Here is a 72,089-nt window from a genome sequence, read left to right on the forward strand (position 1 = left end):
GATGATGTCTGATGGCATGAGGGGAGGTCTCATGTGCACATAGGGGCATGTATGGAGATTTAGGGGGCAGGTGGGGGAGTTTTGGAATATGTGATCCCATAGAATGTGAGCTTGCAAGCTGGACCTTCTCACCTCTTTGTCTGTTTTACCCAGTTTGTTTATTACTGTGTTTGTCCCCAATTGTAAAGCACTACGGAATTTGCTGGTGCTATATAAATAAATGTTGATGATGTTGATGTGACGGATCTGAGAGCTTGTAGGAGTCTGAGTGCATGTGGGTGCATTTTGTGGCAAGTTGCAGTCAGGGGGCATGTAGGGATATTTTGGAATGAGTGCTGTGGGTGTGCCGAGGTAGTTTTTGGGATATTTTTTCATTCTCAAAATTAAGGGTAATGTGCAGCCCTTTTGAAGGTTGGTCATAAGTAGTATATGCTGTATGATATGTGTTATGTGCTGTGTCCACTTATTGATCGGCTTTCCATAATAAATGTACTATACATTTTTTAAACAGGTCTAAACATTCCAGGATCCAGACAAGAAACCAGCAGGATGTGAATACTGCAATAACAAGTAGGAGAGAACAACACTGTCCACCACCAGGGGTGTAGCATGTGCCTTCTCTGGATACCCCACCTCTATGTCCACTGGGGGCAGGGAGATGGGTTCGAGCATGGAGGGGCCCTTTCTGTTTCATTTGTACTTGGAGATGTTATCCTGGAAAATGACATTATATTATACATTACCTATATGTAATACTTATTTAGACCAAATGAAGTCTATTCTAGAAGCTGAAGGGAACTATGGGGCCAATTAATTAAAGAGTAAATATCTCTATCCCCTGCAAATACAAACGTTTCCACTGGTGATAGGGTTTTTTTCTCTTTGCTCTATATTTGAAGATTCCTACCACATACACCAGTGTTACGGCTTCCCCATGCTTTTTAGCGGTGACAGAGACTTCCTCAGCTGTAGAGGATTTTGGTTCAGGGAATAGGGGAGAGAATGGTGCAACATGCTGCATGGTAATGATTAGTCTTATTACCTTGTGTGTGCACCTTAGACCTCCTCTTCCAGACCTGTCCCCTGGGGGATGTCTCTCTTCCTTCCACATTTACCTAATACATGGACCTCTCTGTCTCCAGGGTATCTAAGAAATATCAGAGCCAAATATATGAATATGCTGTAGTTCCCAAAGTTTGTTTTGTTCCATCATTAATGTGTGATTCTGAATGCTGCACAATAGCTAAAGCATGCAAACAAGTATAATCATATTTGTAACATGTGGAAATCGGGTGAGCATTTATAGAAACACACCTACCCTACAAATAAATAGTGTGTATTCCCTCCTTATTATGTTTAATAACTACCGTACAGTACACTCTTTTGTTCGATAATGGTGTAAAATTAGTAAAAGCTCAGCTAAAATATCTTACTGTGCATTTAAGTCTGATTTATATGTACATTTTATTGAAAGCATGTAATACCTATTTTTCATCAAGAATGTACTATACTTATATCTGTAGATAAGTCAACAAGTGGGTATCCTGAAAACATAAGGGCTATATCAGGATCACAGACACTTTGCAACCAGGATGTGACAAGACCACCGGCAGACTGAACTGTAAGCTGCACAGACCACCAACCACGACCCCATGTAACACACAAAATAGGTTAAACTCTAGTACTAGAAATTTTTATACATTGTGCTGGGGTTTTATCACTAATTTACCAATCATTTTGTAGCCATTCCATTCAAAAAATACTGAATAAAAATCTGAATTCATTGTTATAGAGTAATATGAATGTTTTGTTTATTAAATTACAGCCATTTTATGCAATACTTTATAATATTTAAAAAAATCAATACAAGGGTCATTGCTTATAATCTGAGACACGAATTCAGAATCGAGTACTCCGTGCTAATTCTTGCTTTAGTCATGTGACATCATGAATGCCATCAGTCCTGTAACATCACAAATGAACAGTGTTCTCCTTTTGTTCCTTTTTTTTAAAATCAGTGATCAATGTTTTCCAAAAGAACTGCGTTTAGTTTGCAGTTCCAGAGAGTCCACAGAAGCTGTGGCAGATCGTATGCTGTAAGGTAACCGCTTATAGACCTTTCTCCAGTTCACTCTTCACTTATCTATCTTTTTATAACACACGTCAAACAAAAACCAATAAAAAAAAAGGACAGGTTTCTCCAAAATATGACTATTTTCTTTTCATTGTCCAACATGTAAATATTAACCCTTCCACCGCCAATGGGGCCTGCAATTCTTTGCGTAATGAAGAAATATTAAGCCATTGCAGGCCTCTATAACAATGGGAGGCTCTGAAGCAGCAGCAACAGGCACAGTGGTGCCTACATCGGTTTCATCCTTGCGCTGCGGATGCCAAGCAGTAACGCAGGAGAAGGTCCCATATAACGGATATTGTGAAAGCTTCTTCCATCGCAGGTGAGTGAATGTGTTAAGTCTGATAGTTGCCGTCATAAAATTTATGTTTCTCCTGTTTGGCCTACAGTCCCATGAAAATGCCCATAAAATCAGATCCATTTTGGACAGTGATTGGTGCCCCTGCGCCATTGTCCACGAATATAGATGTGTACTGCCCACTCTGTAAAAGAAAAAAGTGGACAAATATAAAATATAGATGCAAACTGTGTACAGGTAAATAAATATATATATATATATATATATATATATATATAGATTAAGCTATCTGGGGTCAATTGCGATAAGCTGGTGAAGTGCGAAATATCTTCTTAGCTTTAAATACATGTCTTACTCTTAAATCAAGATTCCTTTAGTACTGACTTTCAAATAATTTTTTTGCACCTTGACCCCTTAATTAATAATAACTCAGGCATTTAAGAGGAAGTATCACATCCATGCGCCGTGTACTTCAGTTTAATTTTTTTACATACATTTCAGCTTTTCATAAGTTTAAAGCCCAATGCATGTGCTTACATTTCAGTGAGGATAAGTGTGAGTGAGACCTAATGGGCTTGATGCTTAGTTGGCTGCAATTGCGTCCCAAATCGCAGGTGCAATTTGCGTTTATTATCGAAGCCGCAAATGCAACCATGTGCAAAGCGGCAACTATCTTAAGAGGTGTCGGTCGGCAACCATAGCATATGCGCCCGGTTTGCATCAGACATTCGTCACATACACTTACGTCCCACTTGTCCCAGTTTTATAACCATTTATTTTATTTGCAAGAAATGCACTCGCTATTAGGCATGAATAAAACTGCTAACACTTCTTTAACACAGTACAGACAACTCCCTGGGGCAGACTAAATTAAGAAAAACACGGCCACGGGATTAGACAGAAAATCTCAGACGATTTTCTCTCTTGGCTCAAATCAGCAGAGAAATTATCGTAGTAACGGTAATAATGCACCTAATTTCATCTGTGCCTCTTTGTAAAAAAAAAAAAAGTTTGCTCAAACACACACCCAAAAGCATAATACGGTTATATGCCAGAGCACTGAAAAAATCACCAATCAGCGTAAGTGGGGCATTTGCAAACAGCCAATCACAAGAGTTCACTACTGCTAGGGACCGTCATTATCAACGTCCACTGTTTGCACCTGACCATAAAAATAAATCAGGTTCATATGCGTCTTTGTTTTAGGAGTAGCTACAGTTTATTTTGCCTCCAAGTTTACCCACTCACTCACCTCTCCTTTACCTTCAACCAACCATTTTATGGTCTTCTGCACTGTACCTGATGCACAGCCTAGTTGGTTACACCTATTACATTAGGCAGCTTTGTTACCAGAGTGATTAATTGCCGGCAAAAAAGGTGTATGCAGCTTCTGCCAGTGATAGTAGCTACTAGTGTCACTAGTGTGTCTTGGAACTACTTTTTACATGATTATAATGAGTAATTTGAAGCAGTAAAAAATTGCTGCTAGAAATGACCCCTGCGCCTTAGTCCTAACAGTCACAAATGTGCACAAGCACCTCACTATGATAGCAGAAAAGCACAATCCCTGCTTCTGTACTGTGTGCATCAATGTAAGGGACCATCTATGGGCCTGATGTAGAGGTGGACGCAAGTACAACTGATCAGCGCAAACATGCTATGCTGAGTTGAAAGCAGCCGCAGATGGGTCTCTAGGAGACATATCATTTGCAGGTGCTTTCTCCTGGTACAACAGACCTTGTCGTATCAAAAAATGCATCCAACTCTACATCAGGCCATATGTGTACATTACAATGTATTTAGTTTAATATACTTGGGTGGCAAAATCAGTCAATGTAGAAAAGGCGATCTTGCGGATAATATGCTCACTTTCTTCCTTCTGTCCTTGTTTATTTAATGATCCTGGAGGTTTGTGTGGGGACCAAATTATCAACTATTTAAATAAACATTTTCCTTGCGAGTGCATTTTAGGCGCATTCGCCTATACATATAAACCTGGTAAAAGCGCTCAATGTGTACACATCTCCCAACTATTGAATGGACACGTTTAAGATGGTATTTGCATACGGCAGATGCCCACAGTTCATTGCTTTTATAAACTGGCCCTAAAGAAAACAGTTTCTAGTTCAAAGCTCTTGGAACGAAGGCAAAGTAGCAAATCAAATAATTTTAAAGATGCTCATCCACAAGAAAAACAAATGCCGCAGAGAATATCTAATGCCTCACTGGATGGTGTCTGGGCAGTCCAAAAACAATAACTGTAATTTCTAGCAGTCTCATGGAGACAACTGCTAATGTTCCAGAAAAGTAACCGAAGAAAGAATGGCTTGGCAGAATTTTATGATTCCAAGATTTTCAATGAAACGAAAAGATTCAAATAAACATGAGCTGAAGGAATCCTCTTTTTAGATCAGCCTTGCGGGGCACTTGCAATAACAAAATACCATACTGAACGGCATCCTGGGAAAAATAATATAACTTCAGAAAATGCATTAAAGCTAAACTGTGAACAGAGAGAGGGAGAGATTTTGCTGCCTCAAAGCAGTTATAAATGAAAGGACAGTTACAGATCATAAATGGGGTCATTCATCACATTTCATGACCTGTTTCAGAGTCTGTTGTTGCTAGACTTCAAACTCAAAGTCAACGGGAGCTACGGCTGATTTAATAATATTTCATTTTAATGTATAGTAGTCTAACGCTCAAAAGGAAGAAGAGGAGGACGTGAAGACCAGGTGGAATTTTGTTTCAAAAATATTTGGACCTAGGAGAAATATCTGGTTCTAGTAGTTGAATATAGACTTCAGGTACAGACAATGATATATCGTTATTTCTTAAGCCAATTTAATGTTTTTCAAGGAATTGGGGAAAACTGGTGTAAAATTTGGGATGCAGGAGAATGAGGGAAAACTCTAAAAACACCCCAAATTTAAGTAAAATATGGGAAGATAATTTGCAATTGACCACATTGGTTTATTGTGTTAAACAATTTGCTCCAGCATGAAAGAAATTATCCCATGGATTAAGGATAATTAATTAATGGATTACGGTTTGAGTGGTTATAAAATTGGATATTCTGGGAAAATAAATACATTAGAGTATGTCAAATGGGCTGAAGTTGACTGTACTCATTTTAATAAATGATGGCATTTTTTAAAACAATTACACTATATTAATATGTGTTTGTCCTAGTTTCATTGTATTAATTACAAATAAGTACATTTAAAAAATATTTTACACCTTTTTATTTTTTCTTCTATGCCGATCTGCATTTTCCATGAATTATGTTAGTTTTTTTTTGTTTTTTTTAATTTGTATGTCTTCTAAGCATGAAGAGACAATTTTTCTTAGGCAGAAACTTGGAAGGTTGTAAAACTTATTAATCACATTTTTGTCCTACACCCTAATTTCAATAATGATTCAGCTTTGTATTACTCCACATTCAGGGAACTTATTATAAGGCTGTGTAATGAGTATTTCGTGTTCTCTGGGTCGTGCTGAAATGTCTTAGGGTATATGTCACAAAAAGTTACACCAATAGTCATGTGACTAACACTGTGGGCAATTCAAATATGTCACAGCGAAAATAGCTAAAGACTGTGTTATACACAAATAGGATATATAATTGATGAGGATAATTGGCAAACATATTAGCTCCTAAACCTGTTATTGCAGAATTGTACTAGCCTCTAAGAACAAAGGTGAACATATGTGCTCTAAGGCTAGGTACATACTACAGGGTTTTTAGACAATTATCTGGCCAAACACCTGTTAAACGACCGTTTGGCCCGATATCGCATTAGTGTGTATACTTGCACAGTGAACGACAATTGTTCCAAAGTACCGATCATTGTTTCATTTTCATTGGTCGGTAGGTCTAAAAATCTCGTTCCAACCACCTTCCGATCCTGCAGTGTGCATGCACTCACACATCTGTCTGCCCAGAGAGACAGAAGGAACCTGTCGCTGTGTCTGTGTTGTTAAATGTAAGCATGCTGTAGGTGGATTAATTCGTCTGTTCGTTGTGAAACTGAATATTTCATTTCACAGCAGCTAACGAAATTTATAATGACATTGTGGAAAAGGCAAAGTTTATTTTGTGTTTTATAATCAGTGTAACAAGGAATAACCGACTACACTGCTCTTGGACCAGATGAAGAGCACAGATCAGAAGGTAAATTGTGTATCGTGTATACAGCAGACTGATTGGAATTTCAGTCATAGGTAAAATTGTTGCAGATAACACATTGGTTTGAAAATTCTGTAGTGTGTACCTAAGCTCTTTTGCCTTATTAAATAAACCTGATTGGATTATGAGTTCTCAATGGAGAACCAATAACAACTTGATCTCTGAACCTGATGATGTGGCAACAGGGGTTAATTAAAGGGCAGGAAGAGCAAATGAACCTGCTCTTTAGATACGCCCCAACTGTACCGATTTTGGCAAGACAGTTAGAATTTTTAGTGGTCCCGCCACCCTGCAAATCAGCACATTTGTTCCGGCTGACAGGAAGTTGAGAAGTAAGCTCCCGCTCATCTCATGCGTGCAGCAACTCAAAAGTGTTTTCAGGAGAGTAAATTTGGAGGTTACAGTCCCTATAAGGAAAGTGTGCTCATGTGCTGTATTCATATGTACCTGCAGTTGTAGCAATCCCTGGACATGTACAGTAAATATTTTACTGTTACTTTCCAATCCAGCAATGACTTCTAGTGACCTAAAAAACACAAATAGAAGAATACAATGAATATATAATACTGTTTGAGCGATGTACAGTACAGTGCTACATATAAGGTAACTCATTCATCTTTACTTTCCAGTATTAACGTCTGCTTACACAAGAAAATCCACAAGAAAATATACGAGGCAAAATGATTATAGGCAAAATGCAAAAATAAGAAGAGATTGCCCTGTGCACCAGAGCTTACAGTCTAATATGATTAGACTGTTTCACAGTTATAGCAGTAAGGGATGATAAGTAACAGGGGGCATGTGCAGCCATCCATAAATAGGTTTTATTTACCATAGCCTAACACAGTTGTGGCAATATGCTATCCATATTATATTTAATACACTAATATCCAATAGTGATATATTGATAAAAAGAAGGAATTTAATAAGTTCCCAGAATGCTAAACAATGCAAAATTACCCACGCAAATATAAATATAAAACGCTAGCCTGCCTATGCATACCCACAATTCCTTGCTATAGATGCAAATAACCGGTGTCAATCAATATGGCCATGTGGGAGATTAATGCCTGAGAATTTATTAATGCCATATTCGGAAATGACCTTAAGCGATTCACATCAGCTTAAATGCACAGCTATCGTATATCGGTAAGTTGTTTTTACTCAGGAATGAGAGAGTTAAGTCTAATCATTTTCAATCACTGCCTCTTGGTTCCCTGAGGGTTTGTAAGAACTGAGTGACTGGATACAGAAATAAGACTGATATAGCCAGCATGCTCGCAGTGTGCAGTACTTAGTGCCAGGCAGAAGCCAGCCCCAACATGCATCTTTCTGCCTGAGATTCTTCCAGGATGATAACACTCTGTCCACTCACCCCCACTAATTATCAACTGCGAAACGCGCAGGAGCTCAGGATAAGCAGTTTGCTGGCAGTGAATAAGCTCATTAAAAAAGTGATGGGAAACTGCTACCACAAATACAAAACTTACTCCAAAATAATTGTGGTCGAGAAAATTATGCAGTTTCAAGGGATAACATTTGCTTATATAAAACTACTTTTTACCTGGAGTCCTTGATAAAGTTATGAAGAAATGTAGATTATTTTGTTATATTATTTCTAAATAGTTGCAGTTGTACCACAACATTTATGTCTGAACAGTGAATCATTTCCACTACAGAAAATATACAATAATGACATGTCTTACAATAAAAGGAAAGATGTTAATAGTAAAACGCAAAGTTCTTGGAGCTAAGGAGTGAGACGGTAGATCACATAACATTTTGTTGTGCGAGGTTTATTTACGCAAATGTAAAGATTATTGAAGCAAATTAAGAATGCTCCTTGCTATTTAGAAATGCGTGAACGACCCTTTGGCAAACCAAGCCCCAGTTCTTGGTTAAATTTAGTGCAAGTAGCATAAGTTTTGCTTTCACAGCAAAACGACAAAGTGGCGTTTCTATGGAAACAGCAGTTGTATCTTTATTTCTATTGTCAAACACAAATATACATATGCAGCTGCGTAGACAAACTGGAGCCTCTTAATTTGTTATATTTAGCAACATCCCAGATCTAGCTGGGACGTAGACTCTGAGGAACACTTTTCGGCACTGTTTGGCGCTCTCCATTGCAGGAGCGATCCAATGCGGTTCTGTTAATAAAGCCAGCTGTTGAGGGCCCCCCACCAAATTATTAGTATAATTCTATCATATTATGCACTTTCCAGGGAATATTGAATCATTCACATCAGTCCCCGTCTCATTGGGACTAGGGTCCATTTTCCAATTAACCTACCAGCATTTTTTTTGGAGTATAAGAAAATAACAGTGCACCTGGAGGAAACCCATGCAAGCATGGGAAGAACATACAAACTCCGGCCTGAGTCATTAAGGATTACGTTTGCTCCTGGACAAACCATGTTACAATGCAAGGGATGCAAATTAGTATGTTATTTTGCCCATAAGGAAAATACTGGCTGCTTTTTCATGTAGCACACAAATACTTGATAGCTTATTTGTACATTGAGAGTTAAAGTTGATCTTGGATATGCCCTATCCCAACTATAAATCTGTCCCCACATTTTAAATTTACTTCCCCTCCAATGCAACTTGGTTTTCCCAAGGTGTAAACTTACTCTTTTTTTATGCTTTGCTCTCCTTAATGACTCAGGTCCATAGTGCGCTGGTTAGAAGTGAACCCAAGGTCCCAGTCCTTTTAGACAGCTATGTGAACCATGTACCACCATGATGCTATGAATATTTAATAAAGAGCGGTATACGTAATGGGAATAGGATAGGGCACAACAGTCAGTTATAGCCTATAAACCATGATAGGCTTTCTCCATTTTCTATAATTTTACACTAATACGTTATTGCTTCTAACTGCCATGATCCAGTTGTTTTACCATCGTGTGCTCACTCTAAGCTCCATTTGTTCAGCACCTTTAATTATTTTCCAGCATCCACCATAGGTCGCAAAATGTCCAGCATATCCTATAGGCAGGCAATACTGCAGTCAGTAACTGTACAGCCATCCAGCAAATATCTCAGACCCTTATTTCTCCAGCATGCATTAGAGCCCTCCTAATGTTCAGCATTACTCACCCCTAGTGCATCATCTTCGCTTGCTGTTGCTATTTCTGAATATAAGGATTAGGCCTGTATGCTGTTATACAAGCTCCCTGCCCACTCTGGTTACAGGTGCAATGGTTGTTGCTGCAGTAGGGGAAGATACCTCAAGATAGCCATTAGGCTGGGGCCTACGGTCATACTTGTAGTGTTATAACCAGTGAGCTGACTCAGTGTCCTTTAATAATCTTAAAGGACAAGCCCACTTTATTTATATTTAATTAGGTACTCACTATCCATAGCTGAACCATAGTGCTCTGGCTTCGGGGTCTCCCTTCATCCATAATATTGGAGAATAATGTCAGGCCCACCTACCACCACATCATTCCTTCACTTCAGTCTTCTGATGTAATAATTTTACAAAGGCCAAGTGTGATAACTATTGCTTCTGAGACAGAAACACAAGCCGGATATCACACTCTGCTAAGTGATGCTCTGCACATGGGGTCCTCATTTCTGGAAACCCCTCAGGGCGGAAAATGAAGGTCCATCTTGGTATTTGTTAATAATAGAAACACAGACTACGTCCATCTGTCATTTCAAAGATTCAGTTACCGTGAGTGAGTGGGGAGCTGGCACTGCTGACCAAATCATACCCTTCACAAGAGCCCCGCCACTGCCGCCAGCCATTTAAAGACTTTGAGTGTATCATTGTGTCGTAATTTTTTATTGATATATTAACAAAACTATCTTATAGGCAGCACTTGATGTACCTCAAACTTTGACATACCTCAAAAAATATATTTGTCATTTGAAGCTTTGGTATAACTACCTCTGTTAGATGTGAACTACAATCATGCAGTGTAAGTGTTGATAATATCTCCTCGTGCAATTATATATCACCCGACATCAGTGTCAGAGGAAACACACAAAACAATTTTGTAAAGACACTACACTCCCATATCTGCACTGGGAGCATATCGGATGTCTCTGAGTTTCACTTGTTACATTATGTGGTAGATGTTATAGTCACACTTTCACATTCCAACTGCATTACAAAATGTTATTCTTCCAGCACACGGGACAGGAGTCAAAAATAAAGTGTCTGGTAACCCCTTTGTTTTGTGTATTGACATTCAGAACCAGCCTTTACCCAGCATGCCAATTATATGTCATCAGACCCTCCAACATGACCCCAACCATCGGGATCAAAATACTTTGCTCTGCTAAACTTCCCACTTCGTATGCTATTGCAGTTACCTCATTAATTCATTCAGCCAGGTAACTGCATTAGTCTGAAGTTTGTTGGCAGAGTATTTTGTACGAGGTGGAAGGAGTGGTTAAAGGGGCTGTGTTTTGTAAAGGAAAATACTCCCATTGTCCATTTTATTAGATCCAACTCCATTACCTATTTATCTCATATATTTATATTCAAGCAATGACTGTCATCAGAAATTGTGGGGCCCAGTACAAATAAAACAGGCAGGGCCTCTCCCCCTGAAGTGCGACAGGGGAGGAGATGGGGCCAGAATATAGGAGCAAGTTGAAGTGGAAAACAAATTAACTAGTGACTACTTTTCTGTCTCAGGGTCCGCCAGCACCAATGATCCTGGACGCAAACTGGCTCTGATTTACAGGCAAACTGATGTCGGCTTTCTCGCACTCTAATCTTGGAACTTGGTTAGTCTTAGACTGGAGTCTTGTCAGACGTCGTTCCCGCTGATCCCCTGTCAGTCGGGGAACGGACGTCTGATCTCCCCGCTGGCTGCCCCGGAGTTCTTCCGGGTTCTCCTTACTGTCGGGCGTATGCGCCCTTTACTCTGTCCCGTTGCTAGGCAACGGGACGCCGCTGCCTCCGCTATTGCCGCTTCCTGTTCCTGCCAATCAGGTCCTCCTGACCATTATTTAAACCTGACTCTGGCGCCATTAGGGTGCCAGAGTAACAGGTCTACTAGCCTGTGTTACTGGTTCCTTTGCTCCTGGTTTCCTGTGAGTTCTACTGTTCCTGCTTTCCTGTTGTGACCCCGGCTTGGCGACTATCCCACTATCTGAGTGACCCACATTGTACTTCGACCCCGGCTTGGCGACTACTCCTTTGGATTTCCCTTGGTACCGCATATTCCCGATTGGTGTGACCCGGACCGTCTGACCCTTCTACACTACGCCGGCAACTGGCTAATAGGACCGCGACCTGCGTACCCTGTGCCGCGAAGTCCAAACCTCCTTGCGGGGGTCCCTGGTGAACACCAGGGGTACGTTAGACTCCGCACCTACTAGTTCAGTAGTGCTAATACCGGTTAGTGTTTTGCTCTGTTACATCCCTCTACGGCCTACGGCCTGACAAGTCTTTTTTGTATTATGGCATATTTCAGTCTAAAGGATCGTCCACCTTCTAATAGGTACAAAGCGTGCTGGACATCAAATTTAAAGCAACATATTAAGCAAGTATTTCATTTTGGAAAAATCACAATAGATTAGGATGTGTTCATCATTATTAGAGAGAACTGGATAAAATGTAATCTGTATTAGGGACGTTAGTAAAAGTATCTCTGTCTACATCTAAATTTTTAGAAGCAACTTGCTACAATCTAACCATAAAGAACTAAGCATAATTATTTTAACTTTTTTGATTATTATTATATATTTATTTATTCTAATTGTTTTATAATTATCATATACTGTATATATATATAACTGCAGATGTTAGGAATCTCTGCACAGGAAAGTTGACAATAGGTTATCTCTGCATTGTCCACACAGTTTCTTTTTAGTGTCTATATTATTTGATTTCAGAAACTGCTGGCACCAGCACGGGATGTTTAGTGAAGATGGCAGGCACAATTCCAGCTCCTAGACAATTCCCTCTCTCCTGAGACACAATATCAGCTAGGCCCTTCATAACAATAAAAAGACAGTTTACTGGAAAATGCAGGGGAACAAACTGCTGGGAAATAACAAGTGCCAGGCTGGTGGGCAGAAGAAGACTCGAATGGAACATTGTTAGGGCATGAGATCACACTGACGACAGCAGGGCTTAAGCGGTACAAGTGCAAAACCTGATTTTTGACTTGGCATACCTGCCATGGAACAGGAGGAGGGGCAGGACCTGAAGGGGTGATTTTGGGAAGGTGAATATGGTGATATGTTGAAAAGACATTTGGCACGTACTCGTATTTTTTTTTTACTTTTTTTTTTTCATTTTTTAGACTTTCCTGTAAATTCACTTTTCTATAATTATTCTGAACTTTTATTATATGTTACAGTTAGATGAATTCACAGAGAAACATTTGCTTGCTGTAATGAGTATTAACACATTCTGTGCCAGAGGGGGAAACAGAGGGCTTAAGCAGATGTCAATTCTAGATGATCTAGAACGAGACCTTTAATTGAGTCTATTTTCATAAGAATGCCTGAAAGTATGCCAAAAAGTCTCTGAAAAAAACTCTTCTGCAACAAAAAGCAATGGAAGTGATGTTCCAACGTCAGAGAAATTCCACAATTTCCAAATCACACTCCCTGGATCATTGTGGGAGGACATTTCTTGTGCAGACTAAACCGCTCCGCACTTTATAAATAATAACCAAGTACAATCAAGTGGTTTCTACATACTCCATAGGAAGCATGAAAATTTCGGACACAAATCGTAGAATAACATCACTTAGGAACAGTTAGAGACGAGTCATTTAATATTCCAAAAACTCATATGTCAAAATATTACAGTCAATATGAAAGGTTCAGTGCCAGGAAAATAAACACTAGCTCTTGAGTTATCATCATCATAAATCTGCCTCTAAATCCATTAAAGGGGTTTACACTGAAAACCTCATTTTATTGGGTTATACATGCCCTCATGCGACATTTACTAAGTACATTGTATTATCTTTCTTGCTACTTTTGACATTTTTTCACCAAGGATTTTATATCTACCAGACATAATAACTTACTGCATTGTCCTCTGCTTTGTTCATTTGCGTTATCTCAAATGACAATGAAAATAACATAATCTGCTAAAATAATTTTGGTTTCATAGTAAGCTGTTTAACATTATCTGAAGTTACTTACTAGCACTATAACAGAATCACATTGTTTATTGTATACCAAGGACTTGCATTGCATATAATGCTTGTGTTTTTAGTTTTAGTTTGTGTAAGATAATATACCAACTATTTAAATGTTTATTACGCATCATTGATGCCTGTCTTTTATATTGTTTGAAAGCAACATTGTACAACAAAATATATGAAGACTATCAACTACTAAGTGGATTTAGGGAATATACATTTGTATCAATCAAATATATATACCTGCCATTGAACAGGCAGGTGTATACTTTGAATAACTAATGGGCACATCTATGGGCAGAATATGGCATCCCCAGCAACATTTGGAGGTGGGCCCAACAATGCCCATTCACCCTCCCGAAGGCCCCAGCTCTGCTTTCCTGAGCATTTGTATGGCTGGTACAGACACAGTTCTGAGCATCAATACTGTTACTTTACAGGACGCACAATATATAGGTCAGTCCTTTACCATAGAGGCTAGATGCACCTGACAGGCATCCACTTTGTGATATAACTATTATAAGATAAACACGTGACATTGTATGTAAAAAAAATAATTTAAATAACTGGTACTATATTTAACACTAACAGCATAATCCCTATATCAGCATTATAGAAGTAATCAATTATACATCAAAATATTTAGGTCCTACCAAAGCATTGGACAACAGTCCATGTGCGCCATACAGAATGTGACTTCCATAAAATTGTCTCCCTGCACATTTGCACAAATTGAGCCCGTATTTCGAGTTGAGTGTATCTCATACCTGCTTGCACTTGGAGAGGCAGGTCAGGGCCATTCACGTGTAAGTTCAGTACAGAAGGGGAGCAGAGGCACAATTCAACCACGGTCCCTTAGAGAGGCGTCCAATTTTGATTTAAACGTATCTTTACGATACACCTTTTAAGAGGCGTATCTTTGCATGCCCTATAGTTGGAAGTTTCTGAGTTGATGATGACGATATGTCAGATGCATTTTTGCACCTGACATATCTTTATGCTTTTAGAGTTGCAGAAATCTTAATATACGTGCAACTCAATATAGAGCCTCTCAAAGACATGTCAGTTCAGACCTTCACCTTAGATTGAATCATTTTAGGCAAACCTTAGATGCAGGGCACCGGGTCAGTCTCTAGAATCCATTACTGGCGTGTACTCTTCTTTAAGACGTTATACATTTTAATGATGGTGCCAAATGAGTTTTAAATAATATTAAAAAAAAATCAAATAAAATCTCAATGTCCGACCTATAGTTAGTGTGCAAGTTATATACATATTTTTAATATTCATTCATACTTACGTGTATCCGTGACACAGAGACTCAATGCATATCAGGACCCGCACATTGTCACGTGGACGCAATTGACCCTTGCTCTTCATCTCGGTGTGATCTACAAACCACATTAAACAACACAACTGGTTAAAGCAAAGTGTTTATGTTTACAATATAGTACAAATCAAGTAGTAATTGGGAAACAATAGATATTTGGTATCCTAATCTGTAAAATGTGTCTTTGAGATAAAGGACCAAAAACTGAGCATGACAATGTACGTTGCTACACATTCCCTTAAGAACAGGCCACACTGACACCTGCTTTGCAAGTGTAGGTTACATGGAACACAGGTAACTGAGGGTAGATTGTCTGGACTTGTTTACTTTAATCCATACTTGCAGTACTCTACCATAACTTCAGAAGAGTGGGCCATTCTCCCTGATCCCGCCCGATCTCCTTGCAATGTGGGCGGGAGGGAGCATGCTGATGCGATTCACTGCAAATTGCACCATCCTGGCCCAGCCTCCCCACTGTGAGATGAAGACAATTGCGGCATTGTGCTGCAGGGGGTGTGCTGTCATTATGTGAATCGCGTTGCAATACACTAACATTGCCCCTGGGATCTCCCTGAGGGGAAGTAGAAATTGTAGGCAAGTATAGTCTACTCTTGCACTTATATAGAGGTTTTTGACTTTTAACAACTTGTTTAAATTAACGTTTTGGGTTTTCCCCTAAAGCATTCCAAACAGAACACATATATGAGGGGGTGATTGATCATTATTTTATTAGTTGGTAATAAACAATAGCATTGTAAAAAAGGTCACGGGAGTCTAGAGTAAAATGCGTTGGGGTGCTATCATCTGGTTATGAAACACTGCTTAATAGGAGCATCAGAGACTGATAATAAGAACAACATTATACAGTAGCTAAAAATCTGTCATTTTATAACTAACATTTACATTTAAAGTGCAAACTATTGAGCTTACCCACCTATATGAATATGGGCAGAAAACTGGTAAATCCCAGGAATAGTAGCCGTAAACCGACCTGTTGGCAGATTCATCCCTGAGCCCCGAATAAAGGACCCTTTAGCTGTTGGCTGTAATTGAAGCAGAACAGCACACTGATTAATCACCAGAAAGTGCATTTTGCTTGGGAAAAAAGTACAATATCCTTAACAAGCATCTCTTACAGGCAGGTAGAAACCTCATTACTGTTATAACTGCAATATAGTCATTGGGTTTACAACTTTAGGAACCCTGTAGCTATGGGTAGAGAAAGTGTCAGGACATCTAACAGTAGAAAGGGCTGTTAAGGTGTGTACACCCTACTGGTAGGAATGGTTTATATATAATGGCAGACATTAGCATAACTTTTTTTCCATGTATAAAAGTCTTGGTGAAAACCCCACGTTGGTCTATCAGAGGCAACATGTAATTTTCATAGACAGGAAAAGCATTAGAGTTCATGTGTAAACCTTAAAAAATATATTTTCCAGAAGTTCCTACTCCTTTAGGCTTATTTGAATATTTTTCCCAGGGAACATTGGCTGAAATTCTATTACTACATATTCTTCTAGTGAGCCTACTTCTATGGATCTTCATACTCTGGGACAGAGCAACCTGCCCTGCACTGATGAGATCCAACAGGCTGAAATGGTCTTGTACTTTATTAGCCTTACAATAACCACAATTACACAATACAAGAAATGTAGGAAATTAGCCTTCAAATATATATATATATATATATATATATATATATATATATATATATATATATATATATATACCATTGGAAGGTGTGTCATTGAAGCATTGAACTCTTTTCTTTCCTTCTGTCCCATTCCTTACCAGCTGAAAGTTCTGAAGCTCTGCCAATGTTCTTTTGTCCACAAGTACTGGCCCTTTAAGTCGGCAATGAAAGGCTTCATCTATCCGTCTGTATGGATAGAGGTCCTTGATAGGGAGCACTAGGGCTGGAGGCTCACTGGTGTAATCAGATGTATCCCCAGAGACCGTACGACGCTCTGTGGCCTCTATGGAAACAAGGAGATACAACTGTAATAAAATAACATTATTCTGAAAATTAAATAAAATTGCTTGTGATGACTTGTCTGCTGCCTACAACATGAGTACTCCCATTGCTCAGAAACGAATATGCATTGCTTGATTTCCATGGTAATGTGGCACATTCAGTCATATTAGTCATTAGCTGTAAATCATAAGTCCTCCAAAGTCAGAGAAGGGTGATGGATGAAATTGAACCCTTCTTTCAGGACACTCACGGTTAACAGTTTTTAGGTGATCAGTTGATGCTTAAGTGAAAAATCTGAATTATTGGCAATACATATAATATTAATAAAAAGTGTAAATTTGGGAAGAAGTACAGTGATATGATTGGAGCCATCATACTTATCACTGTCAACACGACATTTAACGTATTACTCCCCCTCCCCCAATAACTGAAGCATAACATCACGAAGATGGGAGCTGTGGTAGAATTAGCTATGGGCAGCACGGTGGCTCAGTGGTTAGCACTTCTACCTCACAGCACTGGGGTCATGCATTCAATTCCTGACCATGGCCTTATCTGTGTGGAGTTTGTATGTTCTCCCCGTGTTTGCGTGGGTTTCCTCCCACAATCCAAAAACATACTAGTAGGTTAATTGGCTGCTATCAAATTGACCCTAATCTGTCTGTGTATGTTAGGAAATTTAGACTGTAAGCTCCAGTGGGGCAAGGGCTGATGTTAGTGAGTTGTCTGTACAGCGCTGCGGAATTAGTGACGCTATATATATTTAAATGATGATGATGATAGCTAACCTGTAGCCCCCATCTCTGTTATGTTCTTCAAAACTTGTAGTTCAACAATAGGGATGTGGTGATGGGAATAATTCCAGATCCCTTCATTTACCTTTTAACATTTGCCTGAATTCCTGCAACAATACTTCATGTGTGACCTCAGCTCCCGGCATTCCTGGAGGTCCAGGGAGGCCCTGTGGTCCTGCAGGACCTGGTGGCCCAGGAAGTTTCTGAAGAAGGAACACAAGAAAACATCATGATGAATTACACAGACACTTGTTCACATTCAGTGTCTGAGGATGACGGGCATCAATTCGAAAGTAATACACAACAAAAGAAAGGTAAGATTATTTAAAGGGTAACTACTCAAAACATTATTCTGTCTGATGGAAATCATTAGGCTGGCTTCTGTAAGTTACTGGAATAACTCCCGATAACTGAAATATTACTTCTGCTTGAAACAGTGCAGACCACTTACTGTTTACATGGTTCTAACTGTTAAAAGGAAGGGCAATAGTTCACAACATATCTGTCAAATGGCAGCTATTGTGTATTTCTGAGGTTTTTACAGATGATTTCAGGAGTCAAGTGTAGTTAGTACTCAACATATTAATTTTCATTAGGCAAAAGTTACCCTTTATTAACTGTGTGAGTGTGTGTTAGGGAATTTAGACTGTAAGCTCTATTGGGGCAGGGACTGAAGTTCTCTGTACACCGCTGCAGAATTAGTGGTGCTATATATATATATATATATATATATATATATATATATATATATATAAATAAATGATGATGATGATGATGTTGATAAAAAGTAAATCTGTGTTGCAACCGAACCTGGACATCACAGCATTCATTTTTTGCAAAACCCGACACGTGAAAGCCAGACACACACACAAATGGGTTTATTTTATATACCTGGACTTGAGGAGCCATTAAATGTGAATTTAAATTAGGGATGTGCACCGGCGACTTTTGAGGTCTCGTGTTTTGTGTTTTGGATCCGGATTTTCGTTATTTTTGAGGTTCGGATTTGTCTCGCAAAACACTTGACGAAAGGTCTCGGTTCGGATTTAAGGTATTGGATTCGGATTTTTTTTGAAAAAAACATAAAAAGTTTAAAAATCAAGTTTTTGGGCTTATTTTCACTCCTAGGCTATTATTAACCTCAATAACATTCAATAACAAGCATTTCCACTAATTTACAGTGTATTCTGAACACCTCACAATATAGTTATTAGTCCAAAACGTTGCAACAAGGTATCTTTCTGGACTGCGTAGAGGAGTGGGTCACCACAATATATATTAAAAACCCTGAACTTTTATGATTCGCACCAATAATTGTACCTGGACTGCGTAGAGGAGTGGGTCACCACAATATCTTAAAAACCCTGAACTTTTATGATTCGCACCAATAATTGTACCTGGACTGCGTAGAGGAGTGGGTCACCACAATATCTTAAAAACCCTGAACTTTTATGATTCGCACCAATAATTGTACCTGGACTGCGTAGAGGAGTGGGTCACCACAATATCTTAAAAACCCTGAACTTTTATGATTCGCACCAATAATTGTACCTGGACTGCGTAGAGGAGTGGGTCACCACAATATCTTAAAAACCCTGAACTTTTATGATTCGCACCAATAATTGTACCTGGACTGCGTAGAGGAGTGGGTCACCACAATATCTTAAAAACCCTGAACTTTTATGATTCGCACCAATAATTGTACCTGGACTGCGTAGAGGAGTGGGTCACCACAATATCTATTAAAAACCCTGAACTTTTATGATTCGCACCAATAAATGTACCTGGACTGCGTAGAGGAGTGGGTCACCACAATATATATTAAAAACCCTGAACTTTTATGAATCGCACCAATAAATGTACCTGGACTGCGTAGAGGAGTGGGTCACCACAATATATATTAAAAACCCTGAACTTTTATGAATCGCACCAATAAATGTACCTGGACTGCGTAGAGGAGTGGGTCACCACAATATATATTAAAAACCCTGAACTTTTATGATTCGCACCAATAAATGTATCTGGACTGCGTAGAGGAGTGGGTCACCACAATATCTATTAAAAACCCTGAACTTTTATGATTCGCACCAATAAATGTACCTGGACTGCGTAGAGGAGTGGGTCACCACAATATATCTTAAAAACCCTGAACTTTTATGATTCGCACCAATAAATGTATCTGGACTGCGTAGAGGAGTGGGTCACCACAATATCTATTAAAAACCCTGAACTTTTATGATTCGCACCAATAAATGTACCTGGACTGCGTAGAGGAGTGGGTCACCACAATATATATTAAAAACCCTGAACTTTTATGATTCGCACCAATAAATGTACCTGGACTGCGTAGAGGAGTGGGTCACCACAATATATATTAAAAACCCTGAACTTTTATGATTCGCACCAATAAATGTATCTGGACTGCGTAGAGGAGTGGGCACTGGGCACCACAATAAAATATATAAAAAACCTTCAACAGATCTGCATTACACTACACATACGGCTGCTCCTCCATCCTCTCCATCATATACATGTTGGAGTTTTAGCGTGTGACAACCTCTTGTTTTTGATAATGTCAGTGCATTTGGAATATTTTTCAATTTGCCCCACACCACTGAATGTACTTTATCTATGATACGCAATACGCATCTATCTATCTTGACTGCGTAGTGTGGTGGCCCCGGTACACAATTTGGTACCGAGGCCACAATATAATTTAAAAACCCTCCACGTGTCGGAATTCCACCAAACAAGTATCTGGACTGCATAGTGGGGTGGCCCCGGTACCCAATTTGATACCGGGGCCACAATACCTCCTCCAAACATGCTCCAGACAATTCGTCATTGACAGACCCCAGACAGACAGTGTCGTAGTGTTATTGTTTGACTTTGTAAACCCAAAAAAATGTCCCTGTTGCACATAGTCGTGCAATGAAGACTGACTTTTTCATTTAAAGGCACGATCTTTAAAGTGTAGTGTTTGTAAGTCTAAGTCATATTATACTTTTGGTAAAATTGTTTTTTTTTGTTCCTCTTTATGGTAATTAATTAGTAATAGAATTAAAGTAGGAAATAGAATTAAATAGAATTAAAGTAGGAAATAGAGTGGTATAGAGTTGTAGTGTGGTATAGATAGAGTGGTCCACACAATATAATAATAAAACCCTCAACTGGTCTGAATTCCACCAAACAAGTATCTTGACTGCGTAGTGTGGTGGCCCCGGTACACAATTTGGTACCGAGGCCACAATATAATTTAAAAACCCTCCACGTGTCGGAATTCCACCAAACAAGTATCTGGACTGCATAGTGGGGTGGCCCCGGTACCCAATTTGATACCGGGGCCACATTACCTCCTCCAATTTCCAAGTGTAGTGTTTATAACATCTTAACACTACACTAATTCTAGCACGTCAAAACCTCTTGTTTTAAATAATGACAGGGCATTTAACTTTTGATTTAATTTATTGAATTTGTTGGCATTTTCTTTTACTTTTTGAACATGGCAAACGACTGTTGAATGGTCACATAATGCCAAAAAAAAAGTTGCAAGATGGAATTGTCCTTGGGCCCTCCCACCCACCCTTATGTTGTTGAAATAGGACATGCACACTTTAACAAACCAATCATTTCAGCGACAGGGCCTACCAAACAACTGTGGCTGAAATGATTGGTTTGTTTGGGCCCCCACACCAATAAAACAATTCATCTCTCCCTGTACAAACTAAACAGGCTCTACTGAGGAAAGATGTCGTCCTTATCCTCAACCTCTGATTCCTCTCCCCCTACAGTGTGTACTTCCTCCTCCTCACACATTATCAATTCGTCCCCGCTGGACTCCACAACCACAGTCCCTCTGTACTGTCTGGAGGGCAGTGCTGTACTTCATTGAGGAATTGATTATTCATTTTTATAAACATCATTTTTTCAACGTTGTGAGGAAGCAACCTCCTTCGCCGCTCACTGACCAGGTTCCCCGCTGCACTAAAAACTCTTTCCGAGTACACACTGGAGGGGGGACAACTCAGTTAAAAAATAGAGCCAGTTTGTACAGGGGCTTCCAAACTGCCTTTTGGAGTTCTACCACGTCACTACCTCTAGTTAATTTAGATTGCAAGGCTTGTAAATATAAATACTTTGAAGATAAAAAAAAGCAGGCTGCACAAACTGTGGAGCTAGAAAGTGAAATTAAATGGACCACGTTACTTTGGTGGCTATCTATGCCCCCCCCCCCCCCCCGCCCTACACTTGTAGTTGAATATAAATAAAGCAGCCTGCATAGACTGTAGAACTAGCAATTCAAATATACAAAGAAATGGACAAAGGCAGTTTGGTATCTGTCTGCATCAGATCCCCTCTCCACTAGGAGTAAAACAAAAAACTTTTCAGCCGTTATATAATCTAGAATATAAATAGAAATTGAGAAATGCAATTTGGTATCTGTCTGCATCATAATCATCAACATCCTCCTCAGCGCCAGCTACATCAATATCCTCCTCCCAGTGCACAACATTCACACCTTCATTAGCCAAATCTGTAACTGGACTGTGGGTGATCCTTCCAGCATATGCAGAGGGCGTGCTGCAAATGCTGGATGGAGTCACCTCTTCCCGTACAGTGATGGGAAGGTCAGGGTTCACAACCAACAACACCCTTGGACTCGCCTTGGGGATTTGTGATGTCATCTGTTTAGAAGGCAGAGTTCTTTGCTGTTTTGTTGTTGTTGCTGACAGCATAACTCTCTTAAATTTTTTGTAGGGGGGGGGAGGAGGGCTTTGATCCTTGGGTGAAGTTGGACCACTAGTCATGAACACGGGACAGGGCCTAAGCCGTTCCTTGCCACTACTTGTCGTAATTGGCATATTGCCAACTTTACGTTTCTCCTCAGATGATTTTAAGTTTCTTTTTTTGCTGTTTTTTGAGAACTTGGGCTTTTTGGATTTTACATGCCCTGTACTAGGAGATTGGGCATCGTGCTTGCCAGACGACGTTGATGGCATTTCATCGTCTATGTCATGACTAGTGGCAGCAGCTTCAGCATTAGGAGGAAGTGGGTCTTGATCTTTCCCTACTTTATCCTCCAAATTTTTGGTCTCCATTATATGTAGCACAAGATACTGCAGAATGTGTGAACTTGGTAATATTGCAGTACCAATGGACTTATACTGCTGGATTGGTTTTGCAAATTTGGTTATAATTATTATATATTTTTTTTTTTTTTAATTTTTTTTTTTTTTTTACTTTTTTTTTATTTTTTAAAAACTTGGGAATAGTGGGGAAATAACTATGCCCTTAGAAGCACAGAGCACAGGACACAGCACCACTGGACTGAACAGGACACGGCACAGGACCCAGCAGCACTACGGAACTCAGCAGGACAGAGCACAGGACACAGCACCACTGGACTGATACTGCAGAATGTGTGAACTTGGTAATATTGCAGTACCAATGGACTTATAATGCTGGATTGGTTTTGCAAATTTGGTTATAATTATTATATATTTTTTTTTTTTAAATTTTTTATTATTTTTTACTTTTTTTTTATTTTTTAAAAACTTGGGAATAATGGGGAAATAACTATGCCCTTAGAAGCACAGAGCACAGGACACAGCACCACTGGACTGAACAGGACACGGCACAGGACCCAGCAGCACTACGGAACTCAGCAGGACAGAGCACAGGACACAGCACCACTGGACTGATACTGCAGAATGTGTGAACTTGGTAATATTGCAGTACCAATGGACTTATAATGCTGGATTGGTTTTGCAAATTTGGTTATAATTATTATATATTTTTTTTTTTTTAAATTTTTTATTATTTTTTACTTTTTTTTTATTTTTTAAAAACTTGGGAATAATGGGGAAATAACTATGCCCTTAGAAGCACAGAGCACAGGAAACAGCACCACTGGACTGAACAGGACACGGCACAGGACCCAGCAGCACTACGGAACTCAGCAGGACAGAGCACAGGACACAGCACCACTGGACTGATACTGCAGAATGTGTAAACTTTGTAATATTGCAGTACCACTGGACTTTTACTGCTGAATGTGTGAACTTGGTAATATTGCAGTACCAATGGGCTTATACTGCAGGATTGGTTGTGAAAATTTTGTGGTAATTAAAAAATATTAAAGTAGTTTTTGGTATTTTTTAAAAAAACTTTTTTTTATTTTTTTAAACACAGGGGAATATTGGGGAAATAACTATGCCCTTAGAAGCACAGAGCACAGGACACAGCACCACTGGACTGAACAGGACACAGCACAGGACCCAGCAGCACCACTGACCTCAGAAGGACAGAGCACAGCACACAGCACCACTGGACTGATACTGCAGAACACAGCACAGCACAGCACAGCACAGCACAGCACAGCACAGCACAGAACTAAACAGCACAGAACTAAACAGCACAGAACTAAACAGCACAGAACTAAACAGCACAGAGGACCACCTAACACACCCTCCCTCTACCCTGATCAATGCCCGAGTGAAGATGGCGGCGACTAGCGGGGAATTTATAGGATCCGAGTATCGCGAGATCCGACAACGGGATTATGAGTCAGAGCCTCAGTTTCACTTTTGAATTTGGCGCCAATACCCGGATCTGTCTCGGATCCGACTCGGATCCGCAACGTTCGGGTGGGCTCGGATTTCAGAAATCCGAGTGCGCTCATCCCTAATTTAAATGGGAGGCTGCTTGTGCGACCATGTGAAAGTATTGTGCACTCTGAATCGTAAAGCCAGAGTCGTTTAATATGAATATGAGAGACAATTAGTAAAATGTCCATTCTGACACCATGGTGAGTTAGTGAGCGGATGGGAAAAGAATACAAGCAAGAAATGCATAGACATGACTTTGTATCTGCAGGCCAAAGATTACCCAATTAAATGCTTTTATCACACTTACAGAACATGGAGGTGACTTCAAATATCCATAACAATCTATAGTATAGTAATTTCCTTTTGCCATCCCTTATAATGTACACATTGTACAAGTGTTACTAACACAGAATATTGAGATGAATAGTCTGCTATACTATATAATACAGCACGGTGGCTTAGTTGCTAGCTCTTCTGCCTCACAGTACTGGGGTCATGAGTTCGATTCCCAACCATGGCCTTATCTTTGTGAAGTTAGTATGTTCTCCCCGTGTTTGCGTGGGTTTCCTCCGGGTGCTCCGGTTTCCTCCCACACTCCAAAAACATACTGGTAGGTTAATTGGCTGCTATCAAAAATTGATCCTAGTCTGTGTGTGTGTGTGTGTGTATGTTAGGGCATTTAGACTATAGGCTGCAATGGGGCAGGGACTGATGTGAGTGAGTTCTCTTTACAGCGCTGCGGATTTAGTGGCGCTATATAAATACCTGATGATTATGATAATACTGTGTGAATACTCACATAAGTGACTGTGAAGATATCCTTATCTTTGTCACTTTCTGACAGCACTAGTCATCAAAGGTAACAATATATTTCACAACAGTGCCCATTTTCCGACATATATAACCCCTGCCAGAAAGCGACAAACCTCACAACCGATTTCACACATGTTCATACATTGGAGGAAATTTATAGCAACAGATTAAGTATTAGCATATGGACTTATTATAAGTACTTACAGGAATTCTGCTCTTACATTTCTTTTTGGTAAAAGGATCTTCAATTCGGTCTCTGAACTTAACCCACGTTAATGCAGGATCTGGCTTTTCAGGTGCGATAGACTCGGAGGTCTGCATCGGAAAAGTAAGAAAAACACAACGATTAAAACGGAGCATTTTCCATCACGTACCTCAGTGCATATAACACATAATGTAAATTACAGTGGACTTGTCACCGTAAACTAACGTTTTTTTCACTTAATAATACATAGCAATAAACCAATACACTGATGGAGCAGAGTTTATTGTACTATGGCAACACATATTTATTTGAACATAACTTGAATAGCCCACAGCTCATCATGTATCATGTATTCTTCACTAAGTTACAGTATGTATGTAATAGTAAACCAATTACAGTCTGGGGTAAACATCTGGGGCGTGGGGTAGCATAAGAGTGATAGTAAGGTGTGAAATAAAATTAGGGTCCAAGGTTAGCATTTGGGCTAAGGTTATGGTTGATTTGGGGTTACGGGAAGGATTATGAGTGGGTTCTGTGATTCCTGGAAGGATTAGGGTGTGGAGTTAGGGTAAGGGGTAGTAGTGCAACTGTGCCTTACCGGTAGAGATAGTGCTTTGCATTAGATTATGGCTAAGGTTAAGAATTGGTGCAGTATATGGGCCGAAGGTTAGGTTTAAAATTAGGGTTTGGTTACAATTAGGGTTAAATTTGGAAGTGGGATCAGCTTTGGAATTCGTATTAGTGGTAAAATTATGGTCAATGGTTAGCATATAATTGGGGATGACTTTAGTTGTAGTATTCTGATATTCCATAAACAATGTTCACTAAAATCCCCAATGTGAACCATTGTTTGTGGGCCATGTGACGTGTGAGAAATTTTCTGTAGTGTACCCAGCTTAGTTCTATGCGTGTGAACGATTAACATTAAGTGATCTCTTGCTCTGTTTGTGCCCACAAAAGGATCAATTTAAACGCTGCTTGCGAAGATAGCTTTCATTTAAAATGTTACGTTATTAGAGTCAACTCAAAATACTATTTATTATAGTTATGGTTTTTTTCTCCTTCACAGTTTAATTAATGGGCTCCGATTCCACCTGACCTCAGCACAGAAAACAACAGGTACCTGTCTGCAATGCTTTTTCTGTATCCTGTAACACTTCAAGCCAGCCAAGAAGAAAAGCTTATGCCTAAGAAGGAATGAAGTGTCCGTGGCAGCTATTAATATAATAAGTATTGGACTCATAAAATGGGGTAATGAAAACATCCAGAGAGGAAATATTTGACAAGAGGTATGTCAGGGTGTCACTCACCGGACTGTGAGTGCTTCTTCCCGGACATTTAGGAACCGTGGCCGTCCTCCATCCTGAGGGACTGCGCATGCGCAGCCCTTTCTATACCTCCAGTGTATGTTCCTTTAACTTAATTGGCAGATCAGGCAACCTCCCTATATTAAGCACCTGTGGTCATCACCACATTGCCTGATCTTGGAGTCTCATTCCCCATGAGTCTCTGAAGGTGTTCCTGTGTTTCCTTGTTTATTCAGCCCTGCTGATTTCTGTGGTTTCCAAACCACTTCTACCTCTGTGGTTTCCAAACCACTTCTGCTACTGTGGTTCCCATACCACTTCTACCATCTACTGAATCATCGTGACTGTGAGCTGATTCCTATCCGCTGCCTCCGTGCACTACAGTCTTCTTATCACTTCAACTCTACCATGTATCATTGGGACTGTTAGCTGATGCCTATCCGCTGCCTCCGTGCATTACAGGCTTCAACCACATCCACTCACCTGTTCATGATTGTGACTGCCAGCTGATTCCTATCCGCTGCCTCCGTGCACTACAGGCTTCAACCTGCAACTCGTCTGTGTTTCATCATCGTGACTGCTAGCTGATTCCTATCCGCTGCCTCCGTGCACTACAGTCTTCAACCTGCAACTCGTCTGTGTTTCATCATCGTGACTGCTAGCTGATTCCTATCCGCTGCCTCCGTGCACTACAGTCTTCAACCTGCAACCCGTCTGTGTTTCATCGTGACTGTTTGGCTGATTCCTATCCGCTGCCTCTGTGCGCTTCAGTCTTCAGTCCTTGTCAACGCTCCCGTGTTTCCTTGAGTCTGCCTCCACTATTGCTACCCGCTATTCTCCGTGATCAACAGTGCCTGTTCAACTCTGCTCTCCCGTGTCCCATCGTTACTGCACCTGCTGGTTGCTATTGGCTACCTCCGTGTTCCCGCAGAGACCCGCTGCTGCTACTCCTCAGCACTACTCATCCATCTACTGCTGATCCGCTCTCCACGCTTTCCTGTGTTCCCTGCTGGTCTACCTTCCCGTGCGCTGCACCTACTAGACCACCGCTTCACCCATCCAGGGACTTCGCATCCTGCCGGCCTCCTGCCGTTCAGGTATCTCTGCACTCCTGTCTGACTGCCTCCTGAACCACGGTATGCATACTTCTCATTGACTGTGCTGTGTATTGCATACCTTGCTGGACTGTGTTGGTTCTCCTCTGGAGTGTGCTATCCGCTGAGTCTATTGCCATCATTGACTGTGTTATCTTATGCTGGACTACTTCAAGAGACTTTCTATATTGGCAGTATTGTTCAGTCATTTATACATTTATATTGTGCATATTACTGTGGATCAAAGTCAAGGTGCCCGTGTATATATTGTGTTGCAGTCTCTCCCCGTGCACCTCCTCACATATATATTCAGTAGTACAACTTGCTAGTGGCAGACCACTGACTCCTGTTCACAGTTTCACCTGTTCCAGTATCCTCTCACATAGCAGTGGTACAACTTGCTAACGCAGACCACTGACTCCCCGGATATCTCCACTTGGATTCCATTCCTTCACTCAGACAGCGGTACAACTTGCTATCCGCAGACCGCTGACTCTCATCACCTCCTCGTTTCTGTTGGACATTCCTCCTCACTATAGCAGTGGTACAACTTGCTACCGCAGACCACTGACTACCTTCACGTGTCCTTTGTCCATACAGTTCCTCGTGTATTACTACCTCCATATTGCCAGTGCTGCTAGTCATAGACTTTCCTGAGCATCTCATCATCTGCTATTTCCTGTTCCGTGATCACCCTGCTACCAGAGTACCATATTACCACCTATACTGCTCTGGTAAGCCTATCACCTGGTGATCCCTGGGTAAAGACTCCTAGTGCCCGTGACAGTAAGATCAGGCCATGACAGACCCAGATACGGAACCTACTGCTAAAGAGATGCTGCAGCATCTGGTCAGCCGTGTGGAGCAACAGGATGCTCGCCAACAGCTGTTACTTCAATGTTACCAATCGTTAACCTCCCAAGGAACATCTGGACAGACTGTTACAGCTAGTATTGAAGCTCCTGTGCTTTCCTCCGTTTCCCCAGTGCCATCCCAGGTGTCTACAGCTCCTACGCTTCACCTGCCTACTCCGTCAAAATATGACGGGGACCCTAAAACTTGTAGAGGTTTCCTTAACCAATGTTCAGTCCATTTTGAACTCCAACCTCAAAATTTTTCTACCCATCGTTCCAGAGTGGCCTATCTTATCTCATTGTTTTCTGGACAAGCCCTGGCTTGGGCCTCCCCTCTGTGGGAAAGAAACGATCCAATTCTACAAGATAGTGCCAAATTCATTTCCACGTTCCGAAGTGTGTTCGATGAACCAGGTCGTGTGACCTCCGCCGCTTCCAGCATTCTTCGTTTGCGACAAGGCTCCCATACAGTAGGACAGTATGTCATTCAATTTAGGATCTTAGCCTCTGAACTTCAGTGGAACACTGAAGCATTAGTTGCCGCCTTCTGGCAGGGGCTCTCCGATAAAATTAAAGATGCACTGACTACCCAAGAGCTTCCTTCGTCACTAGAAGATTTGATCTCTCTTTGCCATCGTGTAGACATGAGATTTCGTGAAAGAGAATCTGAGAAAACAACTTCTGCTAAAGCACCTCTTCGTTTAAACCCTCAATTTCGTCCAGTTTCACCTTCTGTGATTCCCATGGAGATAGGACGTTCCAAATTATCTTTAGAAGAGAGGAAACGAAGAGTAAAGAATAGACTCTGTATCTATTGTGCTGATTCCACACATATGCTCAGTTCTTGCCCTAAGAAATCGGGAAATGCCAGGCCCTAACTAGTTCTGGAGAGGTGAAGTTAGGGTCCCTGGAGTCCTCTCCATTGTCTATGAAATCTAAAGTCTGCGCTTTCGATGTTACGATTTCCTTTGCTACTAAATCCTTTGAGTCACAGGCATTGATTGATTCCGGAGCAGCAGGAAATTTCATTTCTAAATCACTAGTGAATCAATGGTCCCTACCAGTGATCACTTTAAAAACACCCATTACTGTGACGGCTATAGATGGATCACGTCTCATCAATGGTCTCATCACCCAGAGTACGTCTCCAGTAACCCTTCAGATTGGTGTACTACACCATGAAGAAATTTCGTTTTTAATTCTTCCTGTTACGACAAGTCCGATTGTCTTAGGCCTTCCATGGCTTCAATGTCACTCTCCCCAGATTGACTGGCGCACCCCTCAAGTTACGTCTTGGGGGCCTGAATGTCACCATCGTTGTCTCTCTCAAGTTATTCCTCTTAAAGTACAGCAATCTTCCATCTCATCTTCCTCCCCGGGACTCCCTCCTCAGTATGCTTCATTTGCCGATGTGTTTGATAAAGCTCAGTCTGAACGTCTTCCTCCTCATCGTTCTTGGGATTGTCCGATCGACCTTCTACCTGGCAAGACTCCTCCCAGGGGTCGGGTCTATCCTCTCTCGTTACCTGAAACTCAAGCCACATCTGAGTACATACAGGAGAATCTCCAGCGTGGGTTCATTCGACCTTCCACCTCTCCCGCTGGAGCTGGGTTCTTCTTCGTCAAAAAGAAGGATGGATCATTACGCCCTTGTATAGATTTTCGTGGACTCAACGCCATTACTATCAAGAATCGGTATCCCATTCCGCTGATCACTGAGCTATTTGATCGCATCAAGGGAGCTCGGATATTTACTAAGTTGGATCTTCGTGGTGCCTACAATTTAATTAGAATCCGTTCCGGTGACGAATGGAAGACCGCGTTTAACACCAGAGATGGGCATTACGAATATTTAGTAATGCCCTTCGGGCTGTGTAATGCCCCCGCGGTTTTCCAGGGTTTCATCAATGAGATCTTTCGGGACTTATTATATGTATGTGTCGTTGTCTACCTGGACGACATATTGATCTTCTCACAGGACCTGCCTTCTCATCACCAACATGTGGCAGAGGTCCTCTCCAGACTACGGAAAAACTCATTGTTCTGTAAATTGGAAAAATGTTCATTCGAGTTACCCCAGATTCCATTCTTGGGGTATATAGTTTCCGGAGTTGGCCTGAAGATGGATCCAGACAAAGTAAATGCTGTACTACATTGGCCTCAGCCAACTACTCTTCGTGCCATCCAGCGTTTTTTAGGTTTTGCCAATTACTATAGACGCTTCATTCAAGACTTCTCATCCATTGCATCTCCCATTGTGGCCTTAACTCGGAAAGGGGCTAATACTAAGCAATGGTCATCTGAGGCTCTCCAAGCCTTTCAAATCCTCAAAGAGTCCTTCTCGTCTGCTCCCATTCTGCGACAACCTGATGTGACACTCCCCTTCTTCCTAGAAGTAGATGCCTCTAATGTGGGCTTAGGAGCTATTCTCTCCCAACGCTCGGAGCAACAAAAATTACATCCTTGTGCCTTCTACTCTCGGGGTCTTCTGCCCGCAGAGAAAAACTATACTATCGGGGACAAGGAGTTGCTGGCCATCAAAGCTGCATTAGAGGAATGGAGATACTTGTTGGAAGGAGCTCGCCATCCGGTGACGATCTTCACGGATCATAAGAACTTGTCATATTTGCAATCTGCTCAATGCTTGAACCCTCGTCAAGCAAGATGGTCTCTTTTCTTTTCCCGTTTTGAATTAATTATAACCTTCAAACCAGCTGCTAAGAACAAGAAAGCTGACGCTCTATCTCGAGCTTTTGTGACGTCCTCTGATGTAGAAGAGGTTCCCAACCATGCTATTCTAGACCCCAAATGTATTTCTCTGGCTGCTTCATCCACCAAAATGCTACCATTTGGGAAGACCCTCGTGCCTCCTACTCTGAGGAGGAAAATCCTTTCGTGGTTCCATGCCTCTCGTTTTTCTGGACACGCCGGTGAACATAAGACCTTTGAGATTCTCTCTCGTAGTTACTGGTGGCCTTCAATGAGGAGAGACGTCAAAGAGTTTATTGCTTCCTGTGATTTATGTTCTCAGTTCAAATCCTCCCGCAGGACTCCAGCAGGGTTGCTGCGACCACTACCCATTCCGTCCAAGCCTTGGACCCATATTAGTATGGATTTCGTTACTGATTTGCCACCAAGTAAGAATCACAATACTATTTGGGTAGTGGTAGACAGATTTTCGAAGATGGCTCATTTCGTCCCTCTGTCCGGTTTACCTTCCTCGTCTACTCTGGCTGAACATTTCATTAAAGAAATCTTCCGCATCCATGGATGTCCGTCTGAGATTGTGTCAGATAGAGGAGTACAATTCGTTTCCAGATTCTGGCGGGCCCTTTGTAAAACCTTGGGCATACGATTAGCACTCTCATCGTCTTACCATCCGCAATCTAACGGACAAACGGAACGAGTCAATCAAGATCTTGAGACTTTTATTAGGATGTTCTCTTCAGCCAACCAAGACAACTGGGTAGAATTGCTCCCTTGGGCTGAATTCGCCCATAACAACATGTACCATGAGTCATCATCCAAAACTCCATTCTTTGTGGTCTACGGTCACCATCCGTCTTTTCCGGAATTTCCTGCCCTCCCGCCCACCCAAGTTCCTGCTGTGGAGACTGCTTGTCAGACCTTCAAAAATATCTGGTCTCAGGTCAAAACCTGTTTAAAGAAGACATCTAACAAATATAAGTCTTTCGCAGATAAGAAGAGGCGGGCTATTCCACCACTAAAAATTGGAGATCGTGTCTGGTTATCTACCAAAAATATTCGTTTGAAGGTTCCATCTATGAAATTCGCCCCTCGTTTTATTGGTCCATATAGGATCATTCAAGTTATCAATCCAGTATGTGTTAAACTTCTTCTTCCTAAGAATCTTCGGATCTCCAATGCCTTCCATGTGTCCTTGCTCAAACCTCTCATCATCAACCGTTTCTCGACTCCTTCCTCAGCACCGCAGCCAGTTCAAGTTCATCAGGAGGAGGATTTCGAGATTACTGAGGTATTGGATGCAAAAAGTTCGCGAGGAGTCCTCCGTTTCCTCGTTCATTGGAAGGGCTTTGGTCCTGAGGAGCGTTCATGGATCAAAGCTGAAGATCTTAATGCTCCTGCTCTTCTGAAGAAGTTTTATTCCAAAAATCCGGACAAGCCCGGTTCCAGGCGTTCTGTGCCCACCTTTAAAAGGGGGGGTACTGTCACTCACCGGACTGTGAGTGCTTCTTCCCGGACATTTAGGAACCGTGGCCGTCCTCCATCCTGAGGGACTGCGCATGCGCAGCCCTTTCTATACCTCCAGTGTATGTTCCTTTAACTTAATTGGCAGATCAGGCAACCTCCCTATATTAAGCACCTGTGGTCATCACCACATTGCCTGATCTTGGAGTCTCATTCCCCATGAGTCTCTGAAGGTGTTCCTGTGTTTCCTTGTTTATTCAGCCCTGCTGATTTCTGTGGTTTCCAAACCACTTCTACCTCTGTGGTTTCCAAACCACTTCTGCTACTGTGGTTCCCATACCACTTCTACCATCTACTGAATCATCGTGACTGTGAGCTGATTCCTATCCGCTGCCTCCGTGCACTACAGTCTTCTTATCACTTCAACTCTACCATGTATCATTGGGACTGTTAGCTGATGCCTATCCGCTGCCTCCGTGCATTACAGGCTTCAACCACATCCACTCACCTGTTCATGATTGTGACTGCCAGCTGATTCCTATCCGCTGCCTCCGTGCACTACAGGCTTCAACCTGCAACTCGTCTGTGTTTCATCATCGTGACTGCTAGCTGATTCCTATCCGCTGCCTCCGTGCACTACAGTCTTCAACCTGCAACTCGTCTGTGTTTCATCATCGTGACTGCTAGCTGATTCCTATCCGCTGCCTCCGTGCACTACAGTCTTCAACCTGCAACCCGTCTGTGTTTCATCGTGACTGTTTGGCTGATTCCTATCCGCTGCCTCTGTGCGCTTCAGTCTTCAGTCCTTGTCAACGCTCCCGTGTTTCCTTGAGTCTGCCTCCACTATTGCTACCCGCTATTCTCCGTGATCAACAGTGCCTGTTCAACTCTGCTCTCCCGTGTCCCATCGTTACTGCACCTGCTGGTTGCTATTGGCTACCTCCGTGTTCCCGCAGAGACCCGCTGCTGCTACTCCTCAGCACTACTCATCCATCTACTGCTGATCCGCTCTCCACGCTTTCCTGTGTTCCCTGCTGGTCTACCTTCCCGTGCGCTGCACCTACTAGACCACCGCTTCACCCATCCAGGGACTTCGCATCCTGCCGGCCTCCTGCCGTTCAGGTATCTCTGCACTCCTGTCTGACTGCCTCCTGAACCACGGTATGCATACTTCTCATTGACTGTGCTGTGTATTGCATACCTTGCTGGACTGTGTTGGTTCTCCTCTGGAGTGTGCTATCCGCTGAGTCTATTGCCATCATTGACTGTGTTATCTTATGCTGGACTACTTCAAGAGACTTTCTATATTGGCAGTATTGTTCAGTCATTTATACATTTATATTGTGCATATTACTGTGGATCAAAGTCAAGGTGCCCGTGTATATATTGTGTTGCAGTCTCTCCCCGTGCACCTCCTCACATATATATTCAGTAGTACAACTTGCTAGTGGCAGACCACTGACTCCTGTTCACAGTTTCACCTGTTCCAGTATCCTCTCACATAGCAGTGGTACAACTTGCTAACGCAGACCACTGACTCCCCGGATATCTCCACTTGGATTCCATTCCTTCACTCAGACAGCGGTACAACTTGCTATCCGCAGACCGCTGACTCTCATCACCTCCTCGTTTCTGTTGGACATTCCTCCTCACTATAGCAGTGGTACAACTTGCTACCGCAGACCACTGACTACCTTCACGTGTCCTTTGTCCATACAGTTCCTCGTGTATTACTACCTCCATATTGCCAGTGCTGCTAGTCATAGACTTTCCTGAGCATCTCATCATCTGCTATTTCCTGTTCCGTGATCACCCTGCTACCAGAGTACCATATTACCACCTATACTGCTCTGGTAAGCCTATCACCTGGTGATCCCTGGGTAAAGACTCCTAGTGCCCGTGACACAGGGAAGTAATACATACCCAATTGTATGTCACCGGAAAAGTGAATTTCTATTTAAACACTAGCCATTACCCCAATTCACTAAAACATCCCAACACAGTAACTTAAAAAAAATAAAATATCATCTTGGGTATTGCAAGATATTTACTTAATAAAGATTATTAGGATTAAAAATGATGAAACACTAAGCCACTATTCCAATGTGTTCCATATGTTAGTAGATTTATTTCACCCTTTTCCCCATGCACATATTCAGATCGATCAGCAGACGCACAAAGCTACAGTAGGTGCAGAAATAATGTCCAGGGTGAGTTCCAAGGCAGGGGGAAGTGGGGGTGCACCTTGAAATATGCTAGGTGGACAAGTAGGCACAATTATACAAAAAAAAGAAGTATGTGTCTGCAATCTTGGCGATTACTTCCATTTTTACAATTTAAGGACTTAAAATCAGGGTTGTGTTAAGACTCAGTATAGTTTTACAGCTTGAACTAGGCTTGTGATTATAGTTTAAAATAGAACTTGGGTAATGTTTGGTCTAGATTTAAAAGACTGGCATAGGTTCATCTTTAGGACTTGGCCAATCTTAAAGTTATATAAGGATTAGTATTAAGATTTGAGGCTAATATTTTTTACATCATTTTTAATTTCACTCAGGAGATCTTAGGGTCACCTTGATCCATTAAATATAGTCTGCAATACTAGAACATAGAGCAAGTGGGTGCTTCCATGTTCCAATAAAAGAAGATTCTTTTTTTCGACCCCTACATTAACATGGCCCTAGTACAGCATCGGAGTGGACCCCAATTAGGTTTGGGATCTTGCAAATGAAAAAACAGATAATCTATAAGCCCAAATTGTGCTCACATTTCCAATGTCACCAATGACTTAGTATTTTGCAGTCTGTTACTATTTCTTCAGGGTTGGGTAAAATAAATCTCAACTACAACCTGTACTCTGATATATAGGTCAACACCAAGGCCCCTATTTAAATATCAGACATAGATTGTCTACCTCCACTTATTGCAGTGATAGCAAATCAGTTATCACCACAATTTATTTTTAAAATATTGCCGGAGCAGAGAAGCATGTAAGAGTTGCCGTACTGCTCTTCCGGACAGATGCTAGTTATCATTTATTTAGTGAATCCTATAAAATGACAGCTAGAATCTGATTGGTTGCTATAGGCAACATCTCTACTTTTTCAAACCCGCAGTTTAGTAAATGTACCCCTTGGTGTAACTGCACGTGACTGATCCGGCTTGCCTATTATTGCATGCCACAGTGACTTGGACTTCCAGTTCCACTTGTCAAAATAAATGAAAAACAATAAAATGGTAAAAAAATAACAAAAAAAATATATGTATACATTTGTAGGTTTTTTGATTTGAAAAAAAAATCCCATGTTTTATTGAAATAAATATAGCATTTTTTCAATGAATATTTCCTGTGAAAGGAGGATTGGTTACACTTGGTTAAATAGGCTTCACCATGATTAGCTGTCACTGTAGAACCCTTTGATGGACAAGGAGAATAGCGACTGTTTTTTCGCTGGAGATAGGGCATTTCTCACCTTAATAAATAGTGCCCTACATCAGAAAAAGGCAAAATCTAGTTGTAGGAAAAAGCATTTTCACAACTCGTCCCAAGATATCAAATGCTGAAACAGTGATTAACGTTGATTAATAAAACAATACTATGCAATACTATCTGAACTGACTAAGGTTAAAATCCGACTCAGCCCCCGCCGAATCAAAATAACCCAAGTCTGTCACCCCATTTTTACAGAACTTGTATTTCCAGCATTTGTGGATGCCAATCAAGCCAGCAACAGAAAATAGGAGTTTGCACACTGCCTACGCATCCTTGGGGCTAGATTTACTAAGCTGCGGGTTTGAAAAAGTGGGGATGTTGCCTATAGTAACCAATCAGATTCTAGTTGTCATTTTGTAGAAGGTACTAAATAAATGACAGCTAGAACCTGATTGGTTGCTACAGCAACCAACATACAACATACCGACTTTTTCAAACCCGCAGCTTAGTAAATCTAGCCGTAGGTCTTAAATCCCCAGCAAAGAAATTGTAAGTCGTCAGGTGCACCTGATAATCTTTGCTGCTTGTTTTTTAAATAAGCCCCAGAATGAGGGCAGGGTACCAACCTACTCTATGTATCGCCATCAATAAATCAGCATTGCTCCTGCTTCTATAAACCCAGGTCCCAACATTTACTGAAAATCCCACCCTATAAGGGCATAGCTTCTTACACCCACGGTTGTTTTTCCCAAAGGTGCCTAGAATGTCATTCACACCCAACGATTTGGCATAGAGATTTACAGTTTGGCATCACACAGTGCCATGATAAGTAAAGTTGAATACAGAAGATTTTGCATCTCATTTGGTTGATAAACATTTATGTATTAAATCTTAAAATATGTTTGTCCTTGTTCCAACCCAATCCCCCCATATCCCCCCCTCTCTGCTCCTAAATGTGGTGTGCCACAGGATTAGAGCTCTGGACTGGGAGAGGTTAAAGCGTTGAGCAGCAGCTAGTTACTGCAGAAGTGTGCTTTCCCCATTAGTGAAATGAGGGTGTGGTATGTGCCAGCCACACTTCAAACAGGATGTAATAAAACACAGCAATGGGAATAATAGACATTGGGCAAGACCATTGTGCTTGTAAAAACGTCAATTTTATTTCTAATAATAAAAAAAAAAAACCTGAACAATGATTTCTTCTGGTGAGGCAAGAAAGCACAGCAAGGCCAAGATTCAGCTTGTGCAATACGTGTAATAAACACTCTTTGAGCTTGAGTCATTAAGGCACGCAAATTGAGCGCATCGCGCGCTTGTTTAAAACCGCACGTAACTTGGTTCTGCATGCTCCCGAAGTCACCAAGGAACGGATCTCAAGATACGTGTGGTGAGGACTACAGGTGTAGGTTTTACTCTGCTGTACTAGACCAGACACTGCAAGATAAGTACGTGAAATCTAAAATCTCAAAAGAATGTACAGAAAAAAAAGATATTAAACAATAAATGTTACCTGTCAATAATATTGTCATTTATGATTATACATGGAAATTCTTTTAAAAAATGTTATTTGTATATATATTTTTTCCCTTAGAAAAACATTTATTAGGCTGTCCTTAGGGGCATATTCAATTGATGGCGGGATCGCCGAAAATCCCGCGCTCCAAAAATATTACCATTAATACGGTAATCCTGCGCGTAAAAACCATTAATACGGTAATTTACTTGCTGGATTTCACTGCGAGCTGAAATCCAGCGAGATATTACCGTATTAACGGTAATATTTTTGCAGCGTGGGATTTTCGGCAATCCCGCCGTCAATTGAATATGCCCCTTAATGTCTACTGTATATAAAATACATTTTTACAGTTGCTCCTGATTTCAAACACACGTTTTCACATACATACTCAGCTGTCAGCACCAGCATTCAGAACTTTAACTGGCCCCTCAGTTAGAGTAAGAGATAGGGCAGAAAACCAGCGTACTGCTGTGTGCACCTGAGTTTGACTTGAACGTGGCCAAGTCAAACTTATGTATATTGTCTATGTGAATCCGCTCATTCCCCACCTTGTTCACTCCACTAAATCATAGGCTGTAGTAAGTGTCGTTTGCACTGGAAGCTGACGTGACTGCGTATCGTACAGTTCTGAGCATGAGCAGAGAGATTTTTGTGAATGATATGCACAAAACCGGCAGATATGTTCCTTAGTGACTCAGGCCCTTTGTCTTTGTAGCACCTCTTAGTCTTAGGGCATTGTCTCCCAATCCCAGTCCTAAGGAGCCCTAACAGTGCAGGTTTTCCAGGTCACAAGTAATTAGGACCACCTGTGGATCTGTTACAATGTGTCAGTCAGTAATGAGTACACCTGGGCTTCAGCAAAGAGATATGGAAAACCTGCACTGTTAGAGGTACCTGAGGACTGTGTTTTGGAAACACTGTCTTAGAGTGTTTTGTTTATTTAAGTCCATTTTACTACTTATTTCATTCAACTTTATCGAATATAAATACATTTGTACAAATAATTACAAATTTTATTCAAGACACTGTAAAAATATTCATGCTTATATAATCTCTTGTATTGACTATTGCAATTCCCTTTTTTCTGGCTCCTTTTCAGACTTTCACACCTACAATCTATTTTTAATGCAGCTAATGGATTAATTTTCCTTGCAAAACGTTCATCCACTACTGCTCCCTTCTGTCACTCCCTACATTTTACTGAATCAAATATAAAATAATTCTATTAACAAAGAAAATCATTTGCCAATATACAACTCTTCCCTTGTAACAAAATATCTCTCGATTCGAGCCCTCCACTCTGCCCAAGATCTGTGCCTCCCATCCACACTCATTACATGCTCCCATTCCCAGTTACAGGACTTTTATGCACTGCACCTCCCTCGTGCAACAAGACTTTCTCCTAGCCTGCAAAACTTCAAGTGTTCCCTGAAAAACCACCTCTTCAGGCAAGTTTATCAAATTCCCAAATCACCTTCTTAACTTCTCTATGATGTTCTACCCAATGACCACCCCTCCAAACTGTTCACCCAGAACTTGTATTCTGCTTTCATGCTCAAAAAACCATCTGATCGTAAAACCAACGCTGCTGTGTGACTGGATCATATAGCCCCACTAAGCATTTTTTCTCAATACTATCTAGCTGGACTAATATATGCAGTAAGTGGCACTTAAACCCATGTATGAAACCTCTATTATCCCAAAGATTGTAAACGTCTATATTCCTATAGATTGGGAGCAGGGTGCTCTTACCCATACTTGCCAACTTTGTGCTGTTGGCAGCCGGGAGAGGGGGTGTGGTGGGAGGGCGGGGTGGGGCAGGGCAAATCGCATCATTTTGGCCCCGCAACCACAACAAAATTGTCATTTCGTTACTGGCGGTGGGGCCAAAATGACGCAATTCATCGCAAATCACTTAATTCTGGCTCCTGATGGGCAGGTTTTGGGAGACTTGCCTGCTCTGGCGGGAGTCTGGGAGACCTACCCGGAATTCAGGAGTCTCCCGGGCATTCCGGGAGAGTTGGCAAGTATGCTTCTCTTTGTCTGTTTGTTCATAGCCAGTCTTGTTTGATTACTGTATTTGTTTCCAGTTGTAAAGCGCTGTGAAATATACTGAGACTATATAAATAAATGTAGATAAATAAATGTAATAAAGGCTGTTCGGTACAGACAGATAATCCTCAGTATGTGAGTATTAATAAAACACTATATAAGGATAGATAATTAATGTGTTTTACAAGTTCAACTTTTTAAAATAAACTATATAACATTCTGTATTAGGTTACAATCTCTCAGCACTGATGTGTTTCTTTATTTCAAGCCCTGGAGCGCTGATTAAGTTGTAAGATATATGGAATGGCACTCTGATAATAAATACAGCCTCTCAGCCCATTTTTATGGGAGACAAACAGTAATTCACTCTCCACCCAAATACTGTTGTGAAGTCTGAATGACTGTTGGAAAGAGCCCCATCGCACAGTGATTATTTAATTACTATGGCATGCAGAAGCAGTCCCAACTCTAGCTGGCTGGGATCCTCTTTGTTTTGGCAGCTTCCAGTTCAGGCACTGAGGTTAGGCTGCCAATTCAGGTGCTGCCAGGGTTGTCTCCTACTGGACATGTAGCTTAATAGACAGCAGCTTAGCAGAGGTGGCACAGTGAATGCACACAGTCACACAATTATTTGCCACTGCAGCTGATTCATGCATACGGGGGAATAAGAGGTTTTCAATCTTTCCAGCTAGCATTGCTTCGCTGGCTACAGTGACATCTACAGGGCCTGGACAATATGACTCCAGCCTCAAAGATTTATGTACCTAGTCCAAAGAATATCAATGTTACAAAGTTTATGCTGTTTCCCTGTATATGCTGTCAACAAAATTAGGATTTCGGGCTGTCTCTCCCTTACCTGTTGGCACTTTTATCACAAGATGTAATATACAGTGTTGTTGCCCGAAATGATTGTTATGCCAGTGGTAATATGCCACAAAAAGGCCAGTAGGATGTGATAGGTCTGTAATAATGCCCTGTAGTATAAAGTATGTCAGATAATGCTTGGGAGGATGTAATATAAGAATAATAATTCCAATTAGGATATTATAAGCTGATAATAATTTCCAGTAGAATGAAAGATACCAGAAATAGTGCTCAGTACAATATAATATGTCGCACGGTAATAGACCATTGATATTCCCCAGTAGAGAGTAATATTCCAATAATAATGTCCAGTAAATAGTCCAATAGAATGTACTATGCCAGTATTAATGCCTAGAAGAGAGCAATGTAGAATTTGTGCCCTCACCTACCTCCGCCCACCTTACCAGTCACCCCATCATCAGCCTTGTTCTAAATCCATCTCCTTGATTATGTCCTCGATATAATGCGTTGTTTAAGGATTACACATCTGAATATTAATGACGTGGGTTATCAGTGGCCCTCTGGCTTCCATGCCCACATAGAGCCTATGCAGGGGCGAATTTTAACCCGAGGCAAGAATCAACTCTGCAGCCTGTTAGGATCATTTTAAAGGAAAAAATGCAGGTGGCCCAGTGACCCAGCCCAAGTTAGCCCACTATGGGACAGGCCAGGGGTCTGTGCATGTGCAGGTCAGGGAAACACTGCACTGACTACCTGCAGGGCAGCAGGTACTCAAAGCCCTCTGTGGACAGCTTACACCACGCTGCCGGAGCATGAGAAGTGGGCAGGGAAGAGGCCTTGATGAAGCCGCCTGCCCATGATCCACCCAAACCCCAAACAGAATACATCCAAACCCCACCAATTGTCACCCTATCATATTCACATGCAGCTACACCCAATTTTCTATATCTCACACCCTTTTTAGGTGAGGGAATTGGGAATACAGTGCAGCATGTACCCATCTCTTGTGTTCATGGACTGCCCTTTGTATATTATACATGCAGTTACTAAAAGGACGTATTCTAGGCCTAATACTCGTTTACTCTACGATTTACTGACTTTATGTCAGTTCAGATTGAATAGAATGCTTCATGACTAAGTACTTAATATGGAATCTGTGCTATATTGTGAGGGATATTTAAGTTTGTCATTCACTGCAATAAACCCTATTCCATCTATATATCGTGATGGCGATGCCTCGGTTGGAAATCACAAAACTCGTTTTGTGTTAGTTTCTATCCTGTTTGGCAGTATCGTAAATCTGCTGGTGAATTTGGCACTGTGAACCTTCTAAACTAAACAGCAGTAAATTACAGAACCACACAGTCACAAGATTATATCTGTAGGCTTGTGTAGTTTGGCAGAATGGCACCGATACCAACAGTACTCAGATCAAAAAACGTGATCAGAAACATGTATGCAACATCTGTATACAATTACCCAGAATTCTTTTCCGCTGAGCAAGTGTATATCTTTACGCTACGCATATTGCACTCTAGGACACTACATCTACCAAGTTAATATCTCCAATATAACACAGTCCCAATTATTTTAACATATCACCTGCAGTAAGTGTTACAGCTGAGCACTGGATGCTATTGTACTATTATATGTTTATATGTTGGGCTCCAATAATTGAAAACAGAAATCATGGACACATATGTAGCATGATTTTTCCTCTGTCGGTCTTGTGTCCTGTTTGGTTGGCAAATGCAGTAAAACAGCTATGGATCCTATACCCACTGATCCAGTAGATGTTGGTGCATCAGAAATCTGAATTACAGGAAATAGAGAAAGAGAAGCAAAAACAGAAAAGCCAGACACAAATATTTCTTGCAACAGATATTTACAAATATTAATGGAACATAATGTATGATGTGAATAGTTTATATTGACTACTGCAACCTGCTCCTATCTGTCGTTGCCCTCAATCATCTGTCCCCGCTATAATCCATCCAAAATGCAACGGCAAGACTGATTCCTTTCTTGCCGCACCCCATACTCTACATTACACATAACACTGCAAATCCTTACACTGGTTCCCCATATCCCCTGAAATTCAATTCCAATGTTCCAAGAAGGTTTTTAAAGATTTGCCCTTAGAATTATTTGTATGTGACTTTTTATCTGTTTTATATGTACAGTACCACTGCTCTTGTCTTGTATTCTTAAGGCTCCAACTGTTAAATATTCTATAAAATTACATATAGTTGATTATTGTATCTTATTTTGCTAAAACAGCTTTATATAATTTTTGTTAGAATTAGATTTGTTTTGATACACCTAAAAATAGAAAAAAAACTTATTCTAAGCGTTCCCTCTGGACTGCTGCCGTAGTGTACAAATAGGTACCACAAGAACCTTAGACGGATATCAAAAGCAAAACATTATGTACACAAACAGGCGCATACCAACAAATAATAACACAACACAAGAGTCCTTGAAGGATGTCAACGATTATCAGGTCCTTTTATAATAAAATTCAATGGTAAAAGGAATGTGTGGATGAAAACTCCAGTGGATCGAAAGGCCTTGTGTGACGTCAATCCATCAGTGCTCTCGGTTTTCAGGTCGCGTTTCAACCCGAGTTCGGGTTGAAATGCGTTTGTTTGGAGCAGATTATACACAAGTCGTTCCATACCATTGGATGAAGGGAAAGTCGGCTCTTCATGACCCGGGACTGTTTAACATCTTTTATGCTGACTTATCCATATCATTCTGGTAGGAGTGAACTTGCTCTTTCTATAGAGGATTTCTATTTCCAGCTTGCAGTTTTTGTTACTGTCATGATTCTATATGTTCTTTTATTATTCTTATTATTATTATTCTTCTTATTATTATTAATTTTTATTTATAGGGCGCCACAAGGTGTCCGTGGCGCCGTACAGGGACAAAAACAAATTACAATACAAGGTGAGACAGCACAGTATAGTAAACATAAAGCACAGTAACTCAGTAAGCTCAATGCACAGCTAGTGAGGGCGGAGGGAGTATCCGCAAATGACGGGGCCCAAAAGGAGGGCGCGGAAGACAGGGAGACCCCCAGAGGGGGGAGGAGGGCCCTCGAGGAGGAGGGCAAAGTAGCTGGAGAGCAGAGATAGAAGTGGTGGAAACAGGAGGAGAGATGGCCCTGCTCAGAGGAGCGTACAATCTAAGGGGAGGGGTGGACAGACGGAGAAACGCAGGGGAGAGAGGGAGAGTAGAGGGACGGAGGCAGGGAAGGGGAAAGAAGGGGGAGAGGCAGAGGATAAGGTAGGTAGTTAAGTGGGAGACTGGAAGGCTTTAAGAAAAAGGTGGGTTTTTAAAGCCCGTTTGAAACTGGACAGGTTAGGGGAAGTCCTGATGGAGGGAGGGAGCTTGTTCCAGTGGAGGGGGGCAGCGCGGGCAAAGTCTTGGATACGCGCATGGGAGGAGGTGATCGGGGGGAAGATAGGCAACGGTCATTGGCAGATCGGAGAGGACGGGATGGAGCGTGAATAGATAGGAGTGTGGAGATGTAGGGTGCAGTGGCGTTGGCGAGGGCCTTGTATGTAAGAGTGAGGAGCTTGAACAGAGTTCTGTAGGGGAAGGGGAGCCAGTGGAGGGATTGGTAGAGGGGGGAGACAGACGAGGAGCGGCAAGAGAGGAACATGAGCCTAGCGGCTGCGTTAAGTACAGATCGAAGGGGAGCGAGATGAGAGAGGGGGAGGCCAGTAAGGAGGAGGTTGCAGTAGTCCAAGCGGGAGATGATCAGAGAGTAATTAAGGCATTTGGTGGCATCTTGGGAGAGGAAGGGCCGGATGCGAGCGATGTTACGCAGCTGGAAGCGGCAGGATATTAAATGGTCCTGAAGGTTTTATGCCAGATGTTGGTATGTTTTTCTGACTTTTAAAACTCCATCTAGGAGGCGTGAGACCATAAGAAGATTTTAAAAGAACGGAGATACAACTGATGATTAACAAGTGCACAGACTTAGTTAGGTCTTTAAGTAAGTGTATCTGAAGGGGCGAGAGCCCTGTCATCACACTGATTGTTCTTCCTCACGTGGTTTATATTTATTATTGGCTGAATAATTATCCACATTTCTACACCCAAGTGTATAATTCATATTATTTGGTTTTTAGACCTTTATGGGTACTACACAGTGAAAGGAAAATGTGTTTCATAATATTTGACATACTACACATATATCCGTTTCTCCTCCTTTATTTTCCGTATGGCCTCATATGTGGTAGTTCAACTGAATTGTGAAAGAGCAATGATGTATTGACGTCACACAAGGCCTTTCGATCCACTGGAGTTTTCATCCACACATTTTTTCCACCATTGAATTTTATTATGAAAGGACCTGGTAATCGTTCACATCCTTCAAGGAATCTTGTGTTGTGTTATTATCATTTGTTGGTATGCGCCTGTTTGTGTACATAATTTTTTGCTTTTGTTTTGATACACCTACTATTTAGAATATTGCTACCGGTGATGAGCTTTTAGTGACTGGTTAAACCTCCTTATGGACAGAAATAGCACCAGTGATAACTGCATGGGACATAAAACCAACTGATTACAATATTAAAAAGAAGGAGCATCCAGAACTATGCCAAAGGTTAAGAAAACAAGCATCTGAGGCACTAGTGACTCCCAAAACAATGGTACACTGACACTGGAGATCCCAGAACAATGGTACACTACACTTGGGATCTCAGAACAATGGTACACTGACACTTGGGATCCCAGAACAATGGTACACTACACTTGGGATCCCAGAACAATAGTACACTGACACTTGGGATCCCAGAACAATGGTACACTACACTTGGGATCTCAGAACAATGGTACACTACACTTGGGATCCCAGAACAATGGTACACTGACACTTGGGATCCCAGAACAATGGTACACTGACACTTTGGATCTCAGAACAATGGTACACTGACACTTGGGATCCCAGAACAATGGTACACTGACACTTGGGATCTCAGAACAATGGTACACTACACTTGGGATCTCAGAACAATGGTACACTACACTTGGGATCCCAGAACAATGGTACACTGACACTTGGGATCCCAGAACAATGGTACACTGACACTTTGGATCTCAGAACAATGGTACACTGACACTTGGGATCCCAGAACAATGGTACACTGACACTTGGGATCTCAGAACAATGGTACACTACACTTGGGATCCCAGAACAATGGTACACTGACACCTAGGGTCCCAGAACAATGGTACACTGACACTTGTTATCCCAGAACAATGGTACACTGACACTTGGGATCCCAGAACCATGGCATACTGACACTTGAGATACCAGAACAATGGTACAACGCCACTTGGGGCCCCAACTAACATAGAGTTGAGCACCACTTGCCTAGACTAATACAAATGTTCATGTTGATTTGTGTATCAAAGCTTATATTTTGAACCATGGTTATCCAGACACATATGCATTTCACAGTTGTATGGTTACACTGCAATGAGCTGCTATGCATGCTGCTTAGCTGTAGTTTTTTAATATGCAACCACACAATAATTTATATGTGCCTGGACATACATTGCTGATTTCCATAGTAGTGAACTTCTCAACTGGAGATTTCAGCAGTGTCTTACACCGACTAATTGGAGGCAGGGATTAACAGCAAAGGAACTACCAGCACCCAGTGGAGATAATCATGATAGTTGCTGAATGATTCAATACCTATCATGATAAGCTCCTCATACACACTGATAATTACTTTGATGTTACAATCAGCCAGTGTAAGATACTGCTGAAATCTCCAGTCGAACAGTTTCCACTATACACAACTGATCACCCTAACAGGCCTATTTATTAGAGAAAAGCCAAATGTCCATCTTCTTTGTATCTATCAAACCCTACCTGCCCATGATAGCTTTTGCCAGGTCTCTGTTGTGAAACCTTCTCCATATAAAGCATGGGGAAGCCAGTTTAACATAGACAGCGATGTAGCGATGGCACTTTTACCACCACTGTCCTCTATACTGTATCGCCATCTCAGCAAGATTTTAAAATGACAGGGCTTCCAGTTCCACTGTGCATGCGTGATCCGGCAAAGCCTGGTTACGCATGCGCAGGTGCAAGGAAGACAGGGTGGCGATGGGATAAGTGTTCTCTTAGCATTGCCAACCAGTATCGCTGGGCAGCTGATTAAACGGTGGAGATAGGAGCTTTTCTATCTCTGAGATAAGCGGTAATACAAAACCAGCCCTATCATCACTTAACAGTATATAAAACCCTAAGGGCCTGATTCATTATGGAAAGTAATGCAAAAAAAGGAGTAACTTTGCACCTTGGCAAAATCATGTTGTAATGCAAGGGGCGCAAATTAGTTATTATTTTATACGCAAGTTAAATACTGGCTGTTTTTTCATGTAGCACACAAATACTTGATAGCTTTATTTTTAGTTGATCTAGGACATGTCCTATTCCAACTATAAATCGTTCCCTACATTTTAAATTTACTTCCCCCTCCAATGCAACATGGTTTTGCCAAGGTGCAAAGTTACTCCTTATTTTTGCTTTATTTCCCTTAATGAATCAGGCCCAATGTATTAAAACTTCTTAGAGTGGATATGCAACGTAGTCACTACTTCTATTTATATCCTGCGGTCTGTAACAACCAGGGCACAACAAGGTACATTTAATTAGCGTATTCTGTGATGTTGTAGCTACCAGAATTTTGTTTGTACCTGAGCCAAGCAGCAAATATCATCTAACACCAGGGATCTGAGAATTTGGGACTTAGAGAAACTTCATATCGGCAGATCAACCTCTGAAATTAGTTATTTGATTGCAACATGTGAGAGTATCAAAAGCCCCCATTTACTTTGAAATCGACACTGCCAGTCTAGTCCCTGCAGCTCATAACCTTCTCAAGTGTGAAAAGAAATCAAAGTAGGTAATTTCACCTCTGTGTTGAAATACTGTTGTTTTTCTTGACATTATTAAAGTAATCACGCATGCGGATAAAGTTAAACCGTCCTATTTTTGTACATTCTAACTATACATACGCTTAATGCAGCAGATAGTTATAGGTTTTTCTGAATAGTAATTTTTTTCCTTTGCACAGACAGGAAGAGAACAGTGTCACCTAGTGGTCAAATAATCATAAAGTAAGATTTAAAATCTAAATCAAACTGAAAATTCTGTTTTGGATGGAATTTAAGATGACCTCATGTATCAGACTCCCATTGTCCTATAGATTGTAAGCTTGCAAGCATGGCCCTCTTACCTCTCTGCCTGTCTGTAATACCCAGTATTGTTTTATTAATGCGTTTGTCCCCAATTGTAAAGCACTATGAAATTTGTTGGCACTATATAAATAAATGTTGCTGATGATGATGATAAGCATTATCCAGAGTTGCCTACTCTCCCAGAATGTCCGGGAGACTCCCGAATTTTTGAAAGTTCTCCCGGACTCCCGGGAGAGCAGGGCGACCTCCCGAGTTCAGCTCACCTCTTTTTGTGAAGTGGGTGGGGGCGGGACTAAACGCATCATCCTGGCCTGCCCCCACCCACTGATAGGCTGAAACTGACAAAGATTGGCATTACTTGCTTTTCTCTAAAGCATTTCTTAGACTATGAAATATGCATAATGTATTCAATAGGTAAGCTCAACAATCTATGGGCCTGATTCATTAAGGAAAGGAAAGCAAGACAATTGAGCAAAAATGGGCAAAAACATGTTGCATTGGAGGGGGAGGAAAATTTAAAATGTGGGGACAGATTTATATTTGGTGTAGGGATCTAGATCAACTTTAAATTTCAGTGTAAAAATAAAGCTATGAAGTATTTGAGTGCTACATGAAAAACAGCCAGTATTTCCTTATGCGCAAAATAATAAACTCATTTGCACCCCTTGTATTGTAACATGGTTTTGCCAAGGTTCAAAGTTACTCATTTTTGTGCTTTACCTTCCTTAATTAATCAGGCCCTATGTGTTTTCAGTTTGTTGGTTTGATTGTTTTTAATTAGTATATTATTATCATGTACAATTTCCAGATAGATAGATAACATCACACACACTGCTCTCAGAGCAGCAAAGATGCTTTGTCATCCGTAACCAATTATTGCTTATTTGGCTGGGGATACTGTAAGGCTTAAATATACTCGCTTGGTTACCTCAATGGCCTCCACGCCATTTTAGCCAGTTGTCTATCATATGCTGCCAATCCACACCCCTGTGGTTCAGATCAAAGCCCTAACAAACTTGTGGTCACTTAACATGTCAAACTCGCAAGAAGCTGTCTTCATTGGTGTAATTGCTGAAATTCACACATCATTCAAAAGGGTATTTAGATTTGATGAAGATCTTGTTTTTTTAACACCCAGCATAACCACTTCTCTCACTCTAAACCCTTTCATCCTGCAATGTCTTAATCCCACTTGTTGCTTTGACCACACTCCTCTCCCAGAGTCCTCTCTGGCAATCCCCAAGAAGACTTTGCTTTGTTGTTACTGAGTTACTGTTATCAACTCTGCACTTTCATAATTTATGAACCAGAATAATCCTCAATGACACCTGCACGGAAAAAAAAAATATTTTTGTTTAAGGTTTCCATCCCCTCCGAAAATGTGTCTATCTAAACAAGGGCAGATTAGCTTTGAAACTTTTCTTCTACAAAAATTCTTTGAAGGAATAATATTTATACAATGCATCTAACACTCATTTTGTTATGGCTTTTATTCCCTATCTCAGACTAACGCTCACTAAGCCCATTTACCAATATGGGTAAACACTATCCAGTTCATTTAAATATTTTGTCTGATGTGCCTATCTGGGCTCTTGCACATAGATGCTATACGCGTGCCAGTTGTCCGCTGAGCTGCGGAGTGTTCCAAATCGTGGAGAGAGCAGTTTGTATGAGCCAAAAAGTATGGCTACATGTGAACATTTACACTGAATACAAGGTAAATCATCATGCAGGATGCAGAGGCAAAACTAGTGAGCTGTGTGACCTGCCGCAACAATGGTAGCTATGCCACTGGCAGGAATATAATGCATGCTGCATCTTTGGCCTATCTTGTGTTCGCTTAGGATGCTTGTTTGTACAATTGGCCCATTCTTCACCTTTATCAGTAATGCCTATTTTTAGGAGCATCCAATGTACACTTTCTTTCTGGAGTTCAAACGCACCGCAGCACAGCTACCCTTTGGTTAACTAAATATATAGGTGTGGCATGATGTCATTACTACACCAAAACTGTCATGTTTACTAGTTTCCTCACTGGCTTATTTATTAATTAAATTACTGGGTAGTATATTAATTTTGCACTCTGACCCACCTTTGTGTGTGTACATGCTTGCCAACTTTTATCAAGGGGACTTGCAGAGCAATCGCATCATCATTGCTCTGTCCTCCACCGCACAATGTAGTGATTTGCACCATGATGATCCGATTTGCAACCAGGATGTGGGAGCATTGGGGAACATGCCGGGAGGGTAGGCATGCGTGGTGTGTCAAGGCGGCAGTTTTGTAGACATGCATACATTTTATCTGGACATTAGACACAGCCAGGAGCGCTGTAGATGCACCCTAGATGTAATGTAACGGTACATTTTTAGCACCTTGACTAATGTCGGTCAACTCATTCTACTTTGCGGTGTGGATGGGATACGACTGGGAACAGTTCAGGCCAAATGTGCAGAATATCATGACCAAATACGGAACAAGGTGGATATTTCATGGAACAGCTGACCACTCTCTGGTGCTATGGTCAACACAAATATATGTAAAAATATTATAGAAAAAGTTTAAGGGACTTGTTTGATAAAGTGTTAAATGGACCTAAATATAACCCTCATCCTACACGTAAGAATTATCGATATATAATATTAGCTTCTCTGTAGCTTCTCTATCTTGTAAGGGTTGGTCCTTTATGTATGCCGAGTACCCACCACTGCATCATCTTGCCTAGATGGAAGAACATCTAATTTATCTTCGAGTGCAAAGGACACTTACATCAGCCTAAGATTTCAGGAGCTTAACGGGAAGGGGAACGGGCGTATTCACGTAGTCCTTGTCTAGTAAGGACGAGCCCATGCAGCAACGCCCAATTCAAGCTTTGAGCATCCCAAAGGTATGTGTTTTCCGGTTGTATTGCTTGCACCAACTACGAACAGGTGTATTTGCCGTGTGATAGTGATAACGGTCATGTATGCATGTTAGAACATGTGTTTGCAATAAGGTGCAACTGTAAATAACGCATTTGATATACAGTAGAAATGAATAACATCCTAATAAATGTATCTTATGGGGGTGGGGTAATAAAAAAAGCCCTTTTTAAAAAAATGTTTCATCATTAATGGCAATCTTATTAACAGGTGAAAATATTTTTATACTTTTTTTTCTCTGCGTTCTTTTGGGACTTTATATTCCACATATTTATTGGACATTTCCTGTACAGAGCACATTGTGTTGCAGGAGTAGGGGGCGTCCAATATGGTAAATGCAGAAAGTTAGTTCAGTATGATGTCTGAAAGTGAAAAAATAACTCAGTACTTTTCAACACCCCCAGCAAACACACCTATCAACAACCACCTCACACACCTCTCTCATCACCCCCAGGTATATCATCCATCACTTTCCCACCTACTAGACAGACATCTTATCACCCTCAGTGACTAACACACACACACACACACACACACACACACACACACACACACACACATATTTTTCCTCCTTAGGGGTATTCCCTGCTGCCTAAAAGCTCAAGTCACGTCCCCTTTTCATAGTAACACTCCAGCACGTCCTTATCATCACACACCTGTGAACTGTGGCCATGGTCCATCAGCTTTTCTCATAGCTAAGCACAAGTGTTAGAGAATTCCTGATGGCATTCTGCATTGTTGCACCGAACAGTAAATACCATTCAACGGTGCATTGACATTACAATTTTTTTTATAACATGTATTAAACCCAACAGATATCTTTATTAAAAAGATGTTGGTGAAAAAAATAAAATGTTGCTGATTAGTTAATTAACAGTATCCTTTGTAGTGGACAGATATTTTACAATGTGAGACTAAAGCTGGGTACACACTACACAGTTTTCATCCAATAATCGGCTAAATCAGCCGACATACGACCGCTCGTTCAAAAGTCGGGTCAGTGTGTGCAGTGACACGATGGTCGAAAGTCTGCCCAAACAGACAATTGTCGCCTCATTTGGTTGGTCGTACCGTTAAGTATTTTCGTTCCAATCTCGTTTCCGCTGTGTAGTGTGTATAAACTTCTGACCGATCCACAACAGTGAGTACAAAATTACAGTCATTGCTCACGACAACATGGCTGTAAAAAGTCGCTAAAGGGACGTCCGCTCTTCACTTTATCGTCCTAAACAAGGCTAGTGTGTATGCAGTCCATGGACCGAGCGATCGGAACATCGATCGCATGTAAAATCGCTCGGCATAAAAAGTTGGTTGAAATTTCTGTAGTGTGTACCCAGCTTAACAATGATTCGACTTGTAAAAAGGAAGAAACAATCAATTAGGAAGACAATGGAATTTGTTGATTATCCCTTTAGTTCCCTCAGAGTGGTTTTAATCCTTAGAAAAGGTAGTGGAAACACTCTGAAGCAAATATTCTGAATTTATTTAATACCACTGTCATGTATTTTTTTTTTTTTACAAAATTGGGTAAGTGTTCCTTTAAAGAAAAAATAAAATTAATGATTGCAGGTTTCTGTATTCCTAGTGTTGTGAGATCATGTTCATTGTTTTGATCTTGTCTTAGATTAAGTGTGTTTAGGGTGGGAAGACAAAAAGACAGAACTGGCTGCTGGCGAGAAAGTGAGACAGCTCTAGATGTTATCAGCTGATGACAGCAATCGCTTCACCACCCTGTTCACAGTTTTCTAATTGTGATTGACAGATCACGCTGGAAGTTGTAGTTCATATACTACTGGAGAGCAGACCTTTGTCTGAACCTACTTGGAGAGGTTCTCGGAATTCTTATGGAACCACAATTCCATGATCGGAATTAGCGTAGCGGTAACTATTGCAGCAAATGCAAGTGTTGTGTGAATCCGCAGCATCGGGTGAGCCAGTCCCAAGTGAAAAACATCTCTCAGACTGCCTGCACATTGACTGCTTAAGACAACAGTTAGATGTAGCAGCTTTTGAAGATAAAAGGAATGACACTACAAACTACAGCCTATTTATTAAGAAGTGCCAATATATATATATATATATATATATATATATATATATATATATATATATATATATTTATTTAAAAAATAGTGAAAAATAATTTTACATATCATTCACAGTTGAAAAAATGTTTTCTTTAAATAATAAAGAAATTGTTAATTAAATCCAGCTAGTAGAAGTAAGATTGTGGTGGTACATGTAGCAGCGCTGCAGAGTTGGTGGTGCCATAGAAATAAATCACGAAGATGATCAGAGCCGCCAAGAGTAATTTTGGCCCCGGTACAGCAACTTCATGGGGCCCCCCATATAGTCGACCAGCATGTAAACTTGGGCGTGCCATCAAAGAGGTGTGACCATACAATAGGGGGCGTGGCTGTGCATCATTGGGAGCATGCCTAGCAGGTGAAAAGCGCAAAGGCAAGGAATATATCCTCATTAGAGGATGCAGTAATTTGGTGCTACAGGGCTCCCGTAGTCAAGGGAAGGAGCCTTGTAGCACTGTCATTACAGAAATGCCCAGCAGCGTTACACACACATGCCACCTCTGCCCACATGCTTTACTCACACATGTACCCTCTGCCCACATGCATGAATTCCTAAAACGCATTCAAATATATTTGTAAACAGGGACATAACTATAAATTTGTGGGCTTCATTGCATGATTTCTAACCACACCAGCGCCTCACCTATCTTACCGAGTGGGTGGGCCGGTCGGTCTCCTGACGCTACTCCTGCTCAGTGAGGAAGAGAATACTAGAGCTCATAGCCCCCGGCTGGCAAGTCCTGTATTCTCTTCTTCTTTTTTTTTTTTAAACAAATTAGATACATTTAAAGATTTTCTCTGTGAAATCCATATCTGTCACGTGTAGATTAGACAACATAGGAGACTTTTGTAGGAGCATGTTTGGGCACAGATTATTTTTCAGTATGATACAGTATCATTCTACAAATAACTCATGTATATAAAAGTGTGTGGACATAGCAAACATTTTTGTACTCTTATAATACAGATTGCAGTGCACTTCCTTGCTGTATCTTGTAACATTTTCTATTTTCAGACAAACCATGAAAGCTTGAAAGGACTTGAAAGGAAAAATCGACTGCACGTATTATACTCACAATTAGTTATTAATGGAATAGCACATTTCTAAATATTATAATCTCTGTAAAAATCTATAAACATTTCGGGATTCAGTTTTGAAAATCCTATATACCAAATGCTTCTTCCTTATAATTAAAACATAGGCAATTATATAGCTGGAAAATAGATCACTCATGTTTTGTTAAAATCTGTAGAAATGATATTTTCTGAAGTCTTAGCCTATTTTAGACAACATGTGTCCTTGTTGCTATTATTGTCTATGGAAAAATTTGTAATGCCACATTTCCCCACATAAATAGCAAAAGCAACAGTGACACCTGCAGGTTGTAAGCTACGAAAGATGCTAAAGTGTTTGAAAGAAAAGCTATAGTGTACTGATCTCTTGTATTTTGGGTGTCTCGCGAGACCCTGGTTATGTCACAGAACATTTGCCACTCAGAATTTGCACTCTTTAGCTGGATTTGTTCCTAACTCTAAACAAGTCTACATACGTACAATATGCCTGTCAGAAATCCATTGCTTAGATGGGTCCTATTAATCAATGATAATCATAAATTGGGTCACTAATTGTTCAACAGCAAACATTTAATGATTAAGATAGACTTACACAGAGCAAAGATGTTGCCCATGTGTTGTTCAGTGCTGTGATAAAAATCTTTTCCTTTTAATAATATCAAATACTGCAGACATATGCAGATGGTGCTTGAAGACTTCCGGTCACCTTTAACCTTTTCATTATACTCAAAGAGACAAGCATGGAGCAGAACTTACAGGAGAGATGGTGCTCTGCTGGGTCTATAGTGAAAATCTTTTATGTTGCTCTCTAATTCCTCTAACTAGTATGCTTCATTCTCAATCCTTACCTGTCCACACATAAGTAATACTTCTTATATACTCAGTGCTTAGGTGTAGATAAAAATGCAGTGGAGCTGAATAACGTATGCTGGAAGGACATTAAAATTATCTTTAAACATTAAAAACTAGGGGGGCAATGCAAGTGCTGGAACGGTGGTCCTGTCCATTCCAGTGCAAATATGATCTAACTGCTGCATCTACCAGTAACTGCTTTCATTTCATTCTTATACCTACCAGCTATTGCCATTCATTTCTCTGAATGCAATATTTGCTTTGTATTCCTATCTCTCTCACTTTCTCGCTCTCTATATCTCACATTCTAATACTTCTTTATTAATTCATATACTTGGCTACTTAATAGCTACACCTATCAGTTATTTCTTTACAATACTTTCAAATGCTTACAAGATTTTCCCATACTACCGTATCATTTCAAAGCCTTTAAGTTATCTCTCTTTCTCTCTCTCCCTGCCTCTCTGCCTTTCTTGTTCTCTCTCTCTCCCTCTGCCTCCCTCTCTCACTCTCTACCTCTCTCGTTCTCTCTCTCTCTCCCTCTGCCTCTCTCTCCCTCTCTCCCTCTCTCGTTCTCTCTCTCTCTCTCTCCCTCTGCCTCCCTCTCTCACTCTCTACCTCTCTCGTTCTCTCTCTCTCTCCCTCTGCCTCTCTCTCTTCCTCTGCCTCTTTCTCTTCCTCTGCCTCTCTCTCCCTCTCTCCCTCTCTCGTTCTCTCTCTATCTCCCTCTGCCTCTCTCCATCTGCCTCTCTCTCCCCCTCTGCCTCCCTCTCTCACCCTCTACCTCTCTCGTTCTCTCTCCCTCTCCCTCTGCCTCTCTCTCCCTCTCTCACTCTCTGCCTCTCTCTATCTCTCTCTCTCCCTCTGCCTCTCTCCCTCTGCCTCTCTCTCTCCCTCTCTCTCTCTCTCTATCTCCCTCTGCCTCTCTCCCTCTGCCTCCCTCTCTCACCCTCTACCTCTCTCGTTCTCTCTCTCTCTCCCTCTGCCTCTCTCCCTCTGCCTCTCCCTCTGCCTCTCTCTCTCCCTCTCTCTCTCTCTATCTCCCTCTGCCTCTCTCCCTCTGCCTCTCTCTCTCCCTCTGCCTCTCTCTCTCCCTCTCTCTCTATCTCCCTCTGCCTCTCTCCCTCTGCCTCTCTCTCCCTCTGCCTCCCTCTCTCACCCTCTACCTCTCTCGTTCTCTCTCTCTCCCTCTGCCTCTCTCTCTCCCTCTGCATCCCTCTCTCTCTCTCTCCCTCTGCCTCTCTCTCTCCCTCTGCCTCTCTCTCTCCCTCTGCCTCCTCTCTCACTCTCAGCCTCTCTCTCTCTCTCTCTCTCTCTCTGTCTCTCTCTCTCTCTCTGCCTCTCTCTCTTATATACATTTCCATTTCGTGCTCATCGATTCTCAACCCCAGCATCCCTCTCTTGTGTACACTGTTCACCACATGAGGCTAGAAGACATTTCTCTGGTTCCAATGCGATTTAAAACATCTCTGTCACACCGACATGCCTCAGTCCAATATTTCCACTACATTCCTGAACTCCCCACAACGTAAACACCTCTCTCTTCTTGCAATACGTCTCTTTCATTCCAAACGTTCCCTCTCATTCTCTCATTATCTCGTCTCTTTTACACCAAGTTGCTCATCTCTCCCTCTTCACAGCCCTGGTGAATAGACAGCTCTTCTCTGTTGGACTGACTCCCATTCATTCTGACAAGACACAGCTACAATGTTTATAGAGTCACTTAGTTTTGTTCTACATACTTCATCAGTATAGTTGGCAGCACTATCATGCAGATATATCCCTTACTGATATTTTAATGCTATATGGTGTATAGCCGTGGCAGGAGTCAAAATCAGTCCAGTTTTGAGGCTATCTAGGTATGAAATGTATATATATATATATATATTTCTGACAAGGCAACTTTAGGTAACTGTGGACTATAACTGCTATGGATTTATAAGCATGCTATGACAACTAACCAGAGGCTGAAGTTATAGGTTGCCATCGTGAGAGAGACCTGGGTAAGGCAACAATTTGCAAATCTCTAGAGAGGAAAGTAAATTAATAACTAAATGAGTGTTTTGTCTTTATAATACTCTTCACTTACCCCCTGGTATATTTTCTACATAAAAGTACATTAAAATGTATTGCTATCATTATATGCACCTCTTTATATAATGCCGGACTGGCTATTATACTAGTTTTTGTCTTTTTTTAAACCATGGTATTAAAAGAGAGCACATGCATTAGAAAAAGTGTAAAGGAGACACGTTACCAAATAATAACTATATGACCCTGGATCTTGCGTGGTCATAGGTTTACAAATAACCACTGAGAACCTCTTACAGAGCTGAGTAACCAGAGGTCATCCACATTCTACTTAACACTAAGATATTTGACCTCCCTTTGTAGATGAATGATAATAAATTTAGATACCTGGATAAGATAATATTATGTGACACTCTTTTTTTTTCCCCAGCCCGATGCTTCATTACTGTTCTACAGGTGCAGTGCCCTCTGGATCTTCTCCTACCATTATTCTATCACATTTTCAGTTTTTCTATAATTATTCCTGCATCTCTGCTAGAGGTCCCCTTGGTACCAAAGAAGCCTGTGGCAGTCAAGCAATTACATCAACCATATGTCACCAGTGATTTTGGAAGATTTTTTTGTGAGCAGGCTCATGTGGAAGGTTAGAGGCGGTGAGGTGTCTATGCGTGACTCACATACCTTGTCAAGTTCATGTACCTCCTCACTGTTGGAGAGTGTAACATTAAAAGTATCAGTGAGCTGATGCTGGTCTTTTCCCTTTTTACGGTCTTTTTTAGCTGCCAGGACCCGGAGAATGGCAAGTTGCTGGCACAGTACAGTGGCCACAAGGAGCCATATGCAACACCTCATAATGGCCTTGAGAATATATCCTTCAAAGTTTACAAAGTTGAACTGTGGAAAGCTCCAAGTACCTTGAGAAGATGCTGAATGGGATAAGGCAAGTGGAAAGCGATCCTTCTGTGTAGATAAGCACTTGGCAAGACAAAAAAGGTCAAGATAAAGCATAAATCTACTTAATGCCACCAGGTCTTATTACACATGACAAGACGGAGGGAGTGTGAAAGCAAACGTTCTCCCATCAACTTTTTCCAAAGTCCAAAGAGTGTAATTAAAACTCACTCAGCTATAAAGCCTGTAACGTTTAAAGGTTTAGGGTGACATTTCAGCCCACATCTGAAAGTATAGAGCCCCATCAGTGTAGATTCTCTTCTGTAATGATGAGTGATGTCTGGACCCATCAGTTGGACAATAGGACACAGCCAACCCGTTGATAAGTAGTCATCCTCATCTGTTAGTCTACATTCACAACCTGTAGCTGAAATCTTCCAACCACCTTTAGGAGAATTGTTCACAATCCACTCCTCATTGGCAGCTGCTCAACACTTTTTATGAACATTAATTCCTAGAACCAACAAAATACATGTCCTTTCACAGATAAACCACTGTAATATACAGTATTTACTTTCTCTTCTTGGCACTGGGTCAGCAATCCTGCTTTCTTGGTTAAGCAGCTGACAGCTTATAAAAGAAAGCAAAGTTCTATGCAATAAAGAAATGCTTTGCACATAAAATAACAAAAAGTCCACAAGGAATATCCTCCTTTCTGGTTTCTTAGATAATTGATGCTTTTATGATGATTCTTCAGAAGGATGGAATAATTTTACTCTTTGTCCCAGTCTTCTCTCCCTCTTTCACTCTGTCTCTCCCCAACTGCAAATTGGCAGTTGTTCTCCGGGGCTGCTCATTTCACCAAATATATCCTTCTTTCCTGTAGCTGCTACTTGAAGGAGAGGGAGGGGCCTCACCCTGCTCATCTGTCAATCCTAGTTTTTTTAACAGCCCTATTAAAGTAGAGCTGATAAGCTGTTCAGCCCTTCTCCAGAGAGATGCTAATCACATTTTAATGACCCATAAAACCTTTTTTTTTTTAACCCGAGGGGAACAACTGTTTATGAAACTGACACAGGGAAAACGAAATCAGGAAAGAAGAATGTTTCATATTAACCCTTAAAATTATAATAATGCAAACCCATGCCATTGAACTTGTCTGTTCAGGGATGTCCCTAAAGTGAGATAACCTGGGGCAGCTGTCTCAGGCAACATATTTTTGAGGGGGGTACATAAAAATGCAGGGAATTAATTCAAAGAATAAATCTACCTTTGTAAAGTATTTTGAGGAGAGTTAAATGTATTACAAATATAACTTCTATCCTATGACTATGGGTTAGATACACTTTTTAGTAGAGTGTATCTGACGTATACCTTTTTTTTTTACCATATTTCCCATGGGCAGGGAGAGCAGTGTATGCAATTCTGTGTTGATGTCCAGCCCCCACCACCACATCATCTTACGGACATCAGAAGATTAAACTGAGTAGAAAGAAAAGCTATCCATGATATTCAGTTAAAAGCTGAGGGTGAGACACAGACAGAGGACTTACATACATTCAGTCCATTGAAGATCTGGGGGTATATTTACTAAACTGCGGGTTTGAAAAAGTGGAGATGTTGTCTATAGCAACCAATCAGATTCTAACATTTATTTAATACATTCTCCAAAACGACAGCTAGAATCTGATTGGTTGATATAGGCAACACCTCCACTTTTTTAAAACCGCAGTTTAGTAAATATATCTCCTAGAATCTTTTTAGCAAATACTAGTTATACAAATTCTGCTAGAGATGATATTTAACGAATGGTTTTATATATATAGAATACGAGTTATATTTATAAATCAATAAAGTTCACAAGGATCGATTGCTGATGCAGTAATGGCTAAAGTGACAATATTTGTCATTTTATAGTGTACAGTACACTCTCACATAGAAACATCTTATAGTACCGTATTTCCCCATGTATAAGACGCACCTTTTCCCCCAAAATTTTGGGTCTAATAACTGGGTGCGTCTTATACAGGGGTAGTAGCACTTACCCTGTCAGATGACTCCTCTGTCTGGTAGAGTCTTCTCTCTGCCTGATCCTGATGCTGGAAACCCGATTAAGGTCCTCTCTGCGATGTCCGGATGTCCTTTCAGGACCTTGACAAGGTCCTGAAAAGCAATACGGTACTTTTCGTTAAGGGTAAGAAGTGCACTGTTTCATTTGCACTGTAAGTAGCAGAACAACAGGGCCACCAATCTATAATCATAGCTTTTATAGTGGCATATTATATCTATATTCCATCTTTTGGTTTTAGAGTGGGGATCCTTTGACAAATTTCACGCCATGCGTGCCCCATGGATTTTATTCAGGGTTCCACACCTCATACATTCTCTTTTTATATGGAGATAATGTTCTGACAGGGGCAAAATTATTGGCACCCTTGCATTTTTTTACAATAACTCACAATTTCCTCTAAATCTTAATGTTTGGTCTCCACAATTCTTTCTCTTTTAATGTTGCAGAACCTTTGCTTTTGATTCTGAATTTAATACTATATATAAAGAACTGATGGTGATGATGCTGATACTATATATCCTTTTAAAACAGAAAATGAAAGGAAATTTCATTGACAAAATTATTGGCCCCCTAGACTCAATATTGGGTAGCACAGATTTTGATCAAAATAACTGCAATTGACCTTCCTATACCCATAGATAAGATTCCTGTACCTCCCTACTGTCTCCACAGGTTTTCTATGGGATTTAGATCTGGACTCATTGCTGGCCACTACAGAACAGTCCAGCGTCTAGAACAATTCCTGGGTACTATTTGAAGTATGTTTGGTGTCATTGTCCTGCTGGCAGACCAATGACCTTCGACGGAGACCAAGCTTTCTGACAATAGATTCAACATTGCACTCTGAATTGGGCCAGGTAATCTCCATATTTCATGCTGCCATGAACACGTTCAAGGCATCCAGTGCCGGAAACCACAAAAAATCACTGAACCTCCTCCACGTTTGGCTGTAGGGAAGTTGGTCTTTTGTTTGAAAGCTTTAATTTTGCTTTCTGTAAACATAGAGAGGATCTGCTTTACCAAAAAAAAGCTCTAATTTGTTCTCATCTGTCCACAGGACATTCTCCCAGAAAGAATTTGGATTGTTCAGGTGTGTTTTGGCATTTCCAGTCGGGCTTTCTTATGTGTCTCTCTCAGCAGTGGGACCCCCCGAACCTTCTACCATATAACCCCCTTTTATTGAGCTTGAGATGGATGGTGCGAGTTGAAATGGTCCTACCTTGTGTCTGAGGGTCAACTTGAATCTGTTTGGTAATTGATTCAGGTGCTTTCTTCACCAATCGAAAAGTTCTGCACTGCAAACTTCTATCTATAATTTTCTCCTGCGGCCACGTCCATGAAGGTTGGCTACAGTGCCATGGGACTTAGACTTCCTAATAACATAACATATGGTGATAATGGAAACATCAAGGTCATTGAAGATTGATTTGTGGCCTTACTGGGCCGGATTAACTATGGGCCCGATGGGGCTGCAGCCCCAGGCCTCTCCCAAGAAATAAGCCCAGACCACCCATGAGAGAATTTTTTTTTTGTGAGGGCACCTGGCAAGTGGAGGGTGTTCAGGATGATGAGCGGTGCGAGGTGGTGATGTGGACCGCTGGCGTCTCTGTCGATAAATACAGGTCTAGGTCAGCGTCCAATGCATATTTGGAAAATAGAGTCATGCACATAAAAAAAAATTCAATTAATTTCATCTGTTATAGTTATTAATGACAAAACATTAATAAACTAAAAATATTTTTTTTTCTCCATAAAATACATTTATTAGGATGTTATTAATGTCTACTGTAAATAAAATACATTTTTACATTGCTCCTTATTGCAAACACATGTTTTAGCATGCATATGTGACCGTCATCGCTAGTAATCGGCACTTACCCCAGACCTGCCCCCAGGCTGGTACAAGTGATATGACAGAAAAAAACACTTACTTTTCAGATGCCCAAAACTTGAATCTGACGCCTCTCATTGCGCTTGAGCTTGCAATGCCCTTACTGTACCATGACTACATGCATACGCCCATTACCCTCTATGATCCGCCTCTGAAATTGTAATCTCTAGTAGGGTCCTTTGCTCTCAAAGATGAATTAGACATTGCTGCACTCTCTGGCGTATGGTTTGCTTCTGGACAGGCGCAGAATGATTTTACGCAAAATAGGGCACGTATTGTCATTTACGTTCCTTAATGAATCAGTCCCTTTGTGTCTATCTTATAGAGTAATATCTGAAATTCATCACATAGTAAGGTATTTTCAGGTTTGTATATAACTTAGTTATAACTTCATTGCACCTAACTTAAATATTTGCCTCTCTCACCAACTGCCCCAAGTATGAGGAAGCCCCAAAGGTCTCTATTTAACCACTACCACAAACTGCCCCCAGTTGTGATTTGTCTGTTGGAGAGGTGAGTCAGACCCAAATCATCATCATCACTCCACATATCACTTGTCACCTTCCCCTTCCTATAGTCCTTGATATGTACAAACCCCACCACAGAGCAGAATGATTTGACACCATTGTTTCAAAGATCTAAATGTACCTATGTAGAAATATAAGATAATCAGATACCAAAGGCTTTTACAGTCAGAAAAATAGAGGACTCCAATAGTGGCTGGACTCTCTCCACTGATGGTCAAACAGAGGTTTATTGAGTTTGTCGGGACTTGCAGTTCAGAAACGTCCCATTCCTGATACAAATTTACTGATTGAAGACAATGAGATGACTTTGCTTAACGAAAGAAATGGCTCAGCAGGCTAGTAGCCAGGTTCTTTGCTTGCAGTGATAGAGGAAGTTCTGTCTGGTTTCTAGTAAATTGAATGTTACAACAGGCTGATTGAAGACATCGAGAAACGTAAGATGGGAGGGAGATGTAGGTGGTTGGAGGGAAGTGCAAGCTTTGCCCTCCATGGTGCTGGCCACACCCACACCTCCGGTGGGATAGCACTTCTCACAATAGGCACTTTCTAATTTTTAGCCCTAGGCCCATTTAGCCCTTAGTCTGGCCCTGGGCTTTGCGATGGTCCATTCTTAGCTACAGTCCTCTTTCTGACCTCCTCAGATAATTCTCTGGCTTTCTTTCCTCCAAGCTCATTGCAGTACACACAGTGACATAAATCAGGAGAATGAGGCCTCTTCTCTAATCAAGCTCGTTTAATGAGTGTTTTTCTTATAATGTGGACACCTGCTACTGAGTTTAGTTCCAAAATGAAAAACCTGATTGAAATCGAATTATTTCTAACTACTTCTAAAAGGTGACAATAATTTTGTCCGGCCCATTTAAGGATTTCTGTGTGGCATAAGCTACAACTTTTATTTTTGCCCATGACTAAAGGTTGTACATCAAATCTTATATACTAACTTTTCTATCAATATGCACATAGTGGGCAAAAACATGGAAACAACTGGGTAAATGAGGACACAAAGCATCTTGAAAGCAAGGCCTTCCGAATAGGTGTGACCCATGCATTAATGAAGCAAATAATATCCCAGCATTGTTAAGTTCGTGTAAACATGCTGGTTTGCCGTGGTTGCCTATATTTATGGCTGGCTTGGCTGCAAGAGGAGACCTTGGTGACTTTGAAAGAGGGGTGATTTTTGGGGAGTGTTTGGCAGCAGTTTCAACTAGCTATTGTTACATGAGCAATAGTGTCTAAGGTGACGTCAGCATGGATCTCTGAGGACGAAACTTCATAAGTAAAGGGCAACAATGTGCCCCATAGTCTAGGAAAGTAAAATCAGTTCATTGATTTAAAAAACAAAGGCAAAAATAGGCGGCAATTGTAGTTCAATAACGATCTGGGGTGGATATTCCTGGAGTGATTTGGGTGCAGTCATTCCCCTATCAGGCAATGACAATATTAACCCTTCCTGACCGGAGGAGTGTCTTGTAGGACGACAATTCCCCATCCACAGAGCACGTGTGATCGCCCAATGGTTTGATGAGCATGACACCGATGTCATCCATATGTCACGGCCTTCTTAGTCGCCAGATCTGAACACAACTGAGCATTTATGGGATACTTTGGTAAGTGCCTAAGACATAATTCCCCACCACCATTCTGTTAAATTGCTTTCTTGCGGAAGATGGTGCTTCACCCCTACTACACAATTTCAGACATTGGTAGACTTTATGCTACGATGTATACTGGCCGCATATAGTGTCCCAACAACTTAAAATTTGACTTTATATTGGTGTTTCTCTTCTTGCTTCCTTTTTTATTTCACTGCAATCCATAGGAGATGGGTGTGGGTCTGTAGATGGGGATGAGTGGGTAGTTCCTGGTTTTCAGAGTTGGCGTTAGAGAGGTATGAGTCAAGTGGTGCATATTTTCAGAGTTCAACATCCAGTGTAACTCAAGATGGTGTAAAATGTGCTGCAAGTTTTATGTGTGAAGTGCAGTGTGATGAGTGAATTAGGCTTTTGGTTCTGTCACATGGAGAATGAGGAAGAAGGGGCAGTAGAGCAGGTGGGAGCAGAAGCACAAGGTAAGAGCGTGTAGGAGTGCAGAGGATTGTGGGGGAGGGGTCTACGGGGCAGGGGAGGGGGATTTGTGCGTTGAATATATAGGGTATTGGTGGGTGGGTAAATGTAAGGGTATGCATGTGTCTGAGAATAATTAGGAAGAGGTAGGTATGTTAAATAGGCTGTTGGGGTAGGTAGTGTGCAGGTGTATGGTTAGGGGGAGGTGTGTTAAAGAATAACAGATTGAAAGAAGTAGGTGAGCTATAGTAGTCTCGGTAGTAGACCACACTCACATCTCCACACCCATCCCGTAACACCAAGGCAACCTACTACCGGCTACGGACAGATAAGTGAAATAATGAAGGTACACATTGGAAGTTTAGTGGGAACTTTAGATGAAAAATGATGGATTGGTAATATTACAGAGGAAAAGGCAATTCATTTGTTTTCTCATTGAGTAGCTTATGGACAAAATAATGCATTTGTCTGTGTTGGAGTCAAATTCATTTAAGCAAAATTAAACTTCTAGTTACTGTAAAAACTGGAGACTGGATCAATAAGTTTTAGAAAGAATAAACTTTGAACAAGTGTTTGATACAATAATGATGCTCTGTGGCATGTTTATGTATGTTCGGTATGTTTTCAATTTCCTGCTGCAAAAAGATTTGTTGATACAAAAATTGCATATTTAAGTAGAATTTTTTTCTTTCAAAATCCACGCATGCAGAAGACATCTGGTACATATTTTGTGATATCCCAGAAAATCTCACCACTTATATTTACAACTGGCTGAAGCCTTAGAAATTACCAGTCTCCCTAGATACATTTTCAAAGTGCTTTGCTAAAAAGCAACAACTGATAAGCAGATTCATTGCATAATAAACATTGCCTGTGGTCTGCTCCTTTCTTGTTTCTCTTGTCTCAGTCTCATAGTCTGTTACGGGAGAGAATCACCAACATTAACAACTGCGCTCCCATGATCCTCCAGTCTCATAGACTGGTTCTGTAGAGATTCACCAACATTAGCAGCTGCGCTCCCATGATCCCCCAGTCTCATAGACTGGTTCTGCAGAGATTCACCAACATTAGCAGCTGCGCTCCCATGATCCTCCAGTCTCATAGACTGTTTCTGTAGAGATTCACCAACATTAGCAGCTCCACTCCCATGATCCCCCAGTCTCATAGACTGGTTCTGTAGAGATTCACCAACATTAGCAGCTGCGCTCCCATGATCCTCCAGTCTCATAGACTGTTTCTGTAGAGATTCACCAACATTAACAACTGCGCTCCCATGATCCTCCAGTCTCATGGATTGGTTCTGTAGAGATTAACCAACATTAGCAGCTGTGCTCCCATGATCCTCCAGTCTCATAGACTGTTTCTGTAGAGATTCACCAACATTAACAACTGCGCTCCCATGATCCTCCAGTCTCATAGACTGGTTCTGTAGAGATTCACCAACATTAGCAGCTCCACTCCCATGATCCCCCAGCCTCATAGATTGGTTCTGGATAGATTCACCAACATTAGCAGCTCCACTCCCATGATCTTCCAGTCTCATGGATTGGTTCTGTAGAGATTCACCAACATTAGCAGCTGTGCTCCCATGATCCTCCAGTCTCATGGATTGGTTCTGTAGAGATTCACCAACATTAGCAGCTGTGCTCCCATGATCCCCCAGTCTCATAGTCTGATTTATGTAGAGATTCACCAACATTAGCAGCTCCACTCCCATGATCCTCCAGTCTCATGGATTGGTTCTGTAGAGATTCACCAACATTAGCAGCTCCACTCTCATGAACCCCCAGTATCATAGATTGGTTTTGGAGAGATTCACCAACATTAGCAACTGTGCTCCCATGATCCTCCAGTCTCACAGCCTGAATGAGATATCTTACAAGTGTTATGCAGAGTTGTCAAATGGATGAAAATTTGAGTTTTATTTTAACTATTGAGCCATGTTTTGGCTATGGATTGTCAAAATGAACAACACTGGATTTAGAAGAATTATGTATAAAGTGAGTTTGACGTGGGAACTGATGTCTCTAGTGCTATGAAATGGTGACAGATGGTTATAGGTAACAGAGCTGTAAATAGTAAACTGTTATTGTTTTATTTTAATGGTCTGCATGAACATTTGAGTGACAGATTCACCTTCAAAAACATGAAACACTTTCATCAACATTGCATTTCTTTTAAATAATAATAATTCTATGTGGTACACCTGCGTTATAATTTTATGTGGTACATCTGCGTTATTATTTTATGTGGTACATCTGCGTTATAATTTTATGTGGTACATCTGCATTATAATTTTATGTGGCACACCTGCATTATAATTTTATGTGGCACACCTGCGTTATTATTTTATGTGGTACACCTGCATTATAATTTTATGTGGTACATCTGCGTTATTATTTTATGTGGCACACCTGCGTTATTATTTTATGTGGTACATCTGCGTTATAATTTTATGTGGTACATCTGCATTATAATTTTATGTGGCACACCTGCATTATAATTTTATGTGGTACATCTGCGTTATAATTTTATGTGGTACATCTGCATTATAATTTTATGTGGCACACCTGCATTATAATTTTATGTGGCACACCTGCGTTATTATTTTATGTGGTACATCTGCATTATAGTTTTATGTGGCACACCTGCATTAGAATTTTATGTGGCACATCTGCGTTATTATTTTATGTGGTACACCTGCATTATAATTTTATGTGGCACACCTGCGTTATTTTTTTTATTTGGCACACCTGTATTACAATTTTAATAATAATTTTATGTGGCACATCTGTGTTATAATTTTATGTGGCACACCTGCGTTATCATTTTATGCGCCACACCTGTGTAGTAATTGTATGTGCCACACCTGCATAATAGTGGCACACCTGTGCAATAATTTATGTGGCACACCTGTATTATAATTTTATATGCCACACCTGTATTACAATGTTATGTGGCACACCTGCATAATAATTTTAATAATAATTTTATGTGGCACATCTATGTTATAATTTTATGCGGCACACCTGTGTAGTAATTTTATGTGCCACATCTGCGTAATAGTGGCACACATGTGCAATAATTTATGTGGCACACCTGCATTATCATTTCATATGGCACACGTGCATAATAATTTTATGTGGCACACCTGCATAATAATTTTATATGGCACACCTGCATAATAATTTTATGTGGCACACCTGCATTATAATTTTATGTGGCACACATGCATAATAATATTATGTGGCACACCTGTGTTATAGTTTTATGTGGCACATCTGTATAATAATTTTATGTGGCACACCTGTGTAATAATTTTATGTGGCATACCTGCATAATAATTTTATGTGGCACACCTGCATTATAGTTTTATGTGGCACATCTGTATAATAATTTTATGTGGCACAGCTGTGTAATAATTTTATGTGGCACATCTGCATAATAATTGTATGTGGCACAGCTGTGTAAAAAATATTACGTGGCATACCTGCGTTATAATTTTATGTGGCACACCTGTGTAATAATTTTATGTGGCACACCTGTATAATAATTTTATGTGCCACACCTGTGTAATAATTTTATGTGGCACACCTGCATAATAATATTCTGTGGCACACCTGCATAATAATATTATGTGGCACACCTGTGTTATAATTTTATGTGGCACATCTGCATAATAATTTTATGTGCCACACCTGTGTAATAATTATATGTGGCCAACCTGCATAATAATATTATGTGGCACATCTGTGTAATAATTTTATGTGGCACACATGCATAATAATATTATGTGGCACATCTGCATAATAATTTTATGTGGCACATCTGCATAATAATTTTATGTGCCACACCTGTGTAATAATTATATGTGGCCAACCTGCATAATAATATTATGTGGCACATCTGTGTAATAATTTTATGTGGCACACATGCATAATAATATTATGTGGCACATCTGCATAATAATTTTATGTGGCACATCTGCATAATAATTTTATGTGACACACCTGTGTAATAATTATATGTGGCCAACCTGCATAATAATATTATGTGGCACATCTGTGTAATAATTTTATGTGGCACACATGCATAATAATATTATGTGGCACATCTGCATAATAATTTTATGTGGCACATCTGCATAATAATTTTATGTGACACACCTGTGTAATAATTATATGTGGCACATCTGTATAATAATTTTATATGGCACAGCTGTGTAATAATTTTATGTGGCACACCTGAGTTATATCTGCCTTGTAATTCATTTTCACTAATAATTTTATGTTAAATTATTGTAAGAAACAAAACTCCATACAGAAAGCATTAGATAAACCAAATTACATCTATTCTAATTTCTATTAATATATACTGTATCTCACCCATATCTTCCCAATCTTTAATTTCTGTTTTCTTTTTTAATCCTTTGCGCCTGTCATTTCTGTGATGCGTTCCGCCCAGTACATGACATACCAATGTGCCCCGACTCACTGTAGTAAAACATGAAAACAAAATGGCAGCTCCAACTTGCTAATAAATGCAAATATATAGAAAAAGCTTAAAGGGGACATACATCCAGCTGTAGAATTTTATTTTTATATCCATGTACATCATTGTTTGTCTAGCGTCCACATGTTGAAGTTTCTAGGATTGCTACCTCCCTCGCTGTTTAACGCCTGGCTGTCCCAGCTTGGACAGCCAATCACAAAGGAAGAGGACGGAGCCGTAAAATACATCATTAACAGACAGTTGTCAAGAGAGGACTTAGAGACAGCAAGTAAGTGGGTTTCTCAGTTTGCTGTGCTTAATAACCCAGTTGTATATGTTAATAAGAGTATGATAAAAGAATATTTTTTAATTAAATGCATTCAATTTATTCTACATCAGCTAACACTATATATATTATTCCCCTTCATGTGAATGTTACAGGAATAAATAAAAAAGGGTTATTTTTAGTGATGAGGACAATTGGGCCTCAGTAAAGGGAATCTTGTTATCTATTGAGAAAACAAAACCCCTCCCACTTCCCTAACGTACGCTCATTTGTGCAGAGAAGAGCTGCTGGTAGAGGGGATTGGACACATGAAAGGTAAACCCTTGTAGGGGGTCTAGTAGATTGGTTTGGGGGGATTGTTCTCGCACACATACCAGCCACTGGTGAGGGTTATCTTTTCTATAATAGCCACCAGTTATGAGCCTGCTTTGTACACTAGCCAACAGAATTAATTCTGCTTTGTGCAATTACCACTAAAATTGACTTTGCTTTGTAAACTGCTCAGCAGACTTAGAGGTAGGGCAGGCCATAGGTGGCAGCAGGCCTAAGGTTCTGATTTGGTACTTGTCGCTTCCCTCCCTCAGTCTAAATGACCTGTCACTTATCACTATGCTCTAAACAGGTACTTACTATTCTCACTAATTATTTTAAAGAGTTGCTCACAACTAGGTAGCCCCAAGCTAGGTTACATAAGTGTGTGGTGGAAGAATACCCAGAGCTCTTGTAGAAACACTGCACACTTTAACACACAGTGATTCCAAATCAATATATCAGCAACATTGATTATAATGTTACAATAACATTTACAAAATAGATAGTGTGCTGTATTTAAAAACATTAAAGAACAATGAAAATATAATTTTAAGGCAGAGCCCTAACCTCATGTATTACTCCCCTATTGGCTGCTCCCGGTATACTATATTTGTGCAATACCTGTGACCCAGCCAGTTACTGCTATCTGATTTTTATGTATACTGCACATGTTCCTTCCCATATATCAAAGTACAAGGATCGCTACATCAAGCATGTTAGTGCAAGTAATTCACCATATCATCCCTGAAAAGAGAAAACCCACTGTTCAGAGTATACAACAATTGGCATCACTGGAAGCTGCCTGACTGTAATGCAGAAAACAAATATGGGCACAGTGGCAGTGCTGGGGTCTTGGATGTCATATCATACTATGTACATACAGACTGTGGACATGATTCATTGAAGCATGCAAAATTAGCATATTGATCCGTATTTATCTCAAAGCGGATCTGAAGAAACGCCTCTTGTTGAATCGGGGGTAGTTACGCTCTGCATATGGGGCACTTACCATATTCACACAGACACACTGCAGGATATGTACAATACATATGTGGAATATAAAGTCCCTTCAGAACGCACAGGAACAAAAAGTCATCAATTATTGTCACCTGTTAATAATATAATCATTAATGTAAAAATATTAAAAAGTTTTTTTCTTTTCTTTTTTTCCATGAAATACATTTATCAGGATGTTATTAATGTCTACTGTACATAAAATGTATTTTTACAGTTGCTCCTGATTGTAAACACATGTTCTAGCATGTATATGTGACCGTCATCACCTGAGCATTTACACCAGACTTGTAGCTGGTACGAGTAATACGACTGAAATTCATGTACCTTAGAGGTGCGCAAAGCTTGAATCAGATGCTGCTGCGTGCGTTAGAGCTTAGCGCCCTTACTGTACAATAACTACGTGCATACGCCCAGTCCCCGTTCCTCCACTAAAATCGTAGGCTGTCGGAAGTGTCCTTTGTGTTCAAGGTTGAATTGGATGTACTTGAGTTTACTGGGGTATAGTCAGTTTCTCAACATGCGTAGAGCAAATTAATACAAATTACGTTCCGTAATGAATCAGACCCTGTATTTCTGCCTGGGTCTCAGGCAGGTGCTCCAGTTTCCATCTAAAGGCATACTGAAAGGCTAATTGGCATCTAAAGTAACGTCCTGATGTGTGTGTGTGTACATGCATGTGTATGTGTTTGTGCAGCGGTTGCAGGGAAATTAGACTGTAAGGGGCATATTCAATTAGCCACAGAGTGCGTCCGGAACGGTCGCGAAGGCACCCCACAGTGATGTAATATCTCACAGATTTCTCTTCATCCCACATAGGAGTGAGAGAAGAAATCTGAGGTATTGAGGTACCGTAGTACCTGAAATGTGCGCATCCGCGATGCTGAGTTACCGTAGTACCTGAAATCATGCGCAGTAGCGATGTTGAGGTATCGTAGTATCTGAAATCATGCGCAGTCGCAATGTTGAGTTACCGTAGTACCTGAAATCATGCGCAGTAGCGATGTTGAGGTACCCTAGTACCTGAAATCGTGTGCAGTCATGATGTCGAGGTACCGTAGTATATGAAATCGTGTGCAGTCATGATGTGGAGGTACCGTAGTACTTGAAATCATGCGCAGTCGCGATGTTGAGGTACCATAGTACCTGAAATCATGTGCAGCCGCGATGTTGAGGTACCATAGTACCTGAAATCATGTGCAGCCGCGATGTTGAGGTACCATAGTATCTGAAATCATGCGCAGCCGCGATGTTCGGACGAGCATCGTGGCTAATTGAATGCCCCTAAGTGCCACCAGTGTCGGACTGGGGCATGAAGGGCCCACCGGGGACTGCAACGCTAGGGGCCCACCAGAGGTGGTGTGGCCAGCCATCATAGAGGCGAGACCAGACACTAAAGGGAGAGTGGTCAGCCCACGAAGGACAGCTAGCACCATAGTGTAGTATATAAAGAATGTTGTGTGCTCATCCTTCTCTTTTAAAATGACAGGCTGACTGCGCACTTAGTTACTAACCTGCTCATGCTCCTCTGGGCGGTTGGATATCTGGAACTCCTACTCTCATCTGCCCTGCTCAAAGTGAAAAACACACTACCGCGCAGGTTCAGAGAGCCCAGACG

General features: G+C 40.9%; 1 protein-coding gene across 1 annotated transcript; it reads right to left on the reverse strand.

The window, feature by feature from the left end:
• Positions 1 to 1,783: 1,783 nt before the first annotated feature.
• C1QTNF12 (C1q and TNF related 12) lies at positions 1,784 to 58,696 on the reverse strand. The gene is made up of 8 exons (XM_075189726.1): positions 57,607 to 58,696; positions 25,476 to 25,586; positions 17,936 to 18,053; positions 16,873 to 17,057; positions 16,013 to 16,121; positions 15,049 to 15,139; positions 7,069 to 7,147; positions 1,784 to 2,616 (listed from the first exon to the last, which is right to left on the reverse strand). Exons 1-8 carry the CDS (start codon positions 57,931 to 57,933, stop codon positions 2,518 to 2,520), a joined length of 1,119 nt encoding a protein of 372 aa, XP_075045827.1. The 5' UTR covers positions 57,934 to 58,696; the 3' UTR covers positions 1,784 to 2,517.
• Positions 58,697 to 72,089: the final 13,393 nt, after the last annotated feature.

The sequence above is a fragment of the Mixophyes fleayi genome, chromosome 11 (assembly GCF_038048845.1).
Source record: "Mixophyes fleayi isolate aMixFle1 chromosome 11, aMixFle1.hap1, whole genome shotgun sequence".
Taxonomy (NCBI): Eukaryota; Metazoa; Chordata; class Amphibia; order Anura; family Limnodynastidae; genus Mixophyes; species Mixophyes fleayi.

What these genes read in the sequence shown, in the direction of transcription:
- C1QTNF12 (XM_075189726.1), bottom strand. Translation starts at nt 57,933, where the DNA reads ATGCTTTATCTTGACCTTTTTTGTCTTGCCAAGTGCTTATCTACACAG. An exon ending in ATTCAGGCAAATGTTAAAAG is followed by an intron (nt 17,058 to 17,935) that starts GTAAATGAAGGG and finishes TTGTTTCCATAG; the next exon opens with AGGCCACAGAGCGTCGTACG. An exon ending in TTCTGCCCATATTCATATAG is followed by an intron (nt 15,140 to 16,012) that starts GTGGGTAAGCTC and finishes TGTGGTTTGTAG; the next exon opens with ATCACACCGAGATGAAGAGC.